Source organism: Sus scrofa, chromosome 2, assembly GCF_054392235.1.
Source record: "Sus scrofa isolate SSC_HxYL_T2T_F1_AM1 chromosome 2, Sscrofa_HxYL_maternal_Yorkshire_Landrace_v2.0, whole genome shotgun sequence".
NCBI lineage: Eukaryota > Metazoa > Chordata > Mammalia > Artiodactyla > Suidae > Sus > Sus scrofa.
Genome location: NC_139384.1, coordinates 62,424,303 through 62,496,391, shown reverse-complemented (window position 1 = coordinate 62,496,391; position 72,089 = coordinate 62,424,303). Strand labels below are relative to the sequence as shown.

Here is a 72,089-nt window from a genome sequence, read left to right as displayed (position 1 = left end):
TATATTTTTAAAAATTGGTTCCTTCTTACATGATGATGGCCCTACTTTTACTGTTAACAACAATTATCTTCACAACCATGGAACAACTAGAAATCCATCAATCCCTTGATGTCCTTTCCACATATGAAGCAGAGTCAATAACCCTAACCAGCCCCATGAACATCCTTACACCGGTCTCCCCTTTTGATGGTATAACGAAGTTGAAGGAATAAGAGAAATATGTTACTCTTTCAGTAGTACATATTTTCCAAGAGAAATTTCAATTTCAGATAAAAGCCAACAAAATAGCTTAGATTTTTCCATACATATAATAGAGGTCACCCAGCTAGACTAAGGAACATACTTCTGCACAAAACTACAAAAGGAGAAGTCAGAGGACACCATTTATAAAGAGGGAATTGGTACAGATTTAAAAAGTAAAGAAAAATAATCTGACCTATTGCATCTCCACCCAATTTCTGCCTGCTAATTTCCTCCCTGTCTCATTTCCCTCCCATAAAATTCTATAAAATTAATTAATGAAATTACATACAATTCAACTTCCCATTGCTGCATATGCCTCCCTTTTTCAGCTCCTGTCTTTCAGGCACATCTAGCCACCATTTGGCATGGGAAAAAAACCCGTTTTCTCAAAATGAAGGAAGAAGATACAATTGACTTCTTTCACATTCCTAAATTCATCTTAATTGGATCCTTTTTACGACACAATTAAAACCACTTCTTTCACACTCTCTACCAATTACTGGAAGATTGGGATACTTAACATCCCCCTAAAGGCCCAAGCCCCTCTGTGTATATCCAGAAAAACACATAGAAACAAAATCTTAGGAAATCCCAAAGACTTATTACATCCTTCACCCTGTAACCTGACAATTTAACTTCCTATTCCTAGCTTCTAGGAATAGCCAGAATGGAAGGGGGGATGAAAATCACTAAGACCCTCTAAAATATTGGGATCATGGTTAAAATTTAATACTCAGATTCTTGTAAAGAAAGAGGACTAAAAATTTCAAGTGATTACCTAGATACTAACATTGAAGAAAAGTATAACTCCACCCTCTGTCATGAGCTAAATATTCACCCCCTCATAAGGCATATCTTAATTTGGCATTGAATTGATATTCTTAATCATACATCAGACCAAAATCAAACCTCAACTTTACAATCCCTGAGAGCTGCCCATCTGCCCATGTCTGTACTGGTTTATTACTCTGGATGCAATTCTCTGCACAAAGAAGAACCAAAAGTACAAACATGCATTCAACATAGACAATGGTAACGTGTAAAAACCTATCATCTAGCCAGATATTTAGACTACAGTCAGGTCTTCATCTTCTAATGTGAAATCAATACCTATGCATGTCTTCTAACACATTGCATAAGATCTTGCACTCTGGCTTATTTGGCACCACTTGTCATATATACATTATAAAATGACCCCAATCCTGTCCCTGTTACAACACTCTTAAGGCCAAATAGGGTCTTCTTCCTTATACCATTGATGGCAAGTCTGGGTTAAAGCAATTAATTGGCACTAAGATGTCAAGCCTAGGGGTTTGCTTTACATTTAGAAATATTTGATAGGCAAATGCTTAATTTAAGTCAGGTAAGTAGAGCTCTTTTAGAAGTTTAATTTTTATATTTCTCATAGGTAAAGACTCTAATATATAAAATGTGTACATAGACCTATAAAGAGGCAAAACTAGAGATCTCATAACTTCATTTAAAAACTTAGTTATGAATCAGAGATTACAATATAATCATATTAGTTTGTGAATAACAGTAGGAATAAGTTAAATGTGCTTGCTCAGATGACTAGCCTTTGCTATATGTGAGAAAAGATTTTAATATTTGTATTTGTCCTTTATAAACACTTAAGTAGGCTCAGAATTAGATTTTGGATGGGTGATAAATCCTTTCCAGCAGATTGAATTATAAAGCCTTTTTCTTTTCATTTCTTACTTTCAAGTTTTACCTGATTGAGCTAATTAGACTCAGTCTCAGATTATTGTAGGATGTTTACACTAATGATACTTAGATATTTGTAAGACAAAGACAGTTGGCTTTTCATTCCCCATGGAACTGGTCTGTCACATAAATGATATTAAAAAAAGCACAAGCCAACAGCTGAGAATTATGCTTTATTTGGCAGATTTATTGAAGACTTAAGCCCAGGAGGCAACCTCTCAGATAGCTCTGTAGGATGTTCCAAGAGGTAAGAGAGGAGCCAGGATATATAGGAGTTTCACAACCAGAACCAGGTTGTCTGCAACAACAAAAGATTTCCATTAATTAAAGAAAACCAGATGTCTCAATTTAGTGAATTTAGTGCTTTTCTAAGTATATGAAGCAATAAACATATGAACTCATTAAAATCATTCCTTTGATATGCATCTTAACTATCTAGGCCAGTATCTTTTTTTTTTTTTTTTGAATTTTTGCCATCTTGATTTCCCTTATGGTTCAGAGTTACATGTACCATCAGTAGCTGATATCTTCATGGCCACAACATTTTTTTTTCCCACTGTACAGCAAGGGAATCAAGTTATCCTTACATGTATATACTTTTCCCCCACCCTTTGTTCTGTTGCAATATGAGTATCTAGACATAGTTCTCAATGCTATTCAGAAGGATCTCCTTGTAAATCTATTCTAAGTTGTGTCTGATAAGCCCAAGCTCCCGATCCCTCCCACTCCCTCCCCCTCCCATCAGGCAGCCATGAGTCTATTTTCCAAGTCCATGATTTTCTTTTCTGAGGAGATGTTCATTTGTGCTGGATATTAGATTCCAGTTATAAGTGATATCATATGGTATTTGTCTTTGTCTTTCTGGCTCATTTCACTCAGGATGAGATTCTCTAGTTCCATCCATGTTGCTGCAAATGGCATTATGTCATTCTTTTTATGGCTGAGTAGTATTCCATTGTGTATATATACCACTTCTTCCTAATCCAATCATCTGTCAAGGGACATTTGGGTTGTTTCCATGTCCTGGCTATTGTGAATAGTGCTGCAATGAACATGCGGGTGCATGTGTCTCTTTTAAGTAGAGTTTTCTCTGGATAGATGCCCAAGAGTGGGATTGCAGGGTCATATGGAAGTTCTATGTATAGATTTCTAAGATATCTCCAAACTGTTCTCCATAGTGGCTGTACCAGTTTACATTCCCACCAGCAGTGCAGGAGGGTTCCCTTTTCTCCACAGGCCCTCCAGCACTTGTTATTTGTGGATTTATTAATGATGGCCATTCTGACTGGTGTGAGGTGGTATCTCATGGTAGTTTTGATTGGCATTTCTCTTATAATCAGCGATGTTGAGCGTTTTTTCATGTGTTTGCTGGCCATCTGTATATCTTCCTTGGAGAACAGTCTATTCAGGTCTTTTGCCCATTTTTCAATTGGGTGATTGGCTTTTTGCTGTTGAGTTGTATAAGTTGCTTAATTATTGTAGCAATTAAGCCCTTGTCAGTTGCATCATTTGAAACTATCTTCTCCCATTCTGTAAGTTGTCTTTTTGTTTCCTTTTTGTTTCCTTTGCTGTGCAAAAGCATGTCAGTTTGATTAGGTCCCCTTGGTTTATTTTTGCTCTTATATCCATTGCTTGGGTAGACTGACCTGAGAAAATATTGATGAGGCTGATGTGAGAGAACGTTTTGCCTATGTTCTCTTCTAGGAGTTTGATGGTATCCTGTCTTATATTTAAGTCTTTCAGCCATTTTGAGTTTATTTTTTCATGGTGTAAGGGTGTGTTCTAATTTCATTGCTTTGCATGCAGCTGTCCAGGTTTCTCAGCAATGCTTGCTGAATAGACTTTCTTTTTCCCATTTTATGTTCTTGCCTCCCTTGTCGAAGACTAATTGACCATAGGTGTCAGGGTTTATTTCCGGGTTCTCTATTCTGTTCCATTGGTCTGTCTGTCTGTTTTGATACCAGTACCACACTGTTTGGATGACTGTGGCTTTGTAGTATTTCTTGAAGTCTGGGAGAGTTATGCCTCCTGCTTGGTTTTTGTTTCTCAGGATTTCTTTGGCAATTCTGGGTCTTTTGTGGTTCCATATAAATGTTTGGATTGTTTGTTCTAGTTCTGTGAAAAATGTCATGGGTAATTTGATAGGGATTGCATTGAATCTGTAGATTGCTTTGGGTAGTATGGCCATTTTTACAATATTGATTTTTCCAATCCAGGAACATGGGATATCTTGCCATTTCTTTACATCTTCTTTGATTTCTTTGATTAAAGTTTTATACTTCTTGGCATATAGGTCCTTTATCTCTTTGGTCAGGTGTATTCCAAGGTATTTGATTTTGTGAGGTGCAATTTTAAAAGGTACTGTATTTTAGTATTCCTTTTCTAATATTTCATTGCTGGTATACAGAAATGCAACTGACTTTTGAATGTTAATCTTATATCCTGCCACTTTGCTGAATTCGTTGATCAGTTCAAGTAGTTTTTGGGTTGAGTCCTTAGGGTTTTCTATGTATAGTATCATGTCGTCTGTGTACAGTGACAGTTTTATCTCTTCTCTTTCTATATGGATGCCTTTTATTTCTTTTGTTTGTCTGATTGCTGTGCCTAGGACTTCCCAAACTATGTTGAATAGCAGTGGTGAGACTGGGCATTCCTGTCTTGTTCCAGATTTGAATGAGAAGGCTTTCAGTTTTTCCCCATTGAGTATTATATTTGCCGTGGGTTTATCATAAATGACAACATTCTTTTTTACTGATATTCCAGACATTTTTTATCCACATGGTCCCCTTTCCTTGAATTTTAATAATAACTTCCTTTATTTTATAAAGCTCTCTGTGATGGTATCCTTGAATGACCTTCTAATTATGTCTTTGAGGCCTTTTAGGCTTTCCTAAATTTTATTAATTTTCTTTTTTTTATAAAAGTATATTTGACTTAAAGTGTTGTGTCAATTCCTGCTTTAAAGCATAGTGACCAAGTTAAACATACATCTATGTGTTTATATATATACATATATGTATACGAATTATATTTCTCATGCTCTCCTCCATCATGTTCTATCCCAAGAAATTGGATATAGTATCTGTTCTGTACAGTAGGGCCTCATTGCTTATCCATTCTATATGTAGTAGTTTGCATCTACCAAGCCCAAATTCCACATTCATCCCACTCCACCCCACTATAGGTAATCTTAGGCAGAACACACCTTGACATAAATCAAATCAACATATTGTTTGACCATCTCTTAGAGGAATGAAAATAAAAACAAAAATACACCAGTGGGATCTAATTAAACTCAAAAGCTTTTGCACAGCAAAGGAAACCATAAAAATAAATGAAAATACAACACAAGGAATGGGGGAAAATCTTGGCAAATGGTACAACTCACAAGGGCCTAAACTTCAAAATATACAAACATCTCATACAACTCAACAACAACAAAAACACACACCTTTTAGGCTTTCATTAACAGTCTTCTCCAGGTCTTTCCAGCTCTACCAATGTGTATTCTTTTACTTTTTAAATTTTTTTTTATATTTTGTTAACACCCAAACTCTGGCAGTAAAGTCAATCCTAGTTAATATTGATATGTTATAAATAAAATATAGTTTATTTTACATTTATATCTCTCTTTTATTCAACAAATAAGACAGGGTGAAGTGTGGATGGGGACAGCCTCTATTCTTCAATATCTGAGAAGATTCTTAGATTCTTTAATGCTAAGACTGGAGCCAAATGGAATTATCTTTAGTCAAATATCTGGCAGCTGATGTTGGCTTTCAGCTTGGGCATCAGAACTATTGGTCAAATCATCTATTCCTGTTTTCTCCTTGTTGCCTGAAACTTGTCATGACACAGTGTCCTAAAGGCAGGCAAGCTCTCTTTACATTTCTGCCAAAAGCTTTTAAGAATTGTCATTACAGTGAGTGAAGCTAAGGCTACATCAACCTTGATGGCCCAATCTTGTGATTTATGAGTATATTTGGTTAATTAAAAAAAAAAAACCTGATACATTCTAAGAAGAGAAATTGTATAATTCCAAATATTTAGATCCTCTTTGGAAAATTCAACATACCTCAAAATATTAATAGTTTAATCATATTTTTATGTTTTAATTTGTTTTGGCTGTGCTAATGGCACACAGAAGTTCCCAGGCCAGGGATTGAACTTATGCCACAGCAATGAGAGCACTGGATCCTTAACCTGCTAGGCCAGGGAACTCCAAGTTTATGCATATCTTGAAATTAAATAATAAGAAAATCACTCAAAACATTCAAAATATTTTAATATATTCATTAAAAAGGAAGCAAATATTTATTGATATTATATAAAGTCAAATATGAGTTCTGGACATCTTGGTGTGTGAAAAATGAGTTAATTGGAATTTTATATGAAAAAAGTATATATTGTGAAAGAGAAAATCTTTGCAAATGTTTATATTCCTTCATTCTTATACAACGTTTCAAGACAATTAAAATTAAGAAAACTTTAGAATAATTAGTACCTTATAAAGCTCAACTTGCATTCATAACTATTAAAGTTTTATTTTATTATTTCTATCCTTGACTAAAGTACAAATATTAATACAGAGACAAATCTAACCATATATTTTTTATCATGTTTTAAACCTATTTTCTATCCAATTTTGTTACTTAGTATACACTCTCCTAGTAGTTCCTAATACATTTAAATTTATAAATGCCTTACTAAACAGTATATAAAATTATTGAAAGTTTAATTTTTCAACTACTAAATTGTTTTAATTTACTGTTCTTTATTTTACCCAATTCACTTAGATTTACATTTATAATGTATATCAAGGTTGACTTTAGAGTTCTATCGTGAATAAAAGTAAAGTGTACTAAATTTTTATTTGAATTTTGATCTGTAAATTCCAAAAATATCACACCATGCATGTGAACATTAACTGAGTAATGGTGAAAGAAAAAAATCTCTGAGTCCCATGAATTTCACCCTCATCTTTTTAGGAATTATATAAAATTAAGTAAATTATTAAAGGAAGAGCAAAGAAATATGTGAACGACCTTCCTTTAAGGGAAACAATTGTAAGAATTCAAGATACAACCATACCAGTTCAAAAAAAGTGAGAAAAACCATCTATCAGAAAATAGAAATAAGAGAGAGAACAAAGATAATAAAAGAATGCAAAGTAAATAAATATAGGTGAAAATGTTAGAAAAAAAAGAGAACTTTTTTTACTTTTAAATGGACAATTCACAAATTAAAGGCAGAGGTATTCAAACACAACTTTAAAACCAATGCTATTAAATTTATAAAAGAAAACTCTAAAATAGAAAACTTAGAAATTCCATAAAATAAATAATGGAAATGCATATACTAGGCAACTGTGAAATCAAATAACTTATCACTTGGAATTTCTGACAAGTGGAATTTGTTCCTGTGTGTCAAGGGTGGTTTAACCTCTATAAATCCATCAGTGTAAATTGTCATAATAATAGACAAAATGAGGAATAGCATATGGTTTTTCATCAAAACAATAGGATTTTGGTAATGTTCACTAGATACATAACAAAGTATAGTCATACAAGCAAGCAAGATAATGGAAATTATTAATTTACCAATTTTTAAATAAAGTTTAAATATAATTGTATGAATGGCATTAAGATGGTAATGATCACTATACTTCAGTAATATATCATTGCGATGGATATCCTTGAGAACAAGGAAAGTAAAAAAAATAAGCAAATATATGACAGAAAATTAAGTTTGTTTCTAAGAGAAGTTATAATCTAACTGGAATGTGCAAAAAAATTAAGATACCCAATTAAATTAGGAAGACAACTAAGCAAGATTAATCTACAAAATTACTTAATATGTTCTCTACACCAGCAATGATTATTTAGGAAAAAGTAACTACCACTTATAATAAAAATCAGTGTAGACTATGTATAAATTAATGCAAAAATACTCTTTGGATCAAAGAAAAGACATGCAAGATGATTGGAAGACATAGACATTCTGAGTACAAGGATAGGATCCCCGTATTATAAAAATGTCAATTCTCTTCAACACATTTTTGAATATTTAATTATTTCACAGATCTAGCATAAGTTACTGGTAAATTATAATCAAAGATAATATTGATCTCAAATTCCAACTTAGGATCTACTGAAACAATGTGTGTTCAAGGAGGAATTGCATATAAAAGGAAAAAATTGCTATTACTTGGCATAGACAAAATTTCTGCAATATATATAGAAAAAATACATTTACATTTCTATTTATATATACACACATATATATATAATGACTTCAGATTGCTTAAATATTAAAATAAGTAGTGTTATGTAATTATTTGTACATAATGTAAAGTAACATTATGAAATAGAAGAGACAGATTTATCCAAAACAAAAGTTTAGGGTAATATTATTTAATTATGTTAAAATTAAGAACATTCATTTCCTAAATATATTGAAGAAGATAGAAATAGTTTCCATGCTTAAAACAAACCAATCACTAAATTCTAAAATATTTAAGAAATGTCCATAGGTCAATGAAGTGATCTCAGATTAAATAAACATCAGGGAAGTCAAAATTAAATAACAATGAAATATCATTTCACATTTTAAAAATTAATAAACGGAAACTTCAGTTAAATAGAATCAGGAGACCATAATGGGGACCTTTGCTGCCCTGAAGAGATGGTAAAGCCCAAAAGGAAAAAGAAAGGCTTCTCTTATTTTCTGGAAAGGATTCTACCAATGAAAGCCATGGACTTGACTTACAGTAGCCTCCCAAATTCTTTTTCCTCTGTATAAAAGTGTTCTCCTTCCTATGTTGTTTAGGGACTTGTATGTGACTTGTCATCATTGCAGACCTTGAACTGCAATTCTCTACTGATCCAAAGTGAAAATATTTGCAACCTGTTTGTTTTAGACCAACATATTAAAAAGAATAGCAAAAGTTCAGAAGCTTAGTAATGTTAAATTATGCAAAGGTTCTGGGCAGATAAGAATTTTCTGAACTTCATTTTGGGACATGGTCTGATGTTGGCATCCTTGGGAATGATCTGCTGATATCCAATTAATTTAATTTGCAGATAAATTAGGAGTCTGCAATTTGCTCATGGCCATTTGTACAAAATAAATTCTCAGAAATATTCAGAAAAAAGGAATCAATCCAAATAACTTAGAGTTGCTTTTAGTAATGAACAATAGGATCCCTAACATATGTGATTTAATCCAAATTACTTATTTTTTAACTAAAAAGAAATCCCTGGATGAGAGATAAAGTTTTAGCAGTGCTTAATAAAAGTTCATGAAATAAAAATAAAACAAGACAAATGACATTTTCAATGACATCAAGATTTGGTTTTAAGTCCTAGAAAAAAAAGTGTTCTGTAATAAATAAATTAATTCAATTAATAACTTCAGATAGATAATGTTTATGCATGGAAATTTAGCAAATGATGTTAGAATTATGAATTAGTTTAGAAAGAGAGTCCAACACAAGACTTGATTACATGAGTATTGAAATCTGCATTAAAAATAAGAAAATTTTTTCCTTTCATTTTGCTTTCACAGGGGATAATAATTTTAATAATTCATTGAAAAGAAAATCTGAATCACCAAGGAAACTACCCAAATCAGTAATGAAAATGCATATTAACATAATCATGAGAAACCATTTCTTACAACATAGGTTTCAAAAGAAAAAAAAATTGGTCTAAAATGATCTTTGAGAATGTGATGAAAGAAATGTTCTATTTACATAGCCAATGATAATATAAAATAGTTCCAGCATTCTCACCTGTAATTAGGCATCACTTTTGAAAACCTAGATATTTCTCTTTTAGGATATTGTTCCTTTCCTACACAGCTCCTAGGTGGGCAATGCAATTAAGAAGACGGAGACTGACTTAAAAGTTGAAGTTAGTATAAAAAGAGTGGTAGATTCCTGGGGTGACAATGATTCAGAGTTAGGCATGGAGAATATAAGATCAAGAAAGAATATTGAAAAATTTAAATAGCAAGCATTTGTTAGCAACAGATAATCAGTAAAAAATATTGAATGAAGACATATAGATACAATGAACATAATAGGAATGAAAGAGAAAAATAAGTCTAAAAATCTTGGGGCCTCAAATAATACCACGGAGGAAAAAGTAAATAAGTATGCAGTATCTGGAGGCAGTGACAACACAATCTAACATACAGCACAAATGAACCTTTCCACAGAAAAGAAAACCATGGACTTGGAGAATAGACTCCTGGTTGACTTAAGGGAAAGGGGAGGGGATCGGATGGATTGGGAACTTGGTGTTAATAGATGAGGACTTTGGCCTTTGGAATGTATAAGCAATGAGATCCTGCTGTGCAGCACTGGGAACTGTATCTAGTCACTTATGATGGGGATGATAATGTGAGAAAAAAGAATCTGTACATGTATGTATAACTGGGTCACCATGCTGTACAGCAGAAAATTGACAGAACACTGTAAATCAGGTATAATGGAAAGAAAAATCAGTATATATAAGAAAAAAAAAAAAACAATCAGTACTAGAATCAAGAAAAAGTGATCACAAGTGCCAAGTTTTCAATACATCAAAATAATGTGGAAATCTCCACCATTGGAAGCTCGAGTCAAATGACTCCAAGTTAGAAAACAATCGAATCATCAGATTGAAAAGATTGAATTTTAACAGGATTCTGTTTAGAGTTAAGAAAGCCCAAAGTCCAGTATATCTTTATATTTACCTTATTTTATTTATCCTTTATTTGGCAAATATTTTTATTACTTAACAAATTGTACTTCAACAGAAACTGCATTTTAAATCACTAATTTTTTGAACATGAAGAAATAACATTGTTGCAATGAAAACAATACCATGGCTATTATGATGGTAAGAATATTTTAAAAAAATTTTTTTGCTAAAAGAATGTTTTATGTGTATATTAACATTCATAAGCCTATTTTTTTTCACTCATACACACATCCATTATTTTTTCAGACTCCTTCCCCACATAGATCATCACAGAATATTGCACAGAGTTCACTGTGCTATACAGCAGGTCCCCACTGGCCAGCCATTTCCTGAATTAATACAAAAACAAGACCCTTGTACATGCTACCTATATTCATTTTATTTTATTTTTCTTGGGGGGGGTTAATTTTTCTGTGATATTTGACTTACACTGGTCTGTTAATTTCTACTAAAATGTGATTACAACAGCTCATTTGGCCCTATACATTTAATACACAAATAGTGTGAAATTATAAAAGATAAAATGACTGTGACTATATAGTCATTAATACATTAATGAGGCAGGAGATAACAGGAGAAAAAATTGGATTTCTTTTATTAATCTAGAAAGTGACCAATGACTGTATTTATCTTAAATATTAAGAAGATTCATACTTTCAAGATATAAAACATTTCATATGTGGCCCAAGAAGAAAAAAGGGAGTGATTCACATATATCGCTGTAATTAAAGACAAGGGACTGTGTAACCTGGAGGAATTGCAAATCAAAATCCCAGGTGACTTAGCAAAATTGCCTTATTTAGCTTTTCTCTAGAAATTTAAATGCTTTTAATTCCTTAGTAAGTAGTTCCATGTCTTCCTAGGAACATCTAGAAGGTAAGTGTGACAGAGATGATCTGTATTTCAAAATATCTCAGTTCCTCTGGAGTCAACGAGACAGACCAATTTCATTCAAAAGCTGTATATTAGAAGTTCTGTCTTTTTGAAATCCCCCACATAGGAAGATAATTTTCCATGTTGACCTGCAACTTGTTTCACATATTTTCTGTAGAAGTAGGGTAATATGTTTCTTATATTTGATACAAGGCCTTTGTAAATATCAAATTAAATAATATCTGTGACAAAGTTAATATAACATGTTATTTACAGCAGTTTAATAAATGATAATTTAAAAAGTATTGCAACACTCTTCAGTGTTGTGCTTTTAATCAGTTATGAGGACTTTATGGACTCTACCTGTGTGTAAATATTTTTGGTTACTAATTGCATAAAAATAAACATACAGCTTAATAACCAACAAAGTAATAAAAAAGGCAAAATATATTTAGAAACAATTGCAAGGAAGGAACAGTAGAGTTTACTGAAGATTAACCCCACACACAAAAAGTAATGAGTCCAGTGAAAGTAATGGTCATCTAATGAATGCACAGCATGAGATAAGTATCCTGATAAAGAATTTATAAAAAAAAATATAATATTGTATTTTAACACAACTCTATGAGTAGAGAAATGAAACAATCTCAGAGAGGTTAATTAACAGATTGGTGGTTCAGCAAGACTGGAAACTCTTATCTAAGATTTATCTTATCTAAGGGTCCATAAATATTTGCCTTTTATATAGAATGGAGGTAGAGGCCACACATCTTCTATAAATTTAATATATTCAGAATTTGAATTGAAAAAGTGTGAAGAAAGATGCATCTATGCTGGAACTTGAATAATGTAATTTTAGAAAGGTAAAAGATTGTGGAAGAAGGAAGACATCGCAAATAAAAGAAACCCCCAGAAAAGAGACTCAAGCTCAGATACATGTCTTGTAACTCTGGGATCCTGAAGTAAAAATGCACAGAGATTGTACTGGGAGATCAAGAACAGATGGCTTGACACAGAGGTTTAAATTACTTTCTGTAATACCTCAAAAACAGGGTCAGCAAGTTGAAATCTTGTTCTGGAAAAAACAAAAGTGAGCCATTGTATGAATTTGGGAAGGAGAGTACACAATCCACTAGTGCTATGGGAAGACCACCAAGTCGTGTGTTGGATGACTATTAGTTTAATCCATAATGTCAGGCAGTACAAATGCAAGTATTCTTTTTCAGAAGCACTAATAATCTTTTTAAAAAATGCATCAGCAATCATTTTTCTGAGAAGTGATTTGAAGTTTTTACCAGGAGGCAAGGACATTTTTTTGCATGCCATGTTATGTATAGTGTAGTGCCTACTCTCTCTGTCTGGGTTTGCAAGTGGGAGCATCTAGAGCAGACAGTTGGGCTCAGTGATCACAAGCTGCCTTTAACCAACACCCCCATGCTTCATTTTTCTCTTCCTTTTTCCTTATTCCTCTCAATTTCTCTCCAACTTCAGGACTGTTTCCTTCATCATTCATTGCTTTTCAATATTGTGTTGATGTGTATCATATTTACTCAGCCAACATGACTTTATTCCTCTCTTCTGCTCACTTCAGTTCCTTTAATTTCCCTTCCAAACATTAAGTACAAGGATAAAATAAATAAATAAATATTAAAAATAAAATAAAATTTTAAAATAAGTAGATAAATAAATACATACATTAGCTGTTTAGCCTCAGTTGTGCTGTATGTTTTTAAAGGTATTGGTAGTAAAAAAATGGCTCTTTCATCCATACCAATGAAGATTTGATGGGAAGTCATGGTATTAATTATATATGTTGAAATAAGGTACATTATGTTTTCTCAGCGAATACCTTACCATCTATACAAATGTATTATTCTCTCTCCCCTTCTCTCTCCCTCTCTCTCACTCTCTCTCTCTATATATATATAGTGTAAAAATTTCCTCAGTCCTATATATATCACAACTGACTAAGGCTTTGCTTAACCTAAGTTTCATTTGGAGGCGTCTGTGTTGACTGTATTTTGAAATAAGTGCCATGCCAACCACAAAATATTTTTCCCTCTAGTTTCCTGCAGTAGGGCAGTAAGGAGAGTTTGTGGCACTGATAGAGAAAAAAGTCAGGTTATACAATATATATAATAAAATAATATTCCTATATCATTCTATGAATATTCTATTAACGTTTAGATTGAAACAATAGGAAACCATGGAAAAATCATAGCACAACATAGGCTTCACCCCTGTGCTTACTAACTTTAAATATTTTGTTGCTCTATTGAGAAATAATTTAAAACTACAAATCTCATTGTTCAAAATCCTGAGAGTAATAGAGACTAAGAAGTCTTGATTCATTTTATTGTCCATACTGCTTTTCTTTATGAGGGTCCAAATATTGACTAAGTGAAGACAGGATTTTACTTATGTGTACAGACTGTGAAGAGCCAGAGTATTAAAATAAACAGGAGAATTCCCATTGTGGTTCAATGCATTGAAAGCTCCACCTAGTGTCCATGAATCTGCAGGTTCCATCCCTAGCCTCACTTAGTGGGCTGTGGCATAGGCCACAGACACATCTGGGATCCTGCATTGCTGTGGCTGTGGCATAAGCTTGCAGCTGCAACTCCAATGGGATCTCTAGCCTGGGAAGTTCCATATGCCACAGGTATACTTTAAAAAGAAAAAAAAATTAAAATAGAATACAACAGAATTTGCTAATGAACACAGGGTTATGAAATAATGCTATTAGCAAAAACTCAGATGGAAAATGAGACCTAACTATAGAGTCAGGTCTTGTCATTTGTTAATAACAGGGACAAGGGCAACAGAGTGCTCAATGATTACAGCAATCACTTAAGCAATCTCTCCTTTATCAAACTACTCCAAAGAAATTTGATTTGGAGGTTAGGACATAGAGTGAACTGTAGGATGGCAGCAAATTTTCAGTTTCTCAGGTGATGTCAGCCATATGAATGGGACTGAGGCTTAATAGCACTGTATGGTCCTGATTAGGCAAAAAGGTAAACAAGAAGTCAAATACAGGTAAAGAAGTATCTGATGCATTGAGCTCCTTTGGCTAATGTATTGCTTTCGTGGCACTCTTAATCACTTCATTTAAAGACTATTTAATTTTCTAATTAAAGCATGAAAGAGTTGTCAATCTTATATATTTTTCTATAACTCAAGAATGAAGTATGTTTGCTTGGAAACTTACTTTGTAGAAAAGAAAAGGAAATGAAAAAAAATAAAAACCAGGAGGTGATCTGATGTATGTTAATTCCGTAAATATTTTTACATAGCATTTACATTTCAAAACAGAGTTTTGAAAAAAAAAATTAGGCATCTAAACATAAAAACATGAGAGAAATCAAAATAGAAAATACATAGTGTTTATATGGGCAGTAATTACACAGACTCAAGTGGGATACATTGAGTTCCTTCTGGGCAGTATATTTTAATCCATAAACTGACTATGACTCATTAAATCTCTGCTTTTATGAAATTTATATCCTAGTGAGGAGAGACAAACAAAAGCAAATAAGTTAATATAGTCTCAGATGGCAGAAATAATAAAGAGAAGGGGAACAAAGAAAGAAACAAAAGGCAAGGTATAATTAACATATTTAGAGAGAGGACAAAAATATTTATTAAGTAGAAAAGAACATTTGAGTAAGAGCTTAACAGCAGTGAAGAACTTGGTCTAAGGAATAGAGGATGGTCAGAGGGAACTTCCGGTATAAAAACACACAGATTAGGAATCTGTTCCAGAAACAAGGAAGTCAATGTGGCTAGGAATGAGCTGAGTCAATGAGTGAGCTACAGAGCATCAGGGTAGGGGTGTGATTGGTTCTTGTTTTATAAAAACAAAAGAGAACACACTGTATGATTTATGTCAGCTCAAAAACAGGTGAAACAAAGGCCTGCAAGACAGATATTAAACTATAGGTTGTGTCTGGAGGGTAACTGATTGTGCTCTACTGTGAGGAAATCCTTTGCATTGTCATCACATAGGTTTAGACATGTATGAAATCTTATCCATGGAACGTTTAAAATGAATTCATTCCATACATAAATATGTTTCACTTCCATAAGAAGTATATAAAAATAACAACAGTGTAATATTGCCAATTAATATATAACCATCCCTAATAAAATCAAAATGCACATTTATCAGTTATAGATTGAAAGCAAATATGTATGCCGAAATGTATATGCCAGAGACATTTATTTCATTATTTTCTATAAACTGTTCTCATATAAAGCATATGGTATGGAGGTCCCTGGTGACTTAGAATTTAAAGATTTGATGTTGTCACTGATGTGGTTCAAGTTCAATCCTGAGCCCAGGAATTTCCATATGCCATGGTGGCAGGCATGAAAATAATAATAATAAAAAAACTAAATAAGTAAGTAAAATCTATGGCAGGCCAACTTTTTTATAAATATTTAGTAGCATGGAATATTTTAACCATGTATATACCTATCTATATATGCACACACATAAGTACATATATATACACACACACACACATCCTATGAGCAAGTTGAGTAGACATTGATTGGTTGAAATAGTTTGAGTGCATTGAAAAAATTCAGTGATCTTTTGGAAAATATGTTCCACACTTATTTGTGTGGATTACATGTTTATTACCATTTGTTTGATTTTACATCTAACAGTGTAGGAACACTTCAAGTGGTTTTAGGCTAATACGATTACTTTTGCAAGGTGTTAGTAATAAACAGGTAAAATCATGCATAATAATATTGTTTTTAAGTGCGCAATTTTAGAAATTTTGGCAGGGCCACATGGATTATTTTTTCCAAAGCCAAGACAAATATGCTAGGTACTCCTCTAAGTTATTTCCAGAGGAGGGAAAGCTTACGGCAAAACAAAGAAAGGAAGCCAATGCCCTCACGACTTAAGAGAGAAGAAAGAAAGGAAGAAAGAAAGAAGGAAGGATGGGAGAAAGAAGAAAAGAAAGAAAAGTTGACGTGAAAATTAAAAATTAATATATGCTACTATAGCCAAAAATATCCCCTGAAAGAATTTTGCTGGTGAAATAGAAGAGCTGAATTGACATAGACTAGGATAGGCCAAGCTAAAGTTAGAGCCTTATCTTTTCCATCATATTATATTTATTTAGTTAGTTAGTTATTTAAAAAATAATTATATCGTACAAATTATATCCATGGGAATATTCATACATTGCAGTGTGATCCTATTTAGTCTTAATATAGATAAAATATATTTAAAAATTACAGAGTAGAAAATAATGCTTGGAGGAATTAATTGTCTAAATTTGCTCAGCTATGATAATCAGTTCCAGGTGCTCATCTAGTCTGTTTATCCAGGAAGAAAAATAAAAACCTATACCAGAATATCTCAAGGATACACCTTAATTTAAAAGATGCAGTGAGGGCTGTGTATATTAATGAGCAACTATGTCCACTACAATTCAACATTATTAACAATAGACCTAATTTAATGGAATTCTTCATGATCAATGTCTTCTCATTACTTGACATTTGACTGATAAAATCCAGGCTCATTTCTACCAGTACATGCTTCCTTCCAAACTTTGATAGAAATAATGTTGTTAGAATCATAGTGTGATCTGCAAAGTCCCACATGGGAAAAAAAAGAACAGAAAATCTCATTCACTTCTCAGCAGTTCATGAGTCCTGATAGGATTTAATGCATTTCTGAGGGATAATTTACACCACATATGTCATCTGACTGATTGCCAAATTTATATTTATGATTCTTGAGCAACTTCCTATGTTAGAAAGATGAAACTAATTAGGAATGTTACTATATGCTTTATACAAATCACTCAGGCTAAAAATAAGCTTTAATATCTCTACAAATAAAACGTGATGCCCAGAGATATAATTTTCCCGTATGTAGATACTGTATTAGATGTGGTGATTTAGACTTGAAATCATTGCTATTTCCATAAATGTAATTGCAATCATTTCTTGCATATTGAATTCTCCACAGTGAACATATTTTTCATGGCTTGGGAGAATCAGAGTTTCAACTCTGAATTCATCCTACTGGGAATATTTGATCACAGCCCCACACACATCTTCCTCTTCTGTCTGGTCTTGGGCATCTTCACAGTGGCCTTCATGGGAAACACTGTTATGGTTCTCCTCATCTACCTGGACACCCAGCTCCACATCCCCATGTACTTGTTCCTCAGCCAACTCTCCCTCATGGACCTCATGCTTATCTGTACCACTGTACCCAAGATGGCCTTCAACTACTTGTCTGGAAGGAAGTCCATCTCTTTGGCTGGCTGTGGAACCCAGATATTCTTATATGTGTCCCTGCTTGGATCTGAATGTTTCCTGTTGGCTGCAATGGCCTATGACCGGTACATAGCCATTTGCCACCCATTACGGTACTCTGTTCTCATGAGCCAGAAGATCTGCTGTCTCATGGCTGTTCCCTCCTGGATCATTGGCCTTCTTGATGGTGTAATTGTTATTGCTGTTGCATTGTCTTTCCCATATTGTGGTGCTCGGGAAATACCCCATTTTTTCTGTGATGTCCCTGCCCTTCTCACTCTTTCATGCACTAACACATTGCTCTTTGAAAGGTTAATGTTTATTTGCTGTGTAATCATGCTTCTTTTCCCTGTAGCAGTCATCATTGCATCCTACACTCATGTTATTCTGGCTGTCATTCGCATGAGATCTGGAGAGGGTCGCAGCAGAGCTTTTGCCACCTGTTCCTCTCACCTCATGGTGGTGGGGATGTACTATGGAGCTGCCATGTTCATATATATGAGACCTGTTTCTGATCGTTCCCCGACGGAGGACAGGATGGTGTCAGCCTTCTACACTATCCTTACTCCCATGCTGAATCCCCTTATCTACAGTCTCCGCAACAAGGAAGTGTTTAGAGCATTCATCAAGGTATTAAGGAAGGGAAAATCTGGAGAGAAAATTGCCTAATAATTTTTTTCCCTATAGTTTTGCTTTATGCTTACATTTATATATTTAACAATTGAATTTAACATCCCAAACATAACCATCTTTACAGCAAGAGATTTTGGGAGTTTCCACTGTGGCTCAGCAGTACTGAATCCCACTTGTAACCACATGGATGCAAGTTTGATCCCTGGCCTCACTCAATGGGTTAAGGAATCAGCATTGCTGTGAGCTGTAGCGTAAGTTGCAGATGCGGCTCCGATCTGGTTTGCAGAGGCTGTGGTGTAGGCCAGAAACTGTAGCTCCGATTCAACCCCTAGCCTTGGAACTTTCATATGCTGTACATACGGTCTTAAAAGAATATTTTATAGGCAAGCATGTGTTCAGTATATTTCTTTTGTTATGGGACATTCATTATATGACTATAAGTAAATATGTGCTGCAAGAATATGTGCACAATTGTATATTTTATTTCATACAATACCACTTCAGACATTAGAGGCATTTACCCAATATTGCATAATGCCATAATTCAACAGAGCACTGATAAATGTTCTGTGTTTTTGAACATGTAGTAGTTTTACCTTTTGCCAACCAAAACATTCTCCTGATCCCAATTTCATATCTTGGATTGATCATTTTGTTAATTTGAATAACCAAGTTAATTATATACAAGGTTATGAATTTGTTTATGAGATTATTATGAAATTAATACACTTTACCTGCAAAGGGCAGAAAGAAATTAGTTTTATGGTTAGGTTTATTGAGTCTATTAGGTAATGGAAGCTTCCCCTCTTCTGGATATTGTAGAACGGGGGACCTACCTTTTATTTTCTCTCTCTATAGACATTGCCTTATGCATGGGAAACCAAAATAAGAACATGAATCCACAATGTTTGGATTTTATCCTCAGATATCTCAGTCCTTGTATGGATTTGTACTGTGATTATATTAAAATTTTTCAATTTTATAAATAGAAAAATCTAAGTTTTCCAGCATAATATTTTGTAAAAATTCCACGTGTGACATTGCGCTAGATTTGTAATAATGATATTGATATGAAATATAGCACAATTCTGGAGATTCCTGTGTATTTATGCGAAAAAATCACTATGCCTTAATATGAATACTAACTATTAATTTAAAATTTCAACATAACATACCCACTTATTAGGTTTGTTTTGTTGCGTAACAAAGACAAATTTAGGAATTCCAAATAATAATTACTTATTTTGTCACAATATATATGGGTAGAAGTTATGGCATAGAATGCTTAGGGTATCACAAGGTAGAAATCCACATCTTTCTGGAGCCTGCAGTTTCATCTGAGGATCAGGATCATTTTATGAGCTCATATAGTTGTTGAAATAATTAATTTCTTTGCACCTGAATAACTCACATCAGCCTGCTTATTCAAGGCAAGAAAGAGAGTCTCTATGACCTTAGGAAAACAAGTCCATTTTTTAAAAAAAATTAAAATTGTTTTGCTTTCTTAGGCCTGTACCCATGGCATATGGAGGTTCCCAGACTAGGGGTCCAGTCAGAGCTGTAGCTGCTGGCCTGTGCCAGAGCCAAAGCAACACAGTATCAGAGCCACATCTGCAACCTACATCACAACTCAAAGCAATGCCAGATCCTTAAAACACTGAGGGAGGCTAGGGATCGAACCTGCAACCTCATGGCAGAAGTCCTCTTTTAAAGGTCTCTGACAGATTAAGTCAAATCTACTCAGGGTAATCTCCCTTAGATTGCTTAAAGACAATTGCTTTGGGGTTTTAATGACTTCTGCTCAGTCACTTTACTTTTGCCTCATGGGATAACTTCATTATAGGAGCAACTCTAGGGAATACAGGTCATGGGGAAAATTTTGGATCCTGCCTACCATGCATACTTACCAACCTTATCTACAAGAGATATTGAAATACGATTTCTATAACCTTTCTGTCACTGATGTGAGAAACATCTGTAACTTCCTAATAATTACTGAATTATTTCATCTTTTAGAAAATATTTTATATATGCTAAGGTTGAGGTGTTTGTGGTGAGGGTGAAAGACCAAAATTAGGAGTGTACCAGGTTTTAACCTGACAAAGAATTCAAAATAATCATTTTAAGGAAAACAACTGATATACAAGAAAACAGAGACATGACAACATAATAAAATTTTGTTCAACAAAGACATTTAACTTAAGCACACAAGAAACATAGAAATTATATAACAACTGAGCTGAGAACTTCTATAGCAGATATAATCAAGTAGAAGCAAGAATCACTGAGCTCAAAGAGATATGTTTCAAATCATATCTCCTGTTCAAAATCATATCTCCTGTTCAAAATCATATCTCCTGTTCAAAATCAGGAACAGCAATAAAATGAGTGAAAGAGAATGAAGAAACCCTATGTGACTTAGACATATCATTGACTATTTTGAGAATCATAAAAGGAGCAAAGAGAGAAGATAAATGCTTATTTAAAAAGGTCATGAGAATCTGCCTCTTTAGCTCAGAAGGCAGCATGTTAGTCTCATAAAAAAGTCATGAGAGAAGATGTCCCATATCTTAAGAGAAACATGAACATCTAGATTCATGAAGCCCAGCGAAATCCAAATTAGGTCATCAGCAAGAGATGTTCCCATTGACACATTAGAGTCAATTTGTCTAAATTTAAAGGTAAAGAAACTACCTTGAATATTGCAAGAGAAAAGCAATTTATCACATCAAAGTGTGCCTCCATAAGGCTATCAGTGGAGGTCTAGCAAGAAGAACCTGGCAAGCTAGGAGAGCATGAGATGATTTTCCAAAGTACTGAAAAAAGAAAGAGAAAGCCTCTGACAACCAAGAATACTAGCTGAAGCTCTATTTCAAAAAGTGAAGTAGAAATATTTTCCCCAAAAAAATAAAAGCTGAAAAAATGTAACACCATTGACCTGAACTGAAGCAAATGCCAAAGGAACTTATACAAAGTGGAAACAAAAGTTGACTAAATAGAAACCTGAACACATGAAATTATGAATCCTACTGGTAAGGACAGTATATAGTCAAATTTAGGACACTTTAATACTATAATGATGGTTCATAAATTGCTTTTAGGACAGGTATGAAAGGTAAAACACAATTTTTTTAAAAAAGAACCGTCTCAAATATTCAAAAATTTAATAATGTTTAACTATTAGAAAATGTTTGAAATAGTGACATCAATAACATAAAATATTAAGAGGGAAAAAATGAAAATATTGTATGCAATTAAGTTTCTTAATTTGAAATAGGCTCTTTTAGTACAAATGATTTATGTTACACTCTTGGTAATCTCTAAGAAAATACATATGTAAATGTATAATATTTATGATATACATATATCATATATAATACATACATATTTATATTTGCATGAGCATATCAATATTTAATATATATATATTCATATTTATGTATTTTATGTAGATAAATATGACTAAGATTAAGAAATGAAAGCCCCCATTAAAAAATATAAAATCACAACGACAGCAAGAGAAGCAGAAAGGAACAAAGGGAAACCAAAATATTCAGGGAAAAATTTAAAAAGTAAGCATTTTCATATCAATAATTACTTTTAATATAATAGATAATATTATCCAATTAAAAAGCATGCAAAGACACTGAATTGATAAACAAACAAAAATAGAGTTCCTGCTGTGACACAGTGGGTTAAGAATCCAAATGCTGCAGCAGCCTGGGTCAATGTGTAGTTGCAGGTTTGATCCTTGGCCTGGTGCAGTGGGTTAAAGGATTCAGCATTTCTGCAGTTGTGGCATAGTGTGCACCTGTGGCAATGTTCCAATCCCTGACCCCAGAAAATTCATATCCCACAAGTGTGGCCATTAAAAAAAAGAAAAAAATAAGATTCAGATACATGTGGCCTAAAATAAGAGACTTATTTTAGATTTAAGGGCACATGTTTGCTGAAAGTGAAGGATTAGAAAAAGAAACCCATGTAAATTATAAACAAAATAGAGAAACAGTGCCAATATTTAATATCAGAAAAAATCAACTCTAAGTTAAAAAGTGTCACAAGGGACAGAAACTAATTATATAATGATAGATATATCAATTCATAATGAGGATACAAGAATGGTAAATATATAGGTACCAAATATCAGAATACTGGAAAACATAAATCAAATATGTCTAAAGGAAACATATAGAGAAAAATGATAATACAAAGAGAAAGAAACCCCACTTTGAACATAAGATAGATGATTCAGACAGAAAATCAGCAAAGAAACAGCAGACATGAACAAAGCTATACATGAAATGGACCTAAAAGACATATGCAAAACATTCCATCCAACAGCAGATGGACAAATCTGCAAGCTAAATCATGGGTTAGGTCACAAAATAAGTCTTATGAAATATAAGAAGATTGAAAAATATTCATATTTCAAGCCAGAGTGTTATAAAAATAGAAATCACAAACAGAAGGAAAATAGAAAAAAAAAATCACTGACATAAATCATACAACTCTGCACTAGTAATGATTCAAGGAGGAAATCAAAAACAAATGTTTTTAAAATGTTGAGACAAACTGAAATGGAAACATGGCATACCAAAACGTATGGGATACAGTGAAAAGAATTCTAAGAGGGGAGATTATCATGATAAATGCCTGCACTAAGAAAAAAGAAAGGATCTTAAACTACCTCACTTTATGCCTCAAGAAACTTGCAAAAGAAGGAAAAACAAAGCCAAAATTAGAAGAAATAAACATAAACTTTGACTAGGTATAAGTGAAATGGAAAATTAAAAAACACAATACATTATCAACAAAATAAATTATTTTGAATATGTCGATCTTTAGCTAGATTAATAAAGGAAGAAGACAAACGTAATAAAATTAAGGTGAAACAGGAAATACTGTAACTGATGAAATTTAATGGTCATGAGGTATCTATGAACATTTACATTCCAATAAATTGGAATTACATTTTATTAATGTAATATAAACACATATTCAATTAATATAGTTGTAAACTATTGCATTTAATTACCTACAAGAGATGAGTTTTCTCAGAAAACTCAATGTAGAATTGCCATGAGATACAGCAATCCCATTCATGGGCATACATCCGGACAAAACTTTTGTTCAAAAACATACATGCACTCCCTATTTTCACTGTAGGACTATTAACAGTGGCCAGACATAGTGCCAGTCTAGATGTCCATCAAAGAATGATGTATAATGGAATACTAGTCAGCTGAAAAAGGGACAAAATAACGCCATTGCAGCAACATGGAGGCAACTAGAGATTCTCATACCAGAGTTCCCACTGCGGCACAGCGGAAACAAATCTAAGTAGGAACCATGAGTAGGCAGGCTTGATCCCTGTCCTTGATCAGTGGGTTAAGGATCTGGCATTGCCATGATCTGTGGTGCTGGTTGCAGACTTGGCTTGGATCTGGCGTTGCTGTGGCTGTGGTTTAGGCCAGCAGATGTAGCTCCAATTAGACCCCTAGACTGTGAACCTCCTTAGGCTGTGAGTGTGGCCCTAACAACCAAAAAAAAAAAAAAAAAACTTCTTATGCTAAGTCAAATAGGTGAAATATGTCAGAAAGAGAAGGGTGGATACCATATGATGTTACTTTTATGGGAAATCTAAATTATGGCACAAATGATCCTATCTGCAAAACAGAAACAAAATCACAGACATAGAGAATGGACTTGTGGTTGTCAGCAGTAGGGAGCAGGATGGATGGGGAGTTTGGGGATGGTGGATGCCAACTATTACTTGGGGTTGATGGACAGATGGGTTCCTGCAGTACAGAACAGGGAACTATCCAATCTCTTGGGATAGAACATGATAGAAGACAGTATTAGAAAATGGATGTGTATATGTATAACTGGGTAACTGTGCTCTACAGCAGAAATTGACACAACACTGTGTGAATCAACTATATTTTAAAAAACAAACAAACCAAAAACTCCTATAGCTGAAAGCTCAGGAATGAATACCATTACTGGTAAATTCTACCAAACATTTAATGAAAATTTAACATGAATCCTTTTCAAAATCTTCTAAAAATGTGAAAAGCAAGAAATGCTTCCAAACTCATTTGTGATACAAAAGGCAGGCGAGGACTCTTAAAAAAAAAAAAGAAAATTATAGACCAATATTCTTCATGAGCCTAAATGAAAAATTCCTCAAAAAATACTAACAAAATGAAATGGACAACACTTTAAATAATCATACACCATGGTCAAGTGCGATATATCCCTGGGAATCAAGCCTAGTTCAACATATGCCAATCAAATTATAAGCCACATTAGCAGAAAGAATGATAAATATATATATGCTCATCTCAATAGATGAAGAAAAAATTTTGACACAATTCAACATCTTTTTATCATAACAACTCTCAATAAACCAGGTATGGAAGGAATGTACCTCAACATGATAAAGGCCATATGCAACACACATAGCTAAATTCTCAATGATTCAATATATTACTGCTAAATATCTATTGTCAGACAAGAGTTGAGCTAGGCATTGAGGTTCTAGAAGTCTTATTCAGTATAAGCTTTATTCTTGCAGTAAATAGTTCGATAAAATTTACATAAATGATTCACAAAGTTTTCACTATCTTATTTTATATATATAACAAAATATATACATTTATAAAACATTGTTTGATATAATTATATATCAACTATTTGCTGCCAATATATTTGATAACACTCTATGTTTAACCTAGACAAAAATTCTAAAGCAGTGTTTGTCACAAGTCATAATTCTGTATTTCTTTTATTAAGATATGTGGATACTTGTCTTTTATATAATGGAGTCCACCACCTTTAACAACCCAAAGATAAATTCATATGACCAGCTTAGACTGAAGTGAGTATTTATACTAACAATTATTACACTTATCTGTATGTAATGTAACACAATGACTAGATGATTATAATTTGTATATTATGGTTAAACACAAAGACAAATGAAATCGAAGAATCAGTTTTGAAAAAATATGTGTTTTATATCATATTTTGTTTTATCAGTATTTTATTTTTGATCATTGTATTTACTATTTCTTGGAGTTCCCATTGTGGCTCAGTGATAATGAACCTGGCTAGGATCCATGAGGATTTGATCCCTGGCATTGCTTAGTGGGTTAAGGATCCAGCATTGCCATGAGTTGTGGTGAAGACCTCAGATGTGGCTCAGACCACAAGTGGCTGTGGCTGTGGCTGTGGTTTAGGCTGGCAACTGTAGCTCTGATTTGACCTCTATCTTGGGAACTTCCACATACCACAACTGTGGCCCTAAAAAGAAAAAAAAAATATATATATATATATATTTGTTATTTCTGTATATCAGTTAACTTTTAGCTGAAATGAGTTTTCCAAAAGTGGAATGGCTTCCAACATATTTTACATGAAATAAACACTCCAAAATGTGAGTATTTTTAATTTAATTAAAAAATCAGAAAAATTTTAAAAAGCATGTCTATGTATTTTTACTCTTCTATTAAAAAATTTGGGTGCACATTAACTACTAAATATTGTTTTCATGCATTTTTTTTTTTGGCATTTTGGCTTTTAGGGCCAAACCTGTGACATACGGAGTTTCCCAAGGTAGGGGTCCTATCAGAGCTATAGCTTTGGGCCTATGGCACAGCCTCAGGAGCAACAAATCTGAGCAGAGTCTGTGACCTACACTATGGAGCACAGCAACACTGGATCCTTAACCCACTGAGTGAGGCCAGGAATAGAACCCACATCCTCATGGATGCTAGTTGGGTTTGTTAACCATGAGCCACAATGGGAACTCCTGTTTTCATTCATTTGAACAAACTGTAAAGCTGGGGCATTGAGCATTATCACTCTTTGGCTAAATAAATCATTGAGTAGATTCTCAAAAATGTTAGCAACAAATGTCTGTAGAAATGAATACTGCACATGAGAAAACAATATCCTCAATAAATGGTTCTAGGAGAACTGAACTGTTACATATAAAGAATAAAATAAGAACATTCTCTAACAACATACGCAAAAATACATTAAAAATTGACTACAGACCTTAATGAAAGACCATATACTACTATAAAACTCTTAGAGGAAAATATAGGCAGAACAGTTTTTGTCATAAATTGCAGCAGTAACTTTTTTGGTCCACTTCTTAGTAATGAAAATAAAAACAAAAATAAATGAGACCTAATTACCCTGAAAAGATTTTGCACAGCAAATGAAACTTAAATAATGAAAAGACAGCCCACAGAATGGGAGAAAATCTTTGCAAAATTTGCAACTAGAAAAGGCCAATCTCTAATACATGGAAACAACTCATAGAACCCAACAATTAAAAAAAAATCCAATGAAAAAGTGGGCGGGAGACTTAAATTGACATTTCTCCAGAAAAGACATACAGATGGCTGGAATGTTCATGAAAAATGCTCAACATCACTAATTATTAGAGAAATGCAAATCAAAACTACAATGAGGTACCACCTCACACCAGTCAGTATGGCAATCATTAATGAGTCTGTATATAACAAAAGCTGGAGAGGGTGTGGAGAAAAGGGAACCCTCCTTCACTGTTGGTGGGAATGTAAATTGGTACAACCACTATGGAAAACAGTATAGAGGTTCCTTCAAACCTGAACATAGAACTGCCATATGATCCAGAAACCCCACTCCTTGGCATATATCCAGAGAAAATCATAATTTGAAAGGACACATGAGAGTTCCCCTTGTGGCTCACCAGATTAAAAAACTGATATAGCATCTGTGAGGATATCAGTTGGATTCTTGGCCTTGCTCAGTGGGTTAATGACCCAGCATCACAGCAAGCTGAGGAGCAGATGCAGGTCAAATCTGGTGTTACCATGGCTGTGGCTCAGGCCAATAGCTGCAGTGATGATACGATTCCTGGCTTGGGAACTTCCAAATGCCATAGGTGTGGCCATAGAAAGAAAAAAAAGGGTACAGGCACCCTGTGTCCACTCCATCACTATTTATTATAGTCATAACATAGAAGAAAACTAAATGTCCATCAACTAAGTAATAAAGAAAATGAGATACATATATACAATGTTATACTACTCAGCCATAAAAAATGTCACTTGGAGCATCATGGATGGACCCAAATATTATACTAGATGAAATAAGTCAGAAAACAAATATCTTAAGATCACTGTTGAAAGTAATAATAATGATATAAAAGAACTTATTTACAAAACAGAATCAGACACATAGTTTTTAAAATCAAACTTATGGTAACCAAGGGGACATATAGGGGAGAGGGAAAATTTAGGAGGTTTGGATTAAAATGTTACATTACATAATTACATAATTAACATAGATAAGTAACAATGATCTACTGTATAGCACAGGGAACTTTCCTCAACGTTCTCTAACATAGTTGGGAAAAGAATCTGAAAAAGAGTGGATATATGTATAACTGATTCATTTTGCTAAACATCTGAAAGTAAAACAACATTGTAAGTCAACTATACTCCAATATATTCTAAAAAGCCATACAAATTCTTAAAAATGAAAAACAGAAAAATGGAAAACAATTTCTGTAACAATCTGATGGATTAAGTACCGAGGTTTAGGCAAAAATGTCAAAATCCTCAAATAAAACACATATTAAGCTTGATAGGAGAACAAATGAAGATAGACAGATACAAACAGATATATTTATAGACACATATACACAGAGAGAGAAACTAGACAATTTCATGTACAATGGGGAATATATATGAGTGTATGTGTTGAGTTTGCATATGTGTGTGATTATTTTCAGAATATAATTTACAAAAGGAATGTTGTATATTTTATGCTGTGTTGATTGTTCTCTCAATATCCCCCTATATACACACACACACACACACACACACACACACACACACACAGAGAGAAAAAAAGGAAATTTATTGTCAAAGTCTTAAGTACAAATTGCTTATTTTGGCCCATATGACCTGTTGTATTTACAGAGCACTATGTTTGTTTTTTTAAATCAAATTAATGTCAATATTCAATCCAATTTTCCATTCAACTTTTATTTTTTGCCTTTTCAGTGCTGCACCTCTGGCATATGGAAGTTTCCAAGCTAGGGGCTGAATTGAAGTTGGAGCCACTGGCCAAAGACAAAGCCACAGCAATGCAGGTTTTGAGCTGCATCTGTGACCTACACCACAGCTCATGGCAATGCCAGACACATAAACCACTGAGCAACTCAAGGAATTGAACCTGCATCCTCATGGATGCCAGTCTGATTCATTTCCCCTGAGCCATGATGGGAACTCCCCAATTTTCCCTTCCATTTTGACAGTTTTAGTATAGCTATAATTGTATAGATCCTATAAATATTTAGTAAAATAAAGGAAGTGAAAAATAAGATGCCATAGTATAGTAAGTGTTGTAGTTAGAAAGCCAGGAATTTAAAGCCCCTATATTACCATTTTTCCCCTTTAATAACTTCTGGGAGATCATTGAAATCACTAAGCCTTGGCTCCAAAGCCTCATAAAAGCACAGGCAGAGAGAGGATTAAGATGGCTGAATAGAAGGACTGGAGCTCAACTTCTCTCCTAAAAACAAAAAAATTCACAACTAAAAGCTGAGTAATCCCCACCCAAATGGACTGGAAACCTTAAAAAAGATACCCTACTCCAGAAGAACAAGAGGAGGCCACATCACATCAAGAGGTAGGAGGGGCAATTTCATGATATAAACAACCCCATACCTCCTGGGTGGGAAGCTCCACAGACTGAAAACTAACTGGTTCACAGAGAGAAACTCACCTACAGGAGTGAGAATTCTGAGCCCCACATCAAACCCTCACATGTGGGGATCCCGCACTGGAAGAAAGACCCCCTGGAGCATCTGGCATTGAAGGCCAGTGGAGCTTGTGTGCAGGAGCTCCACAGGACTGCACAGAGACCCCATTCTTAAAAGGTGCACACGGACTTTCACATGCACTGGATCCCAGGGCAAAGCAAAGTCTCCATGGGAATCTGGGTCAAACCTGACCACAGTTCTTTGAGGACATCCTGGGAAAACAGGGGTGAATGTGCCTTGTTGTGAGGGAGGGACATTGAAGGCAAAACTCTCTCGGGAATATTCAGCAGCTGCCTTTCTCTGGAGGTGGCCATTTTGGGAAAATCTGGCCCCACCTGTCAGTCAGTGCTGAGAAGCCCCAGGGCAAACAACAATCCAGGTGGGATCACAGCCCCACGCCTCAGTAAACAGGCTACTAAAGACCCCTCAGGCACACAGCTGCCTCTAATCTCATCCAGAGACTAAGCCCCACCCAACAGAGGGATTAGAATCAGCTCCACCTACCAGTGGGCAGGCATCAGCCCCTCCCATCAGGAAGCCTACAGCAAGCCCCCCACACCGACTTCGGCCACAAGGGGGGCAGACACCAGAAGGAAGAGAGGCTACAACACTTTTATCTGTAAAAAGGTCACCACACCAAAAACCTATAAAAATGAAAAAACAGAGAACTATAACTCAGATGAGAGAGAAAGGAAAAAACCCAGAAAATCAACTAAGCGATGAGGAGATTCTTAGCCTTCAGGAAAAAGACTTTAGATTGTTGATGCTGAAGATGATGCAAGACATTGGAAATAAACTGGAGGCAAAGAAGGATAACTTACAGGAAACACTGAACAAAGAGATAGAAGATATAAAACTTAAACAAGAAGAGATGCAAAATACAATAACTGAAATAAAAAATTCACTAGAAGCAGCTAACAGCAGAATACAGGAGGCAGAAGAATGAATAAGCGGGGTGGAGGACAGATTAGTGGAAATTACGGATGCAGAACAGAAAAGAGAAAAAAGATTGAAAAAAAATGAAGAGAGTCTCAGAGAACTCTGGGACAATGTTAAACACAGCAACATCCATATTATAGGGGTGCCGGAAGGAGAAGAGAGAGAGAAGGGGACAGAAAAAATATTCCAAGAGGTAATAGCCAAAAACTTCCCTAACATGGGAAAGGAACCACTCACTCAAATCCAGGAAGCACAATGAGGACCATATAAAATAAACCCAAGGAGGAATACACCAAAACACATATTAATCAAACGGACCAAAATTAAAGACAAAGAGAAAATATTGAAAGCAGCTAGGGAAAAGAAACAAGTAACATACAAGGGAACCCCAATAAGGTCATCGGCAGATTTTTCAGCAGAAACTCTGCAGGACAGAAGGGAGTGGCATGATATACTTAACGTGATGAAAGGAAAAAACCTCCAACCAAGATTACTCTACCCAGCAAGGCTCTCATTCAGATTTGAAGGAGAAATCAAACCTTCACAGATAAGCAAAAGTTGAGAGAATTCAGCAACACTAATCCAGCCTTACAACAAATACTAAAGGGACTTCTCTAGGCAGAAAAGAAAAGACAACAACAGGAAACAAAAATTCCACAAATGACAAGGCTCACCAGTAAAGGTATATATACAGTAAAGATGCAAAATCATTCATGAACGATTATACCACCAAAATCAGAAATCATGAGAAGAGGTGGGTACAAATGCAGGACACTAGAGATGAACTTGCAATTAAGAGAACAACTTAAAACAATCTTGTATACATATAGACTCTTATATCAAAACTTCAGAATAACTGCAAACCAAAAATCTACAACTGATACACAAACAAGGAATCTCTGAAGAAGAAATATATCTCATAGTAAATAAGTGCATAATCCACCATGAAGGGGGTCATTTGACATCATTCTTGGAATGCTGAAGTCTTCTTAGATCTGATTCTGATTTCCTCTCCATCAAAGAATTTATGATAATTATAATTAAATAATACAACTGTACAATTAAATTTAAAAAAGCACAGGAAATAAAACTCATATTTTAAACTATTATGGGGAGTAGTTGCCATTGCAACACAGTGGAAATGAATCTGACTAGGATCCATGAGGATGAGGGTTAGATCCCTGGCGTTGCTCAGTGGGTCAAGGATTCAGCATTGTCTTGGGCCGTGGTGTAGGTTACAGACAAGCCTTGGATCCTGCATTGCTCTGGCTGTAGTGTAGGCCTGTGGCTATAGCTCTGATTATACACCTAGCCTGAAGACTTGTATATGCTGGGGAAGCAGCCCTAAAAAAAAGGAAAAGAAAAAATATGTAAAAGAACTATTATGGGGGGAGTTTCCATTGTGACTCAATGGTAAGGAACCCAGTTATCATCTCTGAGGATATGGGTTTGAACCCTGGCTTTGCTCAGTGCATTAAGGATCCGGCATTCCTGTGAGCTGTGGTATAAGTCACAGATGAGGCGTGGATCTGGAGTTGCAGTGGCTGTGGCATAGGCTGACAGCTGCAACTCTGATTCAACTCCAAGCCTGAGAATTTCCACATATAGTGGGTGTAGCCTTAAAAAGCAAAAACAAACAAAAAACAAACAAACCAAAAAAAGGTATTATGTATCAGTATATATTTAGATTATGTACTAATGTACAAATATTATATTAACCCATTTGTTTCTCATAAAAGCCTAAATTAACTTCTAAAAAGTGAAGGCTATGATTAACATACATGATTGTCAGTATCTTGAGGAGTCTAGCTTTTGATCAAATATCTATGTGTGGTCTTGCAGGATGATCATTGACCATTACAAGATTTCCTTGGCAGAACTCACAGGGAAAAGCTGTCAACTCAGCCCCAGAATGATACACAGACAATGCATTGCAGTCTCTGTAAAAGCTTGAGTCAATGTCTCAGATGGAGTCCATATCTATATTTTGGCCTTAATGCATTTATTTTTACATCTCTGTAAATGGGATCTTCAGCTAAATTGACCCTTATCAGGTTCCTTATTGGGGAAGGAAGCGTAGAAATCTTCAAGACAATTTTCTCTATTCTAATTATTCCATACTTTCTAATCCTGCTCCTTTCTTCATTTCTGCCCTCTGGTCTAGGCCCACAATACTGCAAGAACATTTTGTTTGGGTTCCCTGGGAAGAGCTAGGACCTCCACATCTGTGCTGATTCTTCTGACTCTTAAACAATGGACATGAAAATAGAACAGTCCATTCATGCTTTCTCCACTTTATATCTTCACAGTTAATGACTAAAGGCCTAACTCTATTTTAATTTTTGGCTCATTCTTATTTAATATCTGGTACTTTAGCTTTCAGTCCATCTCAGTGGAACTTTGACATAGTCATCTCAATTTGTCTCACCTTTATCATGATGGATATAAATAACTATATTTTCCCAAGCCAGTGATTGAGGTCATGTCATTTGCCGACACCAAGGCAGACGCAAAGTTATCTGGGGTCATTAAAACATGTAAGAGATCACAGAGCTGCACCCAAAGAAAATATTCAATAAAGATACATGCATACTCTGTAATTTTATTATTTTATTAAAATATTGCTTATTTACATATATTTATGGGTAACATTCTTCCTAGCTCATCAACCCTTGCCTGCATTATCTAATTGTGTCTCATTTTAATTGTCTCAGTCACCTGTTCTCTAGAGATTGTTGCCTTCTTAAAATCATCCTCAGGCAACTGACCAAAACTCAGTCACAAGGATCATTTTCCCAGAAGATTTAAAGATGATGAAAGAGCTATGCCCATTTCTTTAGACAAAGTAGAAAGTGATTGGCCTACTTCCACAACCTAAAACTGGTATTTCATCATATGAAGAGATTCTCAAAGCTGATCTACATAAGAAAATTTGGCTAAGCCATCTTAAAGACCTTTATTTGGAAAAATTAATGAAAGAAATATCTGTTCCCTCATAGGTTAAGAACATACAATACTCAAGAGTAAGTCCTTTGTGATAACTATTTTTGTCAATGTCCTCTAATTTCCTTACTTTCTGGTCATACTCTGTTTTTTCATAGCATTTTTGCTTTATTTTGTAATTTTATTTTTGTTTTAGGATTGGACTTGTGTCATAATTAAAAGTGTGCTTAGAGTATCAATGAAGTGACCCAACAGATTTTATTCTCTGAAACAATGAATACTTTCATTAAATGAATAAACTAGCCCATTAAAAGAATAAGAACAAGCACAGAGAATTCTCATCAAATGTTTTATAGTAGTTGCTATAATTCCTAGTGTTAAAATAGTTGTATCAGGAAGTGTGATTGAATCATGTTTAACATATAAAAATGAATCTTAGCTAGCAGTTTTTTTCTTTATATTGTTACTATTGATTTAAAATTCTTATTTTCAAATCTTTATATACCATATTCTTGGAAAATCCTCATAACCATGTATACAGAAGTTCCAGAGGAGCTGAAGGAGGAATCAATACTAAGGTAAACAAATAATATGTTAGCCTGATTATATCTAGTATTTATCTGTGAAAATAGATGATTTGATACACATATCCATTGTAGATTGATTGCCAAAATCAAGGTAAATCATACATTAATCATTTCATGTAGTTGGCTTTTTTTTCTATGACAACTCTTAAGATCTACTCTCAGCAACTTATAGGTATACAATAATACTGTTAACTATAGTCGCTATGCTGTACACTAGATCTTTAAAACTTCTTCTTATAATTAAAAGTTTGTACCCTTTAACTCACTTCATCCTGCTCTATCCCTGGCAAGCACCATTATATTCTGTATTTCTATGAAATTTATTTGTTAATTAGATTTTACGTGTAAGTGATACCATATCTCATTTATCTTTCTATGTCTGGCTTATTTTACATAGCATAATTCCCTCCAGGTTCATTTATATTATCTAAATCGAAGGATATTCTTTTTTCATTTTTTGGTAAGTAGTCTAAGAAGGAGGAATTTTTTATAATATAATTGAAAAATAATTAAACTATATATATTTTAAATATGACAGTTTTATAAAAATATTACTTTTATATTTTATTTGTTGAAATAATGTGTGATCTGAACTGAAATTGTGCAAAATAGTCAAGTGAAGGAAGGAATTTTCAAGTTGTAATTTTGTTACATAAACAAAAGAGTGCATCTGTTAAGGTCCATTCAAGCTAGTGAGTAATTTATTAACTTTCACATGAAAGACAAATAGTTGGTGACCTAGTGTCTCTTTAGTTCTATGTCACTGTGTAGGTTTCAAAAAACATATCTTTTCCCCTAATATTTTGGAAAAGGGTGAATTCACAGATTCTCTACTAATATTTTCCTTAGGATCCATTATTTTCTGAACTTTAAAAAGTATTCATTTGTGTTTTTAAGAATTATAATTTATCCTAACTGGAATCAAGTACTTAAAATAAAGCAACAGTTTCTTTCTTTCATGGAACTGCCAGTGTCTGGAATAATTTTGAAATTGATGTGGATGATCAGTTTAAAAAAATGTATTGCCAGATTAACACTTAGCTTATACTTCTTTCATGTTGACATGAGTTTTATTATTTTTGAATTACATGAAATTTATTAATTTAAGGTGACGTAAACAATGTAATTCCTTTTGGAGCTAGTTATCTATAAAATAGCATTGAGAAGAATGTTAGTAGTCAATTATCTTAGAATCCATCTTTTTATTGACTATGATTCATGCATCTATAACCAAAAAGTATAAAAATTCTGGGCATATTCTGGGATTCAGAAGGTTACTCTGATTTTAGACAGGGGAAAATGGAAAATGTAACATTATATAAGATTGTGTATACATTTTACAAAAGCACTAAAATTTCATATTTCTATGCAATGTAATATATAAATACTTGTTAAGAAGAACACAGACTTATAGAAACATGTATTTTCTGTTACGCTCTAGAAAAAAAAACTTGATAAGAAAAGTACATCCCATGGGGAAGATTTTGGTTAGCAATGTGAGATGATATTTAAGAAAGAAATATTTAAGTAATACAGAGGAAATAACCAGATAGACTTCTGGCAGAACTATAATTACTTAAAACTACTTCAGAAATGATATAATTTTTGGAGCTAAAATTGTAATAGAAATTACAGATAATACATTTAAAATAAAGTATCACAATGAGAATGGGGGTAAAAGCAATGAAAAAAATTCAATGAGACCAAGACAAACCACTTTTTAGTTGAAAACCTAAGCCACCTGTAGGTAAAAGCATTGAGACAAAATCTTCATTAGTAATTGTTCATATTATTGGAAATACTTATTTTTGTGTGTTAAGAATATTTTTCTATGTAGAAAATTTACCAAATTATAGCATTTATTACTAATTTTCACAAGTAGTATAAAAATGGTAAAACTGTAAATCAACTGACTAATAATTTTTTAATCTGCTAAAATAGTAATAATATGTGAGGGAGAAATAAAGGTAAATAATAAGGAATCTATGATTAAAAAGTAAAATTTTCATATTTTTTTCTGAGGAAAAAATACTTGCGATCGTACCAAAATTCATAGTAATTCTATTTTTTTAAATGGTACCACCCATGGCATTGGAAGTTCTGAGGCAAGGGACAGAATCCAAACCACAGATTGAGTTTCACTGTAGATGCAGCAATTCCAGATCCTGTAACCTACTGTGTTAAGCCAGGGATCAAAACTACACCTCCACAGTAACCAGACATGGTGCAGTCAGATTTTTAACCAACTGTACCACAAGGGCAACTCCTAATAGTAACTTTATCTATTTATTTATTTATTTTTTTATTTTGCTTTTTAAGTCTGCACCTGTGGAATATGGAAGTTCCAGGCTAGGGGTTGAATTGGAACTGCAGCTGCTGGCCTACACCACAGGCCCAGGATTGTGGGATCTGCACCACAACTGTGACTTACAGCACAGCTCATGGCATTGCCAGATCCTTAACACACTATATGGGGCCAAGCATCAAACAGATGCCCTCATTGATACTTGCTGTGTTCATTACCACTGAGCCACAATGGAAACTTTTGTTATTTTTTAATTTATTTTCTATTAATTTCCATTATTTTATTAGGCTATAGTTAATTTACTGTGTTATGTGAAATTCTGCTGTACAGAAAAGTGACCCAGTAATACATATATACACATTTTTTACTCATACTATCTTCCATCATGTTCTACCTCAAGAGACTGGATATAGTTCCCTATGCTATATAGTAGGACTTTATTGCTTATCCATTCAAAATGTAATAGTTGCATGTACCAACTGCAAAATCCATGTCTATCCCACTTCGTCCCCCATCCTGCTTGGCAACCTCAAGTCTGCTCTCATGTCTGTGATCTGTTTCTACATTGTAGACAGGATCATTTGTGCCATATTTTGGAATCCGCATGTAAACAAAACTATGCAGTATTTGTTTTTCTCTTTCTGTCTTCATTCAGTATGAACATCACTAGGTGCATTCATGTTGCTGCTAATGGCATTATTTCTTCTTTATTATGCCTGAGTAGTATTCCACTTTATGTTTGTACCACCTCTTCTTAATCCCTTCATATGTAGGTGGATATTTAAGTTGTTTCCAGGTCTTGTCTGTTGTAAAGAGCACCACAAAGAACATAGCTGTGCATATATATTTTATGAAATTAAATTGTGTTCAATATATGCCCAGGAGTTGGATTGCCAGAGTATGGTAGTTCTATACTTAGTTTCCTGAGGAATCTCCATAGTGGTTGTAACAATCTACATTCCCATCAACAATAAAGAAGTTCCCTTTTCTCCAACATTCTGAAGCATTTATTATGTGTAGACTTTTTAATGACAGTCATTCTGACTGGTGTGAGGGGTAATTGATTATAGTTTTGATTTATATTTCTTTAATAATTAGTGAAGTTGAGCATTTTTCTCATATGCTGTGGGCCATCCATATGTTTTTTTTGTTTGTTTGTTTGTTTGTTTGTTTTTTGGAGAAATGTCTATTTAGGTCTCTACCAATTTTTCAGTTGGGTTGTTTGCATTTTTTGCTGCTAAGTTGTGTGAGTTGTTTGTATATTTTGAGTATTAGGCCCTTTTCTATTGCATTTTTGCAAAGATTTTCTCCCATTCTGTCTGTTGTATTTTTGTTTGATTTTTAATGTTTTCCTTTACTGTGCAAAAAATTTGAGTTTATTAGGAGAAAGTAATATTGAAAAAGAAAAATGGAACTGGAGGAATCAGGCTCCCTTACTCCAGACTATACTAAAAAAAAACTTGCCTGTGTCTATTTTCTCACTGGTAAGAGAACCATTTCCGTGGTGGCTTGTGCCACCCAGGTATTCTTGGTCATTTACTTTGCTTATGTGAATATTAGTTCTTCACCATTATGGCTCAAGACCACTATGTGGCCATCTGCCAGCCACTCCATTACAGAATTACTATGAACAACAAATTCTTTATCCAAATGATTCTTGTCTCCCTGCTCAGTGGGCTTGTCTATTCAGGTGTGCACACAGGTAAAACATTCCAGTTGACCTTCTGTCAGTCCAAGGTGATCCATCAGTTCTTCTGTGATGTCCCCTCTCTGCTGAGGATCTCCTGCTCTGACACCTCCAGCAACTTCATTTTACTTCTTCTATCTGCCATTGTGGTTGGTGGGATCTTCTTTATCTTCATTACTCTGTCATATATAAACATACTTAGAACTATGCTAAAATTTTCAGTTAGGGAGCAAAGAAAAGCCTTTTCCACCTGTGTCCCTCACATCTTCGTGTTGTCTATCTTTCTCAGTTCCATCATTTCCATGTACCTAAGGCCATCAGTAACATCAGAAACTATTAAGGACATGATTCTTTTTGTATTTTATACCACTGTTCCTCCATTTTTAAATCCTATCATCTATAGTCTTAGAAACACAGAGATAAAGGAAGCCATAAGGAGAGTAATATTTTAAATATTTTATTCTGGAAAATAATAAAAATCTACTTCAATTTTATCCTAATGTCACTGAATGAGATACAAACTTCAATAAAATAAACTCTTTTCTGGGTTTTATGCATTAGATTGCTCACTCCAAAATCATTCTATTGTGACCAGTGTAATTAATGTATAATCACTGTGTTATATTAGCCTTTCTTTTTCTCTCTACAAAATTAGCAACTCTATTTTAATGAATGAATAGAATCCAAGATATTTGATGAGAATCAAATTTTAGATTATATAGATTTGTGATTCCTTAACTACTAATGTTATCAATACAGCTTCGAGGAATCTTTGTCAAGTAAAATATGGACATAATTTATCTGAATTCAGGCAGTAAAATTTGAAATAAGTATATAAATAATATGCTATGTAATTATAAACACCTATGTAAAAATTAAAAATAAATGATAATCTAAAGTATATATGAAATGAAAACCAATATACTATATATATGGAAAGTAGAGAAAAATTCCACAAAATATAAATGAAATGAACTGTGATTTTAGTCTCAATTAATTATTCATAGCGGAATTTCCTTTTCTTTGCTTTTAGTAGGTAGACTTTAATTCCCTTGTCTTAGTCTTTTTTGCAATTACTTTAGCAACTCCATTCTGAATGATCCATTTTAGGGTGACAAAATTTGCTGCTGGGCTAAGGGTAAATGTTTCTCTCTTTATCTTCTATATGTTATTATTCTATTCTTTGTGCCTATGGATTTAATTACTCTGAGCAATTCATACAAGTGGAATCATAGAGTAATTGTCTTTTTGTGAATGACTTATTTCACTTAGCATAATGTCTTCAAGTTTCACCATCCTAAAGCATATGTTAGAATAGTCTACCCATTTAAAGCTAATAATTTTCCTCTATATGTAATCCACAGTTTCATTATCCATTCATCTTTGGTTGAGGCCTTGTGCTATTTCTACATTCTGGTTATTTTTCTGTATTAATTAACTGTGGTCCAAGAATGTGGACTGTATAATTCATACTTGGTGAAACACACTTAAATATTCTATGAGGCTGAAGAGTTTATATTCTGAGAAAAATTCAAAGTTTTTATTAAGCTTATTTTTTTAGGTTTTAAATTTGCATTCCTCTCTTCTGTAAACACACATATATATAGAAGTATCATTTTTTTTAGAAGGAAAGATCCAGACATCATTGTTATAGAGAAGTTTATGAAGGGACCAGTGATTTGTAATGACTGTGTGTGGTTGTCAAAACATGCATAAGGGTCTACTTTTACTCTTTCATCTCAGGCAAGAAGGTTGACTATATTGATCTAGTACATTTAAATCTATTTATATATCCACAATTTCTCTTGACATTTGCCTTTGTTGTCTTGCAGTTGTTAAAAACAGAGAGGGAGTCGTTTGGTTAAGTAAATTTCTACTGCGCATATTAAAGATATAATTGTGTAACAAGAACATTTTTTACTCTACTCTTTTTTTTAAATCGAAGCAAAATATAGATAACATAAAATTTACCATATTAACCATTTAAAGTGCACAATTGTGTAGAATGAAGTACATTCATACTGTTGTGAAGCCATTACCAACATCCATCTCCAGAATCTTTTCATCTTACAAAACTGAAATTCTGGAACCATCAAACAATGGGTATTTGATTTCACAGTTTCAGTTCTCAGGGATAGGGTGCCCAGTATGTGGTTCTAACCCTGCACTTCCCAGGGAGTATCTCTGATATCCCCCTCCTCTACTAGGAACACAGATCCCAATCTAATCACATCACCTCCTTTCCTACCTGATTAAGTGTGGATATTTCTTTATACCCTTGGTTGTAGAAGAACCTTTCTGTCATTCTCCAGTTTGTTTTCAGCAAATGTTTTGCTACAGGTGGATGAATTTTTTGATGTGTTCTTGGGGAGACATGTGTTCAACATCCTCTTATCACACCATCCTTAGATCTCTTTTTTCCTAGGTTTTCTTTGACTGCTGTTTATGAGGATTTTAAAATGTAGCATTTCTATTTGTGACCACTCCTCTTTTTTACTACCCCCTTTCCCAAGAAATAAGAAGCAATGAAAATCCGTTTCTTGATCTATCTGGAGACTTGTTCATGTTTTCAACATGTACACAAATGAAAAAATATCATGTATTTTTAGAAATTACCAGTGTATAAGTGTTCGAAATTTGAAATACCATATAAGCCTAGCCTAGATGATAGGCTGCTTCCTCTTTCAAGGGCTTATAGTGTGGAACAATATTATCAGAAGCACCACCTCCAAATGTGATAGCTACTTCTGAAGGATCTTAGCATCTTCATATTCAAATGAATCTAAATTTACAATAAAAGAGATTATTAGTCAGACTTGCAAAGGACATTTGCCTCAGGTGTTACGGTACTGTCTGCAAAGTTTTGTACATAGTTAACAAAAAAACCCTGTCCTTTATGACTGTGATAGTCATGTAATATTTATAAACAACATTATTAATTTTAATACCTTTTAGAAATATGGCTAGGTTTGTTTAATTTTTGCATATTTTCCCTCGAAATTGCTTGAGTAGTAAAATTAGTCTAGAAAATATCAGGATTATAAGTATTATTATCAATTGTGTACAAATCAAAAAGGGGGAAAAATTAAAATTGCATCAAGAGGAGTTCACATTCTCTGTGAAGACGCAGTTTCCATCCCTGGCCTTCCTCTTTGTGTTTAGGATCCAGTGTTGTTGCAAGTTGTGGGGAAGTTCACCCTAGCCTGGGAAATTTGATATCTTACAAGGCATAATCAAGAAAGTAAATTTGGGAGTTCCTGTCATGGCTTAGTGTTTAATGAATCCAACTAGGAAACATGAGGTTGCAGGTTCGATACCTGGTCTCGCTAATTGGGTTAAGGATCTGGCATTGCTGTGAGCTATGGTGTAGGCCACAGACGTGGCTCGGATCCTATGTTGCTGTGGCTCTGGCTGTAGGCCAGTGGTTACGACTCTGATTCAACCCCTAGCTGGGAAACCTCCATATGCCATGGGTGTGGCCCTAGAATAGATTAAAAAAAAAAAAAAAAAAAAACAAGAAAAAAAAGTACATCTGAAACATTTTCAACTTGCACAATCAATATAGGAATATCTTGAAATATTTTATCATCATTTTCTTGATTAAAATGTTATTTTTCACCATTTTCTTATAGACTCTTTTTTCTGCTGGTTTCTAAGAAAATGGAAAAAAAGTGTTCAAGACAACAGGAACAAATAAATAGAGTACAGAATTTACCAGTGACAAGTAAGTTGGAGTTTGGCTTTACATATATAGCATCAGCTGACAAAGGCTTTCACCACAATACTGTGAGGCACTTAAGTGGAAAACTTTTCTTCACTCTCATTTTTTTTTTTTTTTGTCTTTTTGTCTTTTCTAGGGTTGCACCCACTGCATATGGAGGTTCCTAGGCTAGGTGTCTAATAAGAGCTGTAGCTGCCAGCCTATGCCAGAGACAGCAACAAAGGATCCGAGCCTTGTCTGCAAACTACACCACAGCTCCCGGCAATGCCAGATCCTTAACCCACCAAGAGAGGCCAGGGATCAAATCTGCAACCTCATGATCCCTAGTCAGATTCATTAACCACTGAGCTATGATGGGAACTCCTTTTCACTCTCTTCTTGTTGGAAACTTACAGTAGAAAATTTGCAAATAAGGAAGGTAAAGGTGTCACCACAGATTTCTATCACAAAGGCAAGAATTACAATTTCATTGCTGAAATGGTCAGGGCAGGATAGTATGAAGAACAGTGGCATCTTGTTTAGACTGAGGGTTCATGATCACAGAGGAGTGGAGGGACCGCCAGATTGTCACTTTGTGGTCATAGGCCATAACAGTGAGAGAAAGAGATGTTCAAGTTTCAAAGTGGAGCAGACAGTAAAAAAAACCTTTCTACCTGTGTCTCTCTACATCCGTGTGGTGTTTTTCTTCCTCAGCACTGGGTTTTACATACACCTGAAGCCGTCTGAAATCTCTGCTGTGATTCAGAATACGATCCTTTCTGATTTTGATTCCATAATTCCCCACTCTTCAGCACTACTATATACATTCTTAGAAATAAATAAATAAAATGTCCAATTAAGAAATTCATTAAATGAATATGATGGAAATTGAAGAGGATCCTCCTAATTTATTGAGTAAAATTCATGTTTTAGGTAATAAACTGAAATCAAAGTTTGGGATTATATTGGTATAATTTATGTCAATTTAATAAATAGGGTCATTATCATATCTCATTTATCAAAATCTTTCCTTTTGAAGGTTTTGAATTTTCTGAGTATGCCACTAGGTAAAAGATCCTCTGTTGCAAACAGATGGTCCCTATTAACAAGTTGATAGCCCTCAAAAATTTTTTCAGTCTGAAAAAAAATTATTCTTAGAAATATTTAGGTTAAGATTCTACTTTATATTTACCCAATCTTCAAATATAAAAACTTATAATTAAAACAGCATAGGTTAATTTCAAAAAAACAAACATTGGGGGTTCTCGTTGTGGCTCAGCAGTAAGGAACCTGACTAGTTTCCATGAGGACACAGTTTCAATACCTGGCCTCACTCAGTTGGTTAAGGATCCAGCATTGCTGTGAGCTATGGTGTAGGTTGCAGAAGTGACTCAGATTCTACAGCTGTGGCTATATTACAGACTGGCAGCTGTGGCTATGTTGTAGACTGGCAGCTGCAGTTCTGATTCTACCCCAAATCTGGGAACTTCCATATTCCAAAAATTGCACCCCCCAAAAAAATGAAAAAAGCCAAGTATGATATTATAGAAGAGATTAAAAAATTTTCACTTAGGTGTTCATGAATACACATGAAGGAATTCCTTCCACCTTGGATTACTTTTATTTATTTTTTTGATTGCTGTTGTATGACTTCCAAAACTATATTAAATAGAGGAGTTGCGATTCATCAATAAATGAAAGTATAAATTTTATATACATATAAAATATCCCCACATATCCCATCATAATAAAAGGAATACATGACAAATAGCTAACATCATGCTAGGTCATGAAAAGATGAAAAATCAGCTGATAGTCTTATAGGAGTTAACTTATACATGACTGTTGGTTTTTCTATTGCTGTCCTTAGAATTCTCTCATTGTCTTTAACCAATAAATAAATTAATATTGTTAAAATTGCATCTGGAGGAGTTCACATTGTAGCTCAGTGGGTTAAGAACATGACATGGTGTCTGTGAGGACACAGGTTTGATCCCTGGCCTTGCTCAGTGGGATAAGGATCTGGTGTTGCTGCAACAGTGGCATAGGTCACCCCAGCCAAGGAAATTCCATATGCCACAGGTGCAGCCATAAAAAGAAAATAAAATAGAAAAAAATTGCATGTGGTTAATATTTTTAGTTGAGTATTATGATAAATAAATAGGATTATTCTGCAGTCTAGAAAAATGGGTCAAATTCCATCTTTATATATGTATTTTTGAATACAACTAAGGCTTTACTAAATAATAGATGAGTAACTTCATGAAGGATTTGTTATAAATAAAATAAACAAAAAGGTAAATGTAAAAGTAATGTGTGAAATCAAAAACAAATTAAATGTTAACCATCTAGCCCTATTAATGTTCATCAGTCTTGATTAGAATTTTGTATATTTTAGTCTACTTTGAGATGTCATCCTAATGGAACTTGTAGCATCAGGAGATGGGAATTACAGTCCTGTAGCAAAGACTTTCTCACTTTATTACTCATATGATGTTAGAGAATGCAAAACCCTTGAAGATGACTCCCCTGAAAGAAAAGAAAGAGAATACCAGAAGATAATTAAATGTTAAAAGACATTCATTTATATAATGTCATATACTTTTTACAGTTCTTTAAACTGAAGTTTTATGAGGAAACTTTATACTGTTTTCCATAGTGTCTGAACCAATTTACCCTCTGACAAATAATTTAAAAGGGTTCTCTTTTTTCACACCCTCTCTAGCATTTGTTATTTGTAGACTTCTTAATGATGGTCATTCTGACCAGTGTGAGGTGGTACCTCATAGTTCTGATTTGCATTTCTCTAATAATTAGTGATATTGAACATTTTTTTTCACCTTCCCATTGGTCATTCATTTTTTTTTTTTTTTTTGGAGAAAGTCTATTTAGGTCTTTTATCCTTTTTTTTTTTTTTTTTTTTTTTTTGCTGTTGTTGAATTGTAAGTGTTGTTTGTATAAATATTTTTACATACTTTCAGTCATCTTTATCCTCTTATCTTCTGTCATAGCATTAACAGAATATGACATTTGTAAAAGAAATTAACCATCTCTGGTTTCTTACTCTCTCTCCTTCCACTGATTTAAATGCTTCCTTATAAATTATATCTTAAGGTTTTCACACACATTAAAAAAATACCTTTTATTACATTTTTAAAATTTTTTTTTAGCTAGGTAACTTTGGCTTATAATATTAAATGTTTCACCTGTAAAACATTATGTTTCTACTTCTGTATGTACTATAGTGTGCTAATCACAAAAATTTACTTTCCATCACTGTATAGTTGATCCCCTTTACTTATTTTGCCTTTTTCCCCAAGTTTCCCTCTGGTAACAACTACTCTGTTCTCTGTATGTATTTGTTTTTGTTTGTTTTGTTTTGTTCATTTACATTGGTTTAAAAAAATCCCTGTTTGAGGTGACATATTCATTGGGTATTATGCTTAATGTTTATCATACTTTTTTTCTGAATATTACGTCATTACTGAAATTACTGCTTCCATTTATAGATGACAATAATGACTTGAGCTCTTCCAGTATTTGCAGTAAGTGACAGAAAGGGGCTTAGCATAGATGATTCTTCTGCCAATAACATATTGCTATGATTTACAATGAAGGATATAAGGATTCATATTTTTTAAGGAGTTGAGTTTTAGTAAAACAAGTACTAATGCGTATATTTCTGAAATAACATCTAACATGCTTCTCAAAGAACATAGATTCTGACAGTTTCTGATATTAATTGGAATAAATTTTGAGACTCTTTTCCACATACAATGAAGTTTTGATGATTTGAGATTTGTAGACAAGAATACAAGTTATATTGCACTGCTTGAGAAAAATTATTGTAAGTGAATTTGGCTATTTTATTTAGTGGTATTTTAGCAGTCCTTTAACATTTCCGCTTGGATTTCCTGCTATGGCACAACAGGATTGGCAGGTCTCTGGAGTGCTTGGTCACACGTTCCATCCTACTCAGACACCAATGGGTTAAGGATCTTGGGTTGCCACAGATGAGGAGAAGGTCACAACTGTGGCTCAGATCTGATCCTTGGCTGAGGAACTCCATATACCATGAAACAGCTAAAAGAGAAAAGAAAAAATATATTATAATTAAGTCTTTAACACAGGATTGCAGACAGAGAAGAACTAAAGAAAATGGTTATGAGCCCTAGAATTCTGAACTCTGAGTACTGTTGGGCTATGCTGGGGCAAAAAAAAAAAAAAAAAAAGCACAGACACAAACAAGAACTTCTGACAAAAGCCCTGCATTTGCTAATTTGCTAAAGGCTGGCTGCAGTCCTACAGTGCAAATTAAAATTAAAGAACTCTATAGATGGATGTCCCCCCAGAAAATCATGATGCCTATGGACTTGTGCATCCCCAGTGTAAGTCCAAAGCCAGCAAATTTATGTGCATCTACCATCACAATTCACTTATGATGGTCACTCTATCATCACTGTTACTCCCTGTTCTCTTCTGAAACCTAACCATGAACTGGAACTCCTACATTTCACACCAACTCTTCACCCAGTTCATCTGGGTATCAAACTACACAAATTACCACATTATTATTTATTCGATGAACTGATAAACCTCACCAGTCTAGCATCAGACAACAGTCAGCACATTCAATAAACATGCCTTGCATTTACCTTGACACCACAAGTACAGTAAATCAGTGGTTCCATGAATATTCCTGGGACCAAATGTGACTTCACAGTGCAGATACAGTTAAGGTTTTATCAGAAACCATTTGTTTACAAGAAAATCACTTTCCACCCACTCCTTGTGTAAAAGTGAATACAAAACCTTGCAGCCTTCCAGGTTGTGTTCCCTCTACTAAAACTGGTATAGAACCAAAGCAACACAGCTGACCAATTAATACCACCTCTTGTCCAACTATCCACAACTGTACCAAACACCATTGTTGTTTCATGGACTGCAGAAATTGGAAGAAACTATTCCATGGCAGTATATATTGTAAAACAGTTGTCTTCAACAGTTCTTCTTCAGAGGTTTTATAACGTAGGTAAAGGAAATAAGGAATCAAGATTATTCTAGAGAGAAGTTCCCGTCGTGGCGCAGTGGTTAACGAATCCGACGAGGAACCATGAGGTTGCGGGTTCGATCCCTGCCCTTGATCAGTGGGTTAACGATCCGGCGTTGCCCTGAGCTGTGGTGTAGGTTGCAGATGCGGCTTGGATCCTGCGTTGCTGTGGCTCTGGCATAGGCTGGTGGCTACAGCTCTGATTCGACCCCTAGCCTGAGAACTTCCATATGCTGCGGAAGCAGCCCAAGAAATAGCAAAAAGACAAAAAAAAAAAAAAAAAAATTATTCTAGAGATTTAATTAAAGAGAAATTGACTGTAGATCCAGACAGTGATATAAGTACAACCAGCGTGAGGGTTTCTCTACTATGTCCACTTGGTAAAATGTGGCAAACATTTCCATTCTGGCCTCGTCTGCAGTGTTTTGATGCATTCTTTATATTCAGATGAATGAGAAAAAGCCAACTTGGGTTTGTCCTGTCTGTGATAAGAAGGCTCCATATGAACACCTCATTATCAATGTCTTGTTTATGGAAATCCTAAAATACTGCACAGATTGTGATGAAATACAGTTTAAGGAGAAAAATTCTTAGGCACTTATAAAGCCAAAAAAGGAAGTAGAGGCAGTTTCTTCTTAAAATGAAGTTGATGGATGCTTGAGCTCCATATTAGAGCACCAAGTGGTTTCTCCCTACCAATCCTCAAATAAAAATACAAAAGTAGAGGTGATCGATCTAACCATATACAGTTCATCTGAGGAAGAGGAGGAAGAGCCATCTGAAAAGAAAAACTGTCCTTCCCTATGTCCCACCTCATTACTAAATATAAAGGTGTATTAAACCTTCCACATCAAGCATTGCCAGTAGCCTGTACCCCAAGGCTCTCTGATGTAGACACAAGCTATATTAACACATCCCTCATCCAAGACTACATACATCCTTTCACATGACACCTTTATTTTATGATTTACAAGGATTATATTTCTTTCCTTTCTTATCGGGAACAATTAGTATTGCAATACTTCCCCCATTGCCACTGCATGGTTTCAGATGATTGAGACCTCTCACACTGGTGTCAGTTTTTTTTCCATTTATCTCCTCACAGATGTTTCTCGATCAGTTAAGTGCATGAGTCAGTACTTCTCTGATAACCACCAAGAAGCAGTATTTACAATAACAGCAGCCTCATATCCTCCAACAGCTAACCAGAGAACCCTAGACCCACCATCTCAAACAGAAGCAACATGGACATGACATCAATTTTTGGAATCATACCAGGCAGTATTTCATTGTCCTTGCAGCAACCATCCCCAGCCCAGAATAAATGAACTTGGCAGAAAGAATAGAAATTTGTGCTATATTTTACCTTATTCTATTTAGAAAATTGCAGAGGATTTCCCCTTCCTTTTTAGGGAAAAAAAATAAATAAAGGAAATGCACAGAGAAAAAAACTATATTTTCAGTTTTACTTTTTTATATAAATATAAGACTGCCTATTAACACTTATTTTGTTTTTTTGTGTGTGTTTTTTTTTTTTTTTTAAAGAGGAGTTTCCTTCCTGGCTCAGCAGTTAATGAACCCGTCTAGGATCTATGAGAATGCAGGTTCGATCCCTGGCCTCGCTCAGTGGGTTAAGGACCCAGCGTTGTTGTCAGCTGTGGTATAGGTCACAGACGCAGCTTGGATCTGGCATTGCTGTGGCTGTGTTGTAGGCTAGCACCTACAGCTCCGATTTGACCTCTAGCCTGGGACGCTCCATATGCCGCAGGTGCAGCCCTTAAAAAAAAATAAAAATAAATTAAAAAAAAGAAAGGAAAAGAAAACAAATAAATAAAAAAAGCAGTACTCACAAACCATCTTCAGTTCATTTTTTTCTGGAATATGAAAAATTTCTTCATTTTTCCTATGGTTTTGGTTTTTATTAACTTAAGTGGTATTATTTTATTTACAACAACAGGAAAGGAATTGCATGTATTAAGTTTTAAATTGTGGGTTTTCTTTTGGTGGGGAGGGCATGATAATATAATTTTAATTTCTATATATAATTATATATATAATAAACTTATAATACCTATTATATATTTTTCTCAAAATTGGCAGAGTTTTAACATTATTTCAGAAAAATAAGACAAACTTTCCTTTTACATACATTTCCTGAAGTATGTAATCCTAATGAATTTTTCTAAATCCTGAGTGATCTAAATTAAAAATTTGTCCTGAATTAGTATGACTGTAAAAGTTAACTGTAAATTGCAGGTCTAAAATTAGCACACATTAAAATAAGGCCATTACGTGTACTGATGTACATCAGTCAATCTCTATGGAAGTTTTACTTTAAGAGGCTTTATGATAAGATATCTGGCAGCACTAGATATTAGAATAAACTCAATTTTGGCATAAGGACTTTACCACCTCTTACTCCCATTTAATGACAAAGAATATAAATCCTTTGAAAGTGACTTCTCTTAGAGCAATTAAAGAAAGTATCAATAAAACATACACACACATATAGACATACACTGAGTTTTAAATGGCTTCTTTCACACACATAAATATAAGGGATTTTCAGCTGTTCTCAGCATCCACTTACTGTATCTTCAATAATATCTGGAATTACTAAATTTTTATCACTGAAAATTTTTACTTCGTGGTGAGTTTCAGTTTCAGTGTACTGAACTGGTTCATATAATGAAAGATATATTACAGTTTAAGTTAATATTCACTTTATTAATCAGTGCAAGGAGTTTTGGGGTTGAGTCCTTAGGGTTTTCTATGTATAGTATCATGTCATCTGCATACAGTGACAGTTTGATCTCTTCTCTTCCTATATGGATGCCTTTTATTTCTTTTGTTTGTCTAATTGCTATGGCTAGGACATCCAAAGCTATGTTGAAGAGCAGTGGTGAGAGTGGGCATCCCTGTCTTGTTCCAGATTTGAGTGAGAAGGCTTTCAGGTTTTCCCCATTGAGGATTATATTTGCTGTGCGTTTCTCATAAATGGCTTTGATTATATTCAGGAATGTTCCCTCTATACCCACTTTGGCGAGGGTCTTGATCATGAATGGATGTTGAACTTTGTCAAATGCTTTTTCTGCGTCTATTGAGATGATCATATGATTTTTGACTTTTCTTTTGTTAATGTGTTGTATGCTGTTGATTGATTTGTGTATGTTGAATCATCCTTGTGAACCTGGGATGAACCCAACCTGGTCATGGTGTATAATTTTTTTGATAAGTTGTTGGATTTGGTTGGCTAAGATTTTGTGGAGAATTTTTTCATCTATATTCATCAATGATATTGGCTGATAGTTTTCTTTTTTGGTGGTATCTCTGTCTGGTTTTGAAATTAGGGTGATGATGGCATCATAGAATGTCTTTGAGAGTGTTCCTTCTTCTTCAACCTTTTGAAAGAGTTGAAGGAGGATGGGCACCATTTCCTCTTTATATGTTTGATAGAATTCACCTGTGAAGCCATCTGGTCCTGGACTTTTATTTGTAGGGCGTGATTTTATGACCTCTTCAATTTCATTTCTAGTGATTGGTCTGTTCAGTTGGTCTTTTTCTACTTGATTCAGTTTTGGCAGGCTGTAAGATTCTAGAAAATTGTCCATTTCTTCCAGATTGTCAAACTTGTTGCCATATAGTTGTTCATAGTATTCTCCTACGGTTTTTTGTATTTCTGCTGTATCCGTTGTGATTTCTCCTTTTTCATTTATACTTTTGGTTATTTGGGTTCTTTCTCTCCTCTTTTTAGTGAGTCTGGCCAGGGGTTTGTCAATTTTGTTTACCTATTCAAAGAACCAGCTCTTGGTTTTATTAATTTTCTCTATTGTTTTTTGAGTCTCTATTTTATTGATTTCTTCCTTGATCTTTATAATTTCCTTCCTTCTGCTGACTTTAGGTCTTTTTTGTTCTTCTTTTTCTAGTTCATTTAGGTGGAGGGTTACGTTGCCAATTTGGGATCTTTATTCTTTTTTGAGAAAGGCCTGTATTGCTATAAATTTCACAGCATCCCATAGATTTTGAGAGGTTGTGTCTTCATTATCATTTGTTTCGAGGTAGTTTTTAATTTCCTTCTTGATTTCCTCATTGACCCATTGGTTTTGTAGTAGCATGTTGTTTAGTCTCCATGGAGTAGGTTTTTTCTCTTTGCTTTTCCTGTGGTTGATTTCTAATTTCATGGCATTGTGGTCAGAGAAGATACTTGAGATAATTTCTATGCTCCTAAATTTATTGAGGTTAGCTTTGTGTCCCAATATGTGGTCGATTCTTGAGAATGTTCCATGAGCATTTGAGAAGAATGTATATTCTGATTTTTGTGGATGTAATGTCCTGAAGATATCAATGAAGTCTAACTTTTCTATTGTTTCCTTTAGGATCTCTGTTGCTTTATTGGTTTTCTGTCTAGAGGATCTGTCCATTGATGCGAGGGGAGTATTAAGGTCTCCTACTATGATTGTATTCTCATCAATATCTCCCTTTATGTCTGTTAATATTTGTTGTATGTATCTGGGTGCTCCTATATTTGGGGCATATATGTTGATGATAGTAACATCCTCTCCTTGGATGGATCCCTTAATCATTAAATAGTGTCCTCCTTTGTCTTTCTTTATGTCTTTTGTTTTAAAGTCTATTTGGTCTGATAAGAGTGTTGCAACTCCTGCTTTTCTGTCATGTCTATTGGCATGAAATATTTTTCCCCACCCTTTCACTTTCAATCTATATGTATCCATTGTCCTAATGTGAGTTTCTTGTAGGCAGCATATTGAGGGTTTTTGCCTTTTTATCCACTCAGCCACTCTGTGTCTTTTGATTGGGGCATTCAGTCCATTGACATTTAAGGTGATAATTGATAGATGATTATTTATTGCCATTTTGAACCTCATGTTCCAGTTGATTCTATGGTTCTCTATTCTTCCATTCTTTTTTTTTTTTTTTTTTTTTGGTTGGATGGTCTCCTGTTGTTATCTGCTTGAGTGTTTTTGTTTTTGTTTTTTTTTTCCATTTTTTGCGAATGCAATATTTGGTTTTGGCTTCTGGTTGCCCTGTTATTTAAGTATTCTAACCCCTTCCTATAATTGTGTTTTAGCCTGATGGTCCTGTAGGTTCAGACACTTCATTCCTATGTTAAAATTAAGATGAGAAACATACAAACAAAAAAAACAAAAAGGGTTATTTATTTCCTAACATCCCTGGCCCACATTTTATGGTTTTGATGACTGTTTTTTATTTTTTTCTTTTTAATTTTATTTTGTTTGAATCATGTTCATGATTAAATCTGTATGCTGGCTTATTTGAGTGACTGCTCTCTGATTGCAGTTTCCTCAGACCTAGTTCTTCCTCTTCTTCTTCTTCTTCTTTTTTTTTTTTTTTCTTTTCGTTTTTCTTCCCTTTCCTTCCTTTCTTTTTGGTTTAGAGAAGCCCTTTCAAAATTTCCTTTAACCTGGGTTTTGTGTTGCTGTATTCTTTAAGTTTTTGTTTGTTGGAAAAAATTTTTATTTCCCCTTCTATTTGAAATGATATTCTTGCTGGATAGAGTATTCTAGGTTGCATATTTTTTCCTTTGAGCACTTGAAATATCTCTTGCCATTCCCTCCTGGCCTGTAGTGTTTCTGTAGAGAAATCAGCTGATATTCTTATGGGGGTTCCCTTGTAGGTAACATTCTGTTTTTCTCTTGCTGCCTTTAGGATCCTCTCTTTATCACTAACTTTTGCCATTTTTATAATGATGTGTCTTGGTGTGGGTCTGTTTGGGTTCAGTTTGTTTGGGGCCCTCTGTGCTTCTTGTATCTTGAATCCAGTATCCTTTAGATTTGGGAAGTTTCCAGCGATAATTTCTTCAAATATATTTTCCATTCCCTTATCTTTTTCTACTCCTTCTGGAATTCCTATTATGTGTAGATTGGCCCGCTTTATATTATCCCATAGGTCTCTTATATTGCTTTCCAGTTTTTTGATTCGGTTTTCTGTCTGTTGACCAGATTGAGTGATTTCCATTATTCTATCTTCCATAGCACTGATTCGTTCTTCTGCATTATTCATTCTGGTTTTTACTGCCCTTAGTTCAGTTTGTATCTCTGCAAATGAATGTTCTAGTATTTCTTGGCTCCTCCTTCTATTTTCTAGTTCCTTTCTGAGGGTGTCTGAATTACTGTTTATATCTTCTCTTAATTCCTTCAGTATTTTCACTATTTCTCTTTTGAATGCAAGATCTGTCAGACTGCAGAGATCTGTTTCATTGTTGACTGTTTTAGGTGAGATCTCCTGTTGGTTTGACTGGGGGTGGTTTCTCAGATTCTTCATCTTGCTTGTTTTCTTTTTCCTGAGGAAGTTGTATTCTCCGTGACCAGGCAGTGTTTGCCTTGTCACTGCCGTGGAATGTTTCCTGAAGGCTGGTGTTGTTGTTCAGTCGTTTTTGAGGCAGTATGGCTTTTCTGGAGTTTGATGGGACTAACAGGGTCTCTCTGAAGCAAAGGAGGACTTCCTGAGGGCAGACAGGACTGGGAGGTCCACACCACGATGGTAGCAGATTTCACTGGGCTGGGCATAGCTTGCTCTGGTGTTTTTAGGCTGTGGGGTTCTTGCAGGGGACTGGCAGTGCTGGGCAGATGTTCTGCAGGAGTGCAGCACCCCCTGAGAGCTGTAGCATCTTTCTGGGTCACTGAGAACCCAAGAGGCTCTTCCCTAGGCAGCCCAACTCAGAAGGACGGCCTGAGAAGGTAGGCAGATCTTTTCACAGTCTGGCCAAGCTTGTTTTAGCTTTTCTGGGCTGCAGTGGGTCCTGCCAGGAGCTGGCAGTCCTATGCATCTGATCTGCGAGAGCTCGGCACCCCCGAGGCTTGGGCATCTAGCTGGGCCATTGCCCACCCAAGAGGCTCCTCCCCAGGGCAGCCCAACTCAGAAAGACCATCCGAGAATTAGACAGAGCTTTTCATGGCCTGGCTAGGCTTGTTCTAGCTTTTCTGGGCTTCAGGCCTTTTCTCAGGGGCTAGTGGTGTTCGGTGCTGCTCGGCAGGGGTGTAGCCCCTCCAAATGGCAAGCAGGCCTGTGCAGGGACAGCCCCTGCGGTGGTAGGCTTCAGGCAATTGTTGAGGCCAGCCCTCCCAGCTGGCAGGCAGCCCCAGGTCTGGCGAGTGCGTAGGAGGTGGCGGGGGTGGGGGGAGGGGATGCACTGGGAAGCACAGCTTTCTGCTAGCTAGCAGTCCTGTAGGCTTGCTGTGACATGGGGAGTATTCTATGGGGACCACCCCTTCTTACCTCCCCTCCCCAGCACAGGCGTAGACCAGGTTCTTCTCCCAGGTTCCCTCTGATGTGGCTCTCCACTCCCCCACCCCTAGAGTATTGTTCCCTTCCCCTGTGACAGCTTTGTTTTCTAGTCTCCCAGGCAGTCTCTGCCCCCTCAAACTTGACAGACCGATTTCTAGACCTCCCAAGCAGTCTCCGCTCCACCCCACCCCCCCCAGCCCTTTCCTGGGGACTAACATCCAGAGCCGAGGTTCAGTGCCCAGCCCCCACCCAGGTGTCTCAATTTTTGGTGACTGTGACCGTAGTTCAGATGGTCCGTTAGGTTCTTGATCTGCTTTTCAGAACTCCAACTTACTGCTACACTCTTCTCTCCATCTGGAGATTCCTCTGGTTCGTTTGGTCTTTCCCCCAAGTAGGTGACTTTCCAGGGTGCAGGATCCCTTTCTCCTCCGCAGTTCCCTTTCGGGAGCACCCGTCCAGCTTGGATTCACCTTCTCTCACTCTCCTCTTTTTTCTTGTTTTACCTAGTAATGTCACGAACTTCTTGCCTTATTAGAGTTTAGGTTCTTCTGCCAGCGATTGGTTGCTGTTCTGTGCGAGTCATTTATCCTGTAGATGTGTTTTTTTTGTTGTGTTTGTGGGAGAGGGTGAGTGTGTCCCCCTACTCTTCCACCATCTTGTCTCCTCCCTCCAACTGCTGGGTGTTAATTTTCTAAATTTACTTTTTTCCTCAAATTTGATGGATATTTTATATTATCAAAATTCTACATAAATTTTAAAAATTCTGGAAATTACACATATATACAAGAAAAACTGTGTGTTTTAATTTATATTTTATTAAATAGGTAGTTTGGTAAGAATTTCCTTGTTAACAATGTGGAGTTTATCAACCATGATTTTGATATTTCTATTTTTTTATCTTTCTTGTTTTTAGAAATATTTTCTATATTTTTATAAAAAAGTGCAGTTTTCATTATATTTATTATTCCATTTTTGATATGTTTTATGCTGTGTTATTACCTACTAATTGTTGCTTTTACTTTGTAAAACACATTTAATTTGTTTAATCTTGAATTCAGCCATCTTCTAAAATAAATGGCAAATGATGATAATATAAATTTTCTATATTCTATTAACATATGGATTCATTGAGGAAAAAAATCTTATCTACTTTTTCCTCTGAACTGTATTGCAAATCTAAATTTTTCCCCTTATAATCATTTTTCATTCATAATAATTCTCATTGCTCTGAGTTGGATGTCCACGACAAAGTTTGATGATATTGTCCTCTCTTGTCATGTGATATTTCACAAACAACTAAGCATATTTTCTCAAAAGAAAATAACACTGTATCTTTCAAACAAATTATGCTGAAAATTTTCAAAAATAAATAAAAAGGTTGGAGAATTCTAAAGTGACATCTACATAACTATTACCTAGATTTTACCACTAAGATATTTACCTAGATTTAATTATTATCTATTTACTCCATGTGTTATTACATATCTATTAATCTATACATTACTCTGTGCTTGTAATAATTATGCATTTATTTTTATATATACACACATACATATACATATATATCTATATATACATATATATATATATATATACACATATATATATGTAGTGCTTTTTTTGGACACACCTGTGGTATATGAAAGTTCCCAGGCTAGCAACGCAGATCCAAGACACAGCTCACGGCAATGCCAAATCCTTATTGCACTGATCAAGGCCTGGGATTGAACCTGCATCCTCATGGATACTAGTTGGGTTTGTAACCCAGTAGCCACAATGGGAATTTCATATTTTTATACATTTAAATACGAAGATCTTCGGGAGTTCTCGTTGTGGTGTAGTGGTTAACGAATCCGACTAGGAACCATAAGGCTGCAGGTTCAATCCCTGCTCTTGCTCAGTGGGTTAATGATCCAGCTTTGCCGTGAGCTGTGGTTTAGGTCACAGACATGGCTTGGATCCCGTGTTGCTATGGTTCTGGCATAGGCCGGCAGCTACAGCTCCGATTAGACCCCCAGCCTGGGAACCTCCATATGCTGTGGGAGCCACCCAAGAAATGGCAAAAAGACAAAAAAATAAATAAATAAATAAATAAACACAAAGATCTTCATAAGTCATACTAAATGCTTAAATAAGCATACCAATAAATATCTTTCAATATTTGTGTGTAGTACTTTTTAAGGTAAATTTTGTAAAACTTCAGAAGTATAAATTATATTTGTATCATTTATTGAGTTTTGGTAAATGTATCCTATGTAATATAAAACCTCATCAATCTACTTTGCTAATGTTCCTTGGCATTCAATGGCCACCTCCACTCACAATTCATTTGAAATTTTTAGCCAGAAATTAGTTTTCTAAGTTTACAAAATCATATGAATTTAATTATACAATGTTAATATGTTTACAATTATCTATATGTTGCAAGTATTCATAATAGTTTATTTCAATGCCAAGTGACATACAAATGTATAAAGGTAACATCATTTGCTTATTCATTTTTATCTTGCTGGATATTTGGACTGGTTAAAAAAACTTCTTAATATACACTCTGACTTTTTGATCTGGTGCTATAGGTTTTTATTTTTTTAATTTAGCTATTTCATAGTCATGTTTTATTTAATTGAAGTTTTAAAATATATTTTCCTAATGACTAAATAATATTAAATAATTTTATGTGCTTAATGGCTATGTGTATATCTGCTTATGAAAATTGTTTATTCACATATATAACCCATTTTTATTAAAGTATAGTTGATATACAATGTTCTATCTGTCAATTTCTGCTATACTGCAAAGTGACCCTGTCATATACATACACATTTTTTCCCATATTATCTTCTATCACGTTCACGATAGGAAAGAATATCCTGTTCTATATAGCAGGACCTTATTTCTTATCCACTCTAAATGCAATAAGTAGCATCTCCTAATTCCAAACTCCCAGTCCATTCCATTCCCTCCCCCTCCCCTTTAGCAACTGCAAGTCTGTTCTTCGTTTCTATGAGTCTGTTTTTATTTTGTAGGTAAGTTCATTTGGGACACATTTTAGATTCCACAAATAATGATATCATATGATATTTGTCTTTCCCTTTCTGACTTACTTCATTTAATATGAGACTCTCTGGTTGCATCCATGTTGCTTCAAATGGCATTATTTTTTTCTTTCTTATGGCTGAGTAGAACCCCATTGTATATATGTACCACATCTTCAACCATTAAGGACATTTAGGTTGTTTTCATGTCTTGGCTATTGTGAAAAGTGCTACAATGAACATATTGGTGCACATATCTAGTTGAATGAAAATTTGGCCTGGTGTATGCCCATGAGTGGGGTTAATGGTTCATATCGTAGTTCTATATTTAGTTTTCTGAGGAACTTCTATATTGTTTTCTATAGTGGTTGTACCAATTTACATTCCCATCAACAGAGAAGGAAGGTACTTTTTGTTACACACCCTCCCCAGCATTTCTTATTTATAGAATTTCTAATGATGACCATTCTAACCAGTGTGGGGTGGTACCTCATTTTAGTTTTGATTTATATTTCTGTAATAATCAGTGATGATGATCATTTTTTAATGTGCCTATAGGCCATCCAAATGTCTTTGGAGAAATATCTATTTGTGTCTTCTGCCCATTTTTTGATTTTTTTTGTAGTTGTATGATATATTTGTATATTTTGGATACTAAGCCTTTGTTGTTGCATTGTTTGTAACTGTTTTCTCCCATTCCATACGTTGTCTCTCTCTCTTTTTCTATGGTTTCTTTGCTGTACAAAAGCTTGTATGTTTGATTAGGCCAAATTGGTTTATTTTTTTTTTCTATTGCCTTGGGAGACTGACCTAAGAAAACATTTATACTGTTGATATCAGAGCATGTTTTGCCTATGTTCTCTTTTAGAAATTTTATGGTGTCAACTTATGCTTAAGTCTTTAAGCCATTTTGATTTTATTTTTTGTGCATGGTGTAAAGGTCTGTTCTAGTTTCATTGATTTGCATGCAGCTTTACTAGCATCCCTTGCTGAAGAGCCTGAAATTTTCCAATTTTATATTCTTGCCTCTTTTATCAAAGATTAATGACCATGGTTGTCTGGGTGTACATCTGGGCTCTCTATTCTGTTCCGTTGGTGTGTATGTCTTTTTTTTGTCCCAGTACCACCCTCTCTGGATTACTATGGCTTTGTAGTATTTACTGAAGTCTGGAGGAGTTATGTCTCTTGCTTGTTTTTTTTTTTTATTTTGTTTTATTGTTTTTTTTTGTTTTTGTTTTTGCTTTTTAGGGCCACACTCATGGCATATGGAGGTTCCCAGGCTAGGGGTCAAATAGGAGCTACAACTGTTGGCCTACACCACAGCCACAGAAATGCAGGATACAAGCCACCGGGTCTGTGACCTACACCACAGTTCACAGCAATGCCAGATCCTTAACCCACTGAGAAAGGCCAGGGATTGAACCCACAACTTCATGGTTCCTAGAGGGATTCGTTTCTGCTGCACCATGATGGGAACGCCTCTTGCTTTTTTTTGTTTGTTTGTTTGCTTGTTTGTTTGTTTTTCCTCAGGATTGCTTTGGAAATTCTGGATCTCTTATAGCTCCCTATAAACTTTGTGATTGTTTGTTCTAGTTCTGTGAAAAATGTCATGGGAACTTTGAAGGGGACCACATTAAATCTATACATTGATTTGTGTAATGTGGCCATTTTAACAATATTAATTCTTCCAATCTAGGAGCATGGATTATCTTACCATTTCTTTGAATTCTCTTTAATTTCCTTGATTAAAATTTTATGGTTCTCAGTATATAACTCTTTCCCCTCTTGGGCAGGTTTATTTCTAGGCATTGAATATTTTGAGATGTAATTTAAAAGGTTTTTTAAAAATTATTTTTCTAATATTTCTTTTTTAGTATACAGAAATGCAACCAATTTCTGAATGTTAATCTTGTATCCTGGTACTTTGCTGAATTTGTTGATCAGCTTGAGTAATTTTTGTATGGAGCCCTTTGGGTTTTCTATATACTGTATCATGTCTTCTGCATATACTGACAATTTTACCTCTTCTCTTACAATTTGGATACCTTTTATTATTTTTGTTTGTTTGATTGCTATGTCTAGGACTTCCAAAACTATGTTGAACAAAAGTGCTGACTGTGGGCATACTTCCAGATTTTAGTGGGAAGGCTTCATTTTTCTCCTTTGAGTATTATACTGCATATGTGTTTGCAATAAGTAATATATATTAAGATATGTTCCCTCTGTACTCACATTGTTAAGAGTTTTTATCATGAATTGATGCTGGACTTTGTCAAATGCTTTTATTCCATCTATTAAGATGATCATGTGGTTTTTTACTTTTCTTCTGTTAATGTGGCATATGAGGTTGATTGATTTGTATATGTTGAACCATCCTTGAATCCCACGTGGTTGTGTTATATGATCTTTCCTATGTGTTGGATTTGGTGGGCTAAAATTTTGTTGAGAATTTTTGCATCATTTTCATCAAATATATTGGCCTATAATTTTCTTTTTTGGTATTATATTTAGTTTTGGCATTGCAGGGATGTGGCTTCATAGAATATTTTTGGGACTATTCCTTCTTCAAACTTTTAGAGAAATTTAAGAAGGTTGGGTATAAATACTTCTTTATATGTTTTGTACATTTCACCTATGAAGTTATCTGATCCTAGACTTTTGTTTGTAAGGAGTGTTTTATTACAAATTAAATATCATTCCTAATGCTTGGTCTGCACAAATTATCTGTTTCTTCTTGATTAACTTTTGGTATCTATAGGTCTCTAGAGAATTGTCCACTTTTTCTCGGTTGTCACATTTGTTGGCATATTTTGGTTGGAATTTGTCGTGCATAGTATTCTCTTTTATTTCTGCAATATCCATTGAGATTTTTCATTTTTCATTCCTTATATTATTTGGAGTCTCTCTTGGTGAATCTGGACAGATGCTTGTCAATTTTGTTTACCCTTCCAAAGAAACAGCTTTTGTTTTTATTGATTTTTCTTTTTTTTTTTTTTTTTTTTTTGCAACTCTATTGATTTCCTCTGTGATCTTTTAAGATTTCCTGTTTTGTTGTTGTTGTTGTTGTTATTTTCCTAATTCTTTTAGATGGTAGATTTTGTTGTTGATCTGAGATTTTTCCTCTTTTTTGAGGAAGGCCTGTATCACTATGAATGTCCCACTTAGAACAGCCTCTGTAGCATTCCAAAGATTTAGGGTCATTGTGTTTTCACTGACATTTATCTCGTTTTTTTTTTTAATTTCCTTTTTGATTTCCTCATTTACCATTTTTTTTAGTAGTATATTATTTAGTCTCCACGTGGTCAGGTTTTTCACACTTTTCCCCATGGTTGATTTCTAGTTTCATGTGATTCTGCTCAGAGAAGATACTTGAAATAATTTCTATACTCTTAAAATAGTCGAGGTTAATTTTGTGCCTCAATATGTGGTCAATTATAGAGAACGTTTGTGCATTCAAAAATAACATATATTCTTTTTATTTATTTTCTTTTTTTGAGTTTAATGTCCTGAAAATATCAATTAAGTCTATCTTTTCTATTGTGTTATTTAGGTCTCTGTTGCCTTGTTGATTTTATGTCTAGAGGATTTGTCCATTGTTGTGAGTGAGGGGTTAAGACATCCAACTATTATTGTATTCTTATCAATTTCTCTTAGTGTCTGTTAGTATTTGTACTAGTATTTTGGTGCCCCTATTTCAGGAGAATATATATTGATGAGTGTAATATCCTAGTATTAAGTTGATCCTTTTATTATTGGCCATCTTTCTTTATGGCCTTTGTTTTAAAGTCTATTTTAACTTTATGAGTATTACAACTCCTATTTTCTTGTCATTCCATTTGCAAGAAGTAGCTGTTTCCATCCTTTCACTTTCAATTTGTACGTGTCTTTACCTTAAGTTGAGTCTCTTATACACAGCATGTTGTAGGCTTTTTTTTTTTTTAATCCAGTTTGCTACTCTATGTCTTTTGATTGGAGTTATTAATATACTGAAATTTAAGGTAATTATAGTTAAGTATGTATTGATTTCCATTTTAAACCTTGTTTTCCAGTTGCTTCTAAGTTTCTACTTTGTCCCTTACTTTTTTGTTGGATGGCTTTATTTTATTTTATCCTTTTGATTTTATCCTCTCCTTTTTAGTTTTTGTGAATGTATTATTTGGTTTTGATTTGTGCTTGCTCTGTTTTTCAATTATGTTAACCTCTTTTATATCTGCCTGATAAAGCAAGCAGATATAAAAGGGGTTAACATCACATTCTTAAAAAAAAAAGAAAGAATCTAGATTTTTTTACTTTCCTTCCCCGCATTTTATGACTTTGATGTCCTTTTATAACATACATCTTCATGTTTATCCATTTGCTGTTTCTTATGTTTACCATCATATTTACAAAATATCTTTTTTTCTTGTTGATCTATATATTTGCTTATTGAAGTTATCACTTTGAAATTTTGATTTCCTCCATCAAATGTCTTCTTTCTTATTTCCTATTTCAAAGATGATTTTCAATATTTCTTTTAGAATGGGTTTAATATTGCTGTATTCTTTTAGTTTGTGTTTATTGGATAAATTATTCATGTCTCCTTCTATTTTAAATGATAATTTGCTTGGTAGGTTTAGAATACTAGGTTGCAAATTTTTCCCTTTTAGAACTTTGAATATATCTTGTCACTCTCTTCTAGCCTGTAGTGTTCCTGTAGAGAAATCAGCTTATAGTCTTATGGGGGTTCCTTTATATTTAACTCTTTGTCTCTTGCTACCTTTAGAATCCTCTCCTAATTTTTAACTTTTGCCATTTTTATTTTAATATGTCTTGGTGTGGGTCTGTTTGGGTTTAACTTGTTTGGGGCCCTCTGTGCTTTCTGTGTCATGGTATCTGTTTTTCAGATTTCAAAGGTTTTCTGCCATTATTCAAATATATTTTCAATCCCCCTTTATTTTTCTTCTCCTTGAATAATCCCTATTATGCTTATATTGGTCTTTTTATATTATCCCATATGTCAATTATAGTTGTTCTAAATATTTTCATTTTTTTCTTGTTGATTGGATGATTTCCATTACTTTATCTTCCAAGTCATTTATTCATTCCTCTGCATTATTCATTATCTTCTTCAATGCCTTTACCTCAGCCTATGTCCCTGCAAATACATTTTCTAATTTTTCTTGGCGCCTCCTTATAGTTTATAGGTCCTATCTAACGTAATCTTCATTACTGTTCATATCTGCTCTTAATTCTTTCAGTATTTTCATTACTTCATTTTTGAACTCAATGTCTGTTAGACTGCAGAGGTCTATGACATTTTTTGTTCCTTCAACAGAATTCTGCTCTTCTTTACCTGGGAATGGATCCTGTGCTTCTTCATTTTGCTTACATTTTTCTTACACTGTGAATTTAGGGAAAACAACTATCTCCTCTAATCTTAGAGGGCTATTTATATATGGAATCATTCCTAGGTAGTTTCTGAGGGCTTACTTTGATTATAGTTATTATTTTTCACCTGCTTTTGTTTTGATGATTCCTGCCTCTTTCCTCAGTGCATACATGCTGTTATCCACTTGACAGAGGCCGTGCTGGATTACAGCCTGTGTGTTCCTCCAGGGAGATGGTGGCAATACCCAATTCCTGTTTTCTGGGCCCTTGTCAGTGGCAAGGACAAACAGGGAGGTGGGGGCACTGGCTGCTCCTTGTTGCAGCATCCTGAGCATGGCAGTGACTCTCAGGAAGGTATAGGCATCACCCAAAGCCTTTGGCAGCAGCAATGACAAGACATATGCATTCTGAGGGGACTGAGGGCAACAGATGGCCCACTAGTTGCAGTGCCCTCCTCAGCTTGGCAATGACACCTGATGTGACTGGGGCTGTAGGTGCTACCAGTTCAGGGGACCACTAGTGGTGGTGGGCCATGCCCACCTCTGTAGTCAGAGATGTCTGTGGTGGTTTGCATCTGGTGCCCATAGTCTAAACAAGAGGTGCCATGCTGCCTGAGAGCCTGTGTATCTGCACAAATAGGTGCTCTTCCTGTAGTCTCATGCTTCCTCCCCTTGCCCTCCCCAAAAATGGCATCTTGCTTCTCCTGCTGGCCCAGGCTTCCTCCCATACTCTCAGCTGGGGGTGTTTCCCTCTATGCAGCCCATAGTGCCAACATCCCCTACCTCAGGGTGTCTCCACACAGCCAATCATAGTCCCCTCCCTGGAAATGACCTCTGAGGCCCAAGTCTCATCTCCCAGCCCCCACCTTAATCTCTCAGGTTTTGATGTCCCAGGCAGTGGTATTGAGTGTCTTGCAGTTATCTCTCTGTTTTGCCCTCCTCAGTCCAGCTGCTGCACTTTTTTTTTTTTTTTTTTTTGAGGTTTTGAGATCTCAACTCTGTCCTGGCTGTTCTCTCTTTCAGTTAGGTGGCCTCCTAGGGTGCAGAATCCTTTCCTCTTAGGAGTGATGGTCCCAACCTGATTCCTTTTTCTTATTCTATCTCTCTCCTCTCTTTATTCCCTTCTGTTCTACCCAGTTATGTGGAGGATCTCTTGCCCTTTTTAGATTTCTAAAGTCTTGGGCCAGCTTTCAGTAGACATTCTGTGCAAATTGTTCTACACATAGATTTTTTTTTATTTTGATGTGTTTGTGGAAGAAGGTGAATGTCACTCCTTACTCCTTCACCATCTTGATCAAGCTCTCCATAACCCATTTTGCCCTGTAGTTTTTGTTTGCTAATTTTAGAGTTTTATGAGTTCTTGTTATAGAATATATACTTTGAAGCTTTTTGAACATTTTGTCTCAGGCAATGATTAGATTACTTACTTATTTTCCTAACAATATTTTTGATAAGCCATAATTTCAATTCATTATATTGACAAAAATTTACATAAAATTCAGTTAACCAATTCAGTAGTGTTTAGTGCATTCAAAATGTTAGGGAGCCATCACTTCTCTCATTGCAACACCTTTTAAATATTGACTATTTTCTTTCTTTAGGTTCACAGAAAAATTGAAGAGGAGGTACAGAAATTTCCCTGATAACTCCTACCCAACAGATGCAAAGCTTCCACATTTATCAACATCCACCACTAGAATGGTACATTTGTTACAAATGATGTACATACATTGGCACATCATAATCACCCAAAGTCCAATTTACATTATTGTTTTATCTTGATCTGAACAAATATTTAACAATATTAATGCTCATGGATGGGTTTGTACAGTATGTAGCATTGTCAGGTTAGCTTCTCTCACTTAGAAATATGGATCTCAGAGTCCCCCCCATGTTGAATAGAAGTGGCGAAAGTGGAAGTTCCTTCAAAGGTGCAGTGGGTTGATAATCTGAATGCAGCAGCTCAGGTCACTGCAGAGGTGTGGGTTCAAACCCTGGGCTGTCACAGCAGATTTAAGGATCTGGTATTGCTACAGCTATGGTATAGGACACAGCTGCAGCTCAGATTCAGTCCCTGGCCCAGGAACTTCCATACACCACATGTGTGGCCATAAAAAATGATTCATATTTCCTATTTACTTTTAGTGCTGAATAATCTATTGTCTTAATATATCACAATTTATCTATTACCTACTAAAGAATGTGTTGGCTGCTTTTAACTTTTGATAATTATAAATAAAGTCACAATAGATATCCATGTGCAGGTTTCTGCTTGACATAAGTTTATAACTCCTTAAATATCAAGAAACACCATTGTTGGATGGTGTGTGAATGTGTTGGATGAATGTTTTCAGTTTTGGAAAAAAGTACCATAATATTTTCCAAAGTGGTTGTATCATTTTGCATTCCCACCAGCAATGAAAATGAGGTCTTATTTCTCTAAAACCTTATTAAGCTTTCGATGTTAATGTTCCAGATTTTGAACATTCTAAAACCTGTAGTATTATTTCTCATTCTTACTTTAATTTTCAATTCACTATTGCATGTGATTTGAAGCATATTTTCAAATGGTTAATTATTATATGTATATATTCTTTGATGAGGTATCTGCTAAGGTCTTTGATCCATTTTTTTTTCCCATTGGGTTGTTTTTCTCTTTTTGTAATTCAGTTCTAAAACTTTGTATATTCTGGAGAGCAATTATTTATCAGATGTGTATTTTGCAAATATTTTCTCCCACTTTGTGGGTTATCCTCTCATTCTGTTGATATTTTCTTTAAAAGAGCAAAAGTTTCTAATTTTATTTTATTTTTTATTTTTATTTATTTATTTATTTATCCAGTCTTTTTGCCTTTTCTAGGGCTGCTCCTGCAGCATATGGAGGTTCCCAGGCTAGGGGTCTAATCAGATCTATGGCCGCCAGCCTACGCTAGAGCCACAGCAATGTGGGATCCGAGGCACATCTGCAACCTACACCACAGCTCATGGCAATGCTGGATCCTTAACCCACTGAGTGAGGCCAAGGATTGAACCTGCAACCTCATGGTTCCTAGTCAGATTCATTAACTACTGAGCCACGACAGGAACTCCTAAAGTTTCTAATTTTAATGAAGCCTGTCTTAACAACATTTTGTTTGATTGACTGTACTTATATATTGCCTGTAAAAAGTCTTTGTCATGCCCAAGATTATTTAGGTTTTTCTCCTATGTTATCTTATAGGGGGTTAATAGTTTTGTGTTTGGCATTTAGGTTTGTGATACAATTCAAATCATATTTTTGAAGAATATCAAATTTATGTATAGGTTTATTTATTTATTTATGCATGTTGATATCCATTTGTCCCAACACCATATGCTGAAAAGATCTACATTTTTTATAACTGAAGAATATTACAAATCCAGGGGATATTAATCTCCACTCCGTTTTCTCCCATGCAATGGCAAACAAGATTTTTTTGTCTTTATGGACTTACCTATTCTGAATGATCCTATAAAACAAATAATATGTGACTTTCTCTTTGTGTTTTAATCATTTAAAACAATCATTTTGAGGTTCATTCAAGTTTATCAGTTTTATTTTTTTTATTTTTTTTTTAAATTATTTTGTGACTGAATGATATTTCACACTCTCTCTCCTATACATATCCAGACATACCTCCTCAGAGATACTGCAAGTTGTAAGTGTGGTCAAGACCACCATAATAAAATCAATATTTCATAAAATTAAGTTATATACTATTTTTTTGTTTCCAATTGCATATAGAAGCTTGACTTACACTGCATCATAATCTGTTAAAAGTGCAATAGCATTATGTCTAAAAAAATATACACATTTTAATTTAAAATAATGCTGGGAGAATTTAATAGGAATATAATAATTGTAGCAGACTTTAACACCCCACTCATATCAATGGACAAATATTCCTGAAAGAAAATCAGTAAGACAATAGAGATCCTAATGATTAAATAAAGGATTTAGACTTAATTGGTATTTTCAGGACATTACATCAAAACAAAAAGAATTAACTTTCAAGAGTGCATTGAATATTCTCTAGGATTAACCATATACTAGAGCATGAAAAATAGAAATTATTTCAAGCATATTTTCAGATCACAATGGCATAAAAATGAAATCAACCACAAAAAAAGACATAAGTAAATTATTACATAGAGATTAAACAGCATACTACTTAAAAACAATGGAATCTAATGGGAAATTAAAAAATAAAACCTTGAGACAAATGAAAATGAAAATAAAATCATACGAAATTATTGGGATGTGGCAAAAGAAGTTATCAGAGGGAAGTTCATAGCAATACAGACTTTCCTCAGAAAAAGAAGAATCTCCAAATAACAATCTAACTTATCACCTGAAGTATTAGAAAAATAAAAACAAATAGAACCAAAAAATTAAAACTTAAAAGAAAAATATTTTAAAAAATTAAAAAATTAAAAAAAATAAAAATAACAAAAAATTCAGCAGATGAAGGGAAATGATAAAATAAGAATAAAAGAAGAAATAAATATAATAAATATTAAAAATAATAGGAAAAATCAATGAAACCTAGAGCTGATATTTTGAAATAATAAAAAAAAATATTGACAAACTCCTGGATAAGATTTCCAGGGAGAAATATGATGGGACACAAATAAACTAAATAAGAAATGAAAAAGAGAAAGCTCAATGGATACTGCAGAAATAATACATATATATATACTATAAACAATTATATGTCAACCAATTGGGCAATCTAGAAGAAAAGGATAAGTTTCTAGAAACATAAAGCCCACCACACTTGAATCAATAAGAATTATCTAATTGAAAATGATTGATTATAGAAGTGAAACAGAATCTTTAATTTTTAAAACTCCCTACAAACAAAATTCCAGTACCAGATGGCTTTACAAGCTAATACTACCGAACATACAGAGAGGAACTTATATTGATCCTTCTTACACTCTTTCAAAAGACTGAAGAAGAGGAAATACAGAGATGCAATGAAGCCATCACCCTGATACCAAAATGAGACAAAGAAAGACTCTACCAGAAAAGAAAATTACAGGTAATATCTTCAGTGAACATAGATGCAGAAACTCTCAACAACATGTTAGCAAACTGAATCCAACAACATATAGTAAAAGATCATACACAACAATCAAGTTGGATTCATCACAGTGTCACAAGGATGATTCAACCTTCGCAAACCAATTGATGTAATACACTGCATCACCAAAAGAAAGACAAAAAACACATGATCATCTCAATAGAGGTATTTGGTAAAATTTAATAACCTTTGATGGTAAAAAGTTTTGAAAGTAGGTATAGATGGAACATATATCAACATAATGAAAGCTATTTATCATAAAGCCACAGCCAATGTAATACTCAATGGTGAAAACCTGAAAATCTTCTTCCTAAAATTTGGAATAAGACAAGGATGCCTATTCAACATAGAATTGGAAGTCCTAGCTACAGCAATCAGGCAAGAAAACATAACAAAAAGTGTACAAATCAGAGGGAAAAGGTAAATTTTTCATTTGATGATGTGATACTATATGCAGAAATCCCTAAAACCTCCATGCAAAAACTGCTATAACTGATAAACAAACTCAGCAAGGTAGTAGGGTATAATATTAAGAGTCATATTTCTTCATACTAACAATGAAATATCAGAAAGGTAATTTAAAAAATCTTTTAAATTGCACCAAAAAAGCTAAAATTTAGGAATAAATTTGAATAAAGAGATGAAATGCTTATAGGCAGAGAAACATAAAATATTAAAAAAGGAAATTAATGATGATTTAAATAAATGGAAAGATACCCCATGCTCTTGTATTGGAAAAATCAATAATGTTAAAATTGTCATACTACCCAAAGTTATCTATAGGTTTAATGCATCCTTATCAAATTATCCATGACATTTTTCACAGAACTAGAACAAATAATCCTAAAATTTATATGGAATTATAAAAGACCCAGAATTGCTAATGCAATCCTGAGGGAAAAGAACAAAGCAAAAGACACTTCTCTCAAAGACTACAGTAACCAAAACAGCATGGTATTGACACAAACACACACACATGGAGAAAGGATCAAGATGGCAGAGGAGTAGTACTATGTGGATCTAAACTCCTGTAAAAACATTAGACATACATCTACAATTCAAGTGGAACATCTGCTGCATGCTGGCAGAGGACTTCAGACTTCTGAAAAGGCAAGAAAACCCCTACAAGTCTGGCTAAGACAAGGTGAAAAAGAAAGAAAAAAGAAAAGAAAAGAGAGAGAAAAAAAAATGAATCAGAACAGAGCCTGTGACCCAGGGAGGGTCATTTCTCCTGGGGGGAGGAATTGTTCCTGCATTCTGGGAAGTCCATTAACTGGTGGGAATAACAGCCTGGAAGGATAGGGGAACTTTGGAGCCTAGGAGGAATGAGCAGGAACCATTTTACGATGAAAGGCAAAACGGAGTTTAAGCTGCAAAGAAAGCCAGGATTATCATGCTACATGCTGATGTAGCCTCTTCCCCTAGAGTCCCTTGGGGATGGGAGTTGAAGCTCAGGCTTCAGAAGTCAGACCACAGGAGAAGACCGGGTTTGGCTACACAGACAGCCTGAAGAAGCTGGACTGTTACAATGAAGGGTGTATTCAGAAATGCACTATTGTTTTGGGGGGTGAATATGAGGAGAGGGATGGGACTGCATCAGATCTTCTTTTTCCTGTGAACATTCTCAGGCAAGAAACCACCTATAAGAGGTTCAAAGGCATGCATGAGTCTCTACCACCATTTGGAGACCCAGACACAGGGGTCACCTAGGAGACCAGCAAGCAGGTGCTGACCCTGACTCAGTGGTCATGGAAGTGCAAGTATCCCAGATACCCCTGCAAAACATGCAAGTGGGAACCAAGGCCTGACCCCATTTTACTGGGAATGCTCTTGCTTCAGTTGCCCCCAAAAAACTGAGCCAATACCAGACCAAGTCCCTGCTGTTCTAGAAATATGCTGACTTCCATATATCCTTGCAAAATCTGCATGCCAGTCCTGGACCCTGACCCTCACTGTCAGGGTGAGCCACAGTTACCCCAGTGAAACCTGCATCAGGCCTGACACAGATGGTCTATGCCACTGCCCTGTGCACTTCAGCCTGAGACCTGTGACTGCTAATATTATTCCTCCTAGCTGTGGTAAATGCAGATTTACACCTCCAAGTCAGCTTTCTAAATCAAGCAACTGTGAAACATCCTAATGGACAAGAAAGGCTCCCATGAATAAGAATGGTCTGAATTTAGCATCTGTGGACTCTATGGGCATAAATATTTGGGTGTTTTTTTCAGGCCAGAGTCTGAACTATCTCCATCGCTTGCACAATGGGTGCAAGGTTATGATTACTGCAGTCCTGGGACCTTACTTCAGTGGATCTTCACTGATGGCCTGGTGACAACAATGCCTGAGAGACCCAGGGACAATTTCTGGTGTAGCAGTGTCAACAATAGTGTACTTTGTGAACCTGCACAACAGGTGTAAGTGACACAACATAACACACAAATGAACACTCCATTGGAGAATTACTGAAGGGTTCCTCTCATAGTTGGAGCACTCCTGACCCAACTACATCACATCACAGTGCAGAAACACAACTCAGAACAGATATGGGGCCTTCAATGTCAACAATAAGAGGAAACCCTGACCCTGATAGGGCAGTGAAAACCATAGAGCAAAAAGATACTCCTACTCCTTACTTAATGCAGACTCTGGTCACCACAACTTCAGTCACACCTCCTATCAAGAGGATAATGACCAGCATACACTGAGAAAAGAGGTGACAGGCATCCATATTAAAAATAGCACTTTCTCCAAAAAAATATTAAACCCCGATAGGCTGCCTAAAATCATCCTGAGCTCATAGTCACCTCTAAACACACTTCTTGGCATGATCTGATCTTCAGAGGGTCAAGACACAGCTCCAACCACCAGTTGGAAGGAACTAGAACATCCCACCAGGAAGCCTGCACATGCACCTGGACCAAAGTAACCCACCAGGAGTTAGACACCAGAAGAAAGATGAATTACAAACAATCAGCTTGAGGAAAGTAAACCACAAAAATAAAAATTTAGTAAAACCGAGACAACAGAAAAATATTAAAAGAAAAATATTAAAAACTACAAGGAAAAGCAACAAGTAATATACAAGGGAATATTAATAAAGTTGTCAGCATATTTTTTTCAGCAGAAATTCAGAAAACTTCATGCCAGAAGGGAGTAGCATGGTATATTTAAAGTGATGAAAGGGAAAAATCTACAATCAAAAATATTCTACTCAGCAAGGGTCTCATTCAGATTAGATGGAAATCAAAAACTTTTCAAACAATCATAAGCTAAGAGAATTCAGCACCACAAAAAAAACAGCTTTACAACAACTGCTAAAGGAAATTCTCTAGGTGGAAAAGAAAAGGTCACAACTAGAAACAAGAAAATTTCAAATGGAAAAACCTCACTGGTAACTGTAAACAAATATAAAAGTAAGAAATCATTCATTGACATACATGGTATAAAAACTTGGAAGCATGAGAAGAAAAGACAAATGCAGAACATTGAAAATGCATTTGAGGAGTTCCCGTTGTGGTGCAGTGGTTAACGAATCCGACTAGGAACCATGAGGTTGCGGGTTCGATCCCTGCCCTTGCTTATTGGGTTGGCGATCCGGTGTTGCCGTGAGCTGTAGTGTGGGTAGCAGACACGGCTCGGATCCCGCGTTGCTGTGGCTCTGGCATAGGCCGGCAGCTGCAGCTCTGATTGGACCCCTAGCCTGGGAACCTCCATGTGCCATGGGAGTGGCCCAAGAAATGACAAAAAGACAAAAAGACAAAAAAAGAAAATGCATTTGAAATTGAGACCAACAACCATCACCAATTCTGCGCATATAGAGACAACTATATCACCAACTATTAATGGGAATCACAAACGAAGAAACTATAATAGACACACATATAAAAGGAAAAAGCAAAAGAAATAAAAACAAAAATAAAACAATGGGACCTAATCAAACTGACAAGCTTTTGCACAGCAAAGGAAACCATAAAAAAAGACAGCCTACAGAATGGGAGAAAATAGTTTCAAACACTGCAACTGACAAGGGCTTAATCTCTAAAATATAAAAACTGCTTATACAACTCAACAGCAAAAAAAAAAAAAAAATAGAACCCGTTTGAAAAAAGGGCAGAAGATCTGAATATATATTTTACAAAGATATATAGATGGTCAACAGGAACATGAAAAAATTCTCAACATCACATTTCTAGAGAAATTCAAATCAAAATTACAATGAGCTACCACCTCACAACAGTCAGAATGGCTATTATTAACAAGTCAACACATAAAGGCTGGAGAGGTTGTGAAGAAAAGGGTACCCTCTTTCACTGTTGATGGAATTGTAAATTAGTACAACCACCATGGAAAACAGTTTGGTTGTACTTCAGGAACTAAATATAGAACTACCATATGTCCCAGCAACCCCAATCCTGGGGCATATATCCAGACAAACTTTCATTGAAAAAGGTACATGCATGGGATAAAGTAAAGCAGGAAGATGGGATAAAGTAAAGCAGGAAGGGATAAAGTAAAGCAGGACAAGATGGAGTTTTCAGCAAAGAGGCTAAGAAAATATTGTAGAAATATGTCTCATGACATAATGGAATACTACTAAGCCATAAAAAAACCAAAATAATGCCATTTGCAGCAACATGGATGGAACTAGAGACCCTCATACTAAATGAAGTAATCCAGAAAGAGAAAGACAATTACCATATGATATCACATATCTGGAATCTAATACATGGCACAAATGAACCTATTTACAGAAAAAAACAAACTCATGG

The 72,089-nt window shown here is 34.8% G+C and overlaps 1 protein-coding gene and 2 pseudogenes across 1 annotated transcript; all 3 read left to right on the top strand.

The window, feature by feature from the left end:
- The first annotated feature begins 17,600 nt into the window (after window positions 1-17,600).
- LOC100515195 (olfactory receptor 2M3-like) lies at window positions 17,601-18,548 on the top strand. Its single transcript, XM_003124218.2, has one exon. The coding sequence runs from the start codon at window positions 17,601-17,603 to the stop codon at window positions 18,546-18,548; it is 948 nt and encodes a 315-aa protein (XP_003124266.2).
- An 18,971-nt stretch (window positions 18,549-37,519) lies between these two features.
- Window positions 37,520-38,250, top strand: LOC146405408 (olfactory receptor 14C36-like; annotated as a pseudogene).
- Window positions 38,251-46,148: 7,898 nt separating this feature from the next.
- LOC110259586 (E3 SUMO-protein ligase PIAS1 pseudogene) lies at window positions 46,149-47,388 on the top strand (annotated as a pseudogene).
- The last annotated feature ends 24,701 nt before the right edge of the window (window positions 47,389-72,089 follow it).

Excerpts from the sequence above, each read along its gene's own strand:
- LOC100515195 (XM_003124218.2), top strand. The coding sequence starts at position 17,601 with ATGGCTTGGGAGAATCAGAGTTTCAACTCTGAATTCATCCTACTGGGA.